Below are 72,089 nucleotides of genomic sequence, written 5' to 3'. Positions count from 1 at the left end.
TACTTCACGGAGAGCAGGGAATGTACTGAGGTAATGAGGTTCTCTCTCAGTTATACTTCACTGAGAGCAGGGAATGTGAGGTACTGAGGTTCCCTGCATCATTTCGGCCGTCGTACTTCAATGTACTTCAAAGCTATGCAGAGCCGCCACCAGCGCAAAGCGCCGCCAAAATTATTTTGTCCCACGCCTTCAATTCACAAAAGTCGACACCTGGCATTGTAGACCCTTCCGCCATATTATGTTAATAGATAGTATATTGTATGATAAGGCCTTGCCCTTGTCACCAAGACGTAGAAATTCAAATCTCTAGGGTGATGAGGTTTCAGCTTCAATGTACTTCAATGTACTTCAAAGCTATGCAAAGCCGCCACCAACGCAAAGCGCCGCCAAAAAAAAAAAATTGTCTCACTCCTTCAATTCGTAAAAATCAACACCTGGCATTGGAGACCCTTCCGCCATATTATGTTACTAGATAGTATATTGTATCATAAGGCCTTACCCTTGTCACCAAGAGGTAGAAATTCAAATCTCCCGGGTGATGAGGTTTCAGCTTTAAGTGGCGTCCAAAAGACCCTACTAAAGCGTGGAACCCTTCAGAGCAATTGCAGGGCCCTTGGAAAAAGCTTTCAATGCGTGCTACATGGAAAGGCATACTATTTTTCTTCCTTTTTCTAAGCATCATCTTATGTAAATGTAGGCCATACTACTAGCTCTACTACCCACAAATCCATTAATTTCTACTCGAGATTCCTTTACACGAATCTCACAATTTTAAGGGAAAGTCTAGTAGTTGTTGCAATCACCTGCACTGCATCCCCTCCTCGCCTAACCTCTTCGTCATCTGCTTACTCCACAACTTCTGCCTAAGGCTCTGCAATTGTTCAATTGCAAGCTCGTGAGGTGAAGTGGCAACCCTCCCTTGGAATCTCCCAACTCGGAAGTAAAAGTCTGCCCTTGGGTTGCCATCGACATGGGCTCTGCTACCCTCCAACCTTACCATCGCCCTTGCCTCTACTACCCTTTGCCTCTGCTTCACCTCTGCCTATACTTCCCTTGGATTGCCTTGGCTGGACTCTGGGAGACAAATGCGATTCATGCAGTACATAGAGACACGGCAGTGTGCGCCTGCGAGAGAGAGAGCATGTACTGCTCCTCTTCGCATCTATGCAGGCCTTGCCATGCTGCTTACTGATCCTCGACCCCTCCGCCTTCCCTTGCTGCACAACCCTGCCTCTGCCGCAATGCCATCGACAACAACCCCTTGCCCTGCGATTTGTGGCTACACCGTCCCCTACCATGCAAGAGTTGGAAGACTTGTCTCTCTATTTGAATGCTATCAACAGCTGTCCCTGGATTGTGGCACTCATTGCTTCTCACAAAATGCTCCTCTGTGCAAATTGCAAACGCTCCTCAACGTCAAACAGACCATCCCCTTGACACATACCCTTCCGGTCCTACTGTCCCACTCTACACTTATGCATGGCCTGCTATCTTGGCTCTGCAAAACACAATCTCCCAACCTACCCCCCATTTAAAAGCTGCCTTACCGAGCCCATCGCCTCCAACAGGCTACAGAGAAACAAACGCAAGAGAGAGAGAGAGAGATGAGAGAATCGATATAGGTTGGCGCTCACACATGTCGTCTCTCTCTATCTGTACTGGACCTCTGCCTGCTGCGTTGGCTGGACATGAAAAAATCTCCAACCCTCTTCAATCTCTTGAAAGTTGACACACGACATTTCTCTCTCCCCCCCTCTCCCTCCACATCCCATTTCTCCCCCCTTAAAGTCTTACCAGGATTTAATGAGATTCTATCTATTAAAACGGGTTAAAAAATTGGTTGGGCCTACTAGGGACATTGAGTAGTCAATGCCACACTCTCTTTTTCATCCTCTTATGTAGGCAATTGTGACTTTTCACCTTGTTTTCCTAATGGCTACACATGGGTCTACTTTAAAGAAATTCATTTTATTATACATCAAGTTTCTAACGCTATCTATAGGGTTGCCACATTAATTTCATTTCATCGTAAGCTTCTCATTATAATGCCCTCCATACACACACTCACACAAGCCTGAACAAATTCAAGTGGTTCCTCTTTCAATCACAATATTTAATGTTGCTATGGTAGGAATAAGTCAAGATTAAAATGTAATATTTAAGCGTATGTAGCACTAAAAAATACGAGTGTGTTATGATTTAAGCCGTGAGATATACAAAACGCGTTTTGCTCCATGTGGAGCTTATCAGCGGTGTTTAGGAGTGGGAGGGTTTTTGAATGTGTTAGAGGGGAGGGTTGTTCTTATATAGGATGGTTTTTTTTTTTTTTTTTTTTTTTTGGGGGGGGGGGGGGGGGGGGGGGGGGGGGGGGGGTGGTTTTGGGGTTTAACTAAAGAGGAGTGTACCAAGAGGGGGGAGTACTAGGAAAAGATAAGATGGGATATTTTCCAAAACCATTAAGGAAAAGAAAGGTATGTAGTGTATTAATTTTGAAGGGTGTAATTTTACAGGGTAAAAGTTAAAGGTGGGGGAGATTCTCGCAAGGGGTAGTTTTTGGAAGATTTATTTCTCGAGTGATATAAAACAGGGCCGCGCGGAGGGGGGAGGGAGGGGAGTTTAATTAATCAAGGAAAAGAAGGTGGAGGTGTAGTTTTGCAGAAGATGGAAGAAAAATGTGAGGGTATGGTTGGGCGGGGGGAGGGGGGGGGGAGAGTGCTATAATGTATACTTCTTTGAGAAAACAAAAAGTTTCGAAGTTACTTCCAAAAAAGAGAAGGTACAATCTGGAGGAGGAGGAGGTATAATGGGTTTTTTTTTTTTTTTTTTTTTTGGGGGGGGGGGGGGGGGGGGGGGGGGTTCTCTCCAAAGAACCTTCAAGGGAGGAGAACCTTCAAGAAAAATGTGAGGGTAAGGTTGGGGGGGGGGGGGAGGGGAGAGTGCTATAATGTATCCTTCTTTGAGAAAACAAAAAGTTTTGAAGCTACTTCCAAAAAAGAGAAGGTATAATCAGGAGGAGGAGGTATGGGGGGGGGGGGGGAGTTTCTCTCCAGAGAACCTTCAAGGGAGGAGATTTGAGAATCATCCTGCAAAAATAAGAGGTAAGAGTTATAGTGAGGTCATTTAAAAAACAAACTGTCATAAGGGATTTATTAGCAAATTAGGTATAGGTTAGAAGAGTGGTTAAGTTTGGTCCATTGGTCCAACATAAGATGGGTTTATCAAGATGTGAAAGGTTAAGGGAGATGTTACAAGAGAGATGTAGAGTTTTGGCAATCCTTAGGGTAGGGTTCGATCTCCGAGTTTTTGGTGTGAAAGGGAGTTTCAAGATGCTTGGAAGAGGATTATTGGAAGTGGGGGTTTTGGTTAAAAGAGTGGGTCGTTTTTTGTAAGTGATCGAACCAAATACCTTAAGGAGGAAAACTCTTGGATAACCCCTGCAACGGAGCCTTTGGAAGAAAAGGTTTCTCAAAAGAGAGTATTCTCTAGAAGTGCTCTCTCTAATGATATATCGTATGATTTCTGCTTTAATGAAGGCTACTTTTTGGTGGAGAGGATGCCAAAAGATCCGAGGTATATATTGGTATGAGTTAAGAGGCGTTTGGTAATAATTAGAATCAAGGATATCGAGCTGGTTGAAAGATTGTCCCTTGAAGAAATAGATATCAAAAATAGACTTCAAATGTGGATATGGTGGGTGTGATTACTATATGATTATGTAGAGGGAAGGCATAAGACGCAAGGGCATCAGTGAGTGTATTTTGAGTGCTTGTCCAAATCCCGAAGGCGTCATCTATATATCTTTTGTAATAAGCTAAGTTAGGGTTGTGGATAAGGGGGGAGTGGTTTTCTAGGTGGCATAGAAATAGGCAAGCATACACACCACCAAGTTTGATCCCATAGCGGTGCCTTTGATTTGTTTCCACATTTTACCCTTGAAGCAAAGATAGTGGTGTGATAAAATAAGGGTGGCAAGTGAGATGATAAACTCCATTATTGGGGTATCAAAGGAGTTGGTGATAGTGTTTCTGAGGGCCAAGAGTCCTTCAGACATAGGGATGCCAGGGTAGAGGGAGGTCACGTCAATGGTGAACAGGATACTATGTGGAGAGAAATTTTTGGATTGGAGATTGATGATGAGGGATAAAGAGTCTTTTAGGTGTTGTTTTTGTGAAAGGAGGATGGGGTAAAGTTGATAGTGTAGCCATTTGGAGGCATTTTCAAATATATAGCCTCGGTATGAGAAAATAGGGTGGGCTACAAGCAAAGATTTGTGTATCTTAGGGAGGAATTGGATAGGGCAAGGGAAAAGGGTTTAGAGAGAGGTGTGAGGATAAAGGTGGCTTCCTCATGGGGGAGGAGAGTATTTTCTATGGTGATGGATTGGAGTAAGGAGGCAAGGAAATTATGTGTAGGTGGAATGATGATGGGTTGGTATGTGGAGGGGTCATTGAGTTGTGTAAGGGCCTCTTGCTCATACCAATCCCGTGATAGGATGGTAAGGCCTAGGTTTTTATCCGCTGGTTTAAATAATTGAGTGGTCCATTGAAAGGGTTTTTAGGGCATGTTTGACAAATTTTGAGAATTTGGAGCGGGAGGTATTGTAGTGTGAAAGTGTATTCGTGACATTGAGGAGGTTTAGGGAGGTGATAATTTCAAGTGTAGGGTCTAAAGTGGGAGGTATCCATGAGGGGTTCGGGTTTTGAAAGGGGAGCGAATGTTAGACGTAAAAGCTTGGAAGAACATTTTGAGTTGTAGACTTCTAGTTAAGAAGTCATAGGCTTTGATGATGAATTCCCGAGGGGGGTTTGGGGGAGGGGGCATGTATTTAAGCCCAAGATCCAAACATTTCTTTTCGTTGATAGAGACGGGACGGGTGGTGAAATTGTGGACAACATTAGTACATTGGTTATTGACAAATGTGTGTGAGGGAAGCTTACCAAAAATCAAGAGTTCATAGGCATGGGGGTTAGTGAGTGAAAGCCAAAATTTATGCTTTTTTCTTCCGCCGAAAGAGGGTGGGATAGATGGTGGGTTGTAGAGGGGGGATGCTTCACCGAAAGACAGTGAGGTGGAAGGGGGAGTATAGAGGGGAGGACTCGGTTAAAGATATGGGAGGAAGGAGGGCTTGCTAAAAAGCAAGTGTAGCCAAGAGCTTGAACAAGTAGGCCCTAATCCCTCCTCCCTCTTCCATTTCCCAAATCCTTGCCTCATGTTTGTGGTTGTAGAAGTAGTTGTTGTTGTTGTTGTTGTCATCGTTGTCGTCGTCGTTGTCTTTGTTGTCATTGTTGTTGTTACGATTGAAATTGTGGTGATGTTTGGTGTCATCCCGATTGATGTTGATGTTGCGGTGTCGGTTGGTGTCGTCATTGTTGATGCAATGATTGCAGTTGTTGTGATTGTTGTGTTGGGAAGGTTTGGTTAGCTTGTTGTAGGGAAATGGTTTCAAAGCGGAGGAAGAATGGATGTTGGTGTGAAAAGGTTGTGAATGCGATTGAGAGGGGGCTAGAGAAGGTTTCTTAGGTGAGGAATACAAAAAGGGTTTTTTGGAGGGAGGGGAATTGGGAGGGGAGAGAGGTTGTTCGTGTATTTTGAAGAGGTTTTTGGAAGAATTATTGACGGTTTGCAAGATCATAGAAAAAGAAAACTTTGTGATATTGTTTTGTTGTGTGATCTATATTGCATTGTACATCACATCAGGGCATTATAGGGAGGAAGGGAAATTTTTATGCAAGGAACAACAAAATGACCAATTTCATAGTCAAATCCCAAAGTAAAAATTCATTAAAAAAATTTGGATATTGTTGCATTAAAAAACCTCAAGTAGTCTAGAAAAAGCACTAGGAACAAGTGGTTTCAATGTGAGACCAAAACTAGAAAACCCATGGATTGTGTCCATGAGTATCCCCATCTACTTATCAAATTTTGCTGTTCACAAGCCATAGCATAAGCATTACAAGTTTAAAGAAGCTGCAAGTTAAATTACGCCAAATTCAAGCCTAAACCAAGTTTGCAAAAACAAACCTTGAAACTCACATTGAGATGGTAAGCATAATCCAAATTTGTAAGACTTGGTGAGAATATTGTAGATAATAGCCTAGACAATAGGTTGGTAATGTCAAATTTTAGATACCTAGGTGTCTATAGATTGCGATCCATCTCACATTATGTGTCTAGTAAGTACCATTGAAAATCAATTTAATTTTTTGAGTTTGGAGGTAGCAGCAAAGATTAGAGTCTTAATAGGTTTGTTCTCACCTAAAATTAGTAAGATCTAAGACTATTAAGAGTCTCTTGATTTGTAGAGTTTGTGCTATCAGTAAACAAAAAAATTATCTTGCACATTGTATAGAGATTTACAAGAAGCATTGCCAACACAAGTCATTCCACTGTAAGCTAGCAAGCTACAGTTGATGTGGTTTATAATATGCACAACCTATTGGGTAAGTCATTGAAATACTAGCATACTTTTTATTCTTGAGGAACCTTAGGTATAGTATAGTTCTAAGTAATTGGGCTACACAAGAAGGGATTCCATTGTAAGCTAGCAAGTTAAAGTTGATGAGGTTTATAATATGCACAACCTATTGGGTAAGTCGTTGAAATACTAGCATACCTTTTATTCTTGAGGACCTTAGGTATGATATAGCTCTAAGTAATTGAGCTGTAAGAAGGGATTTTGAGAGTAGAGAGTTTATATATGAGAATGTGAACCAAGAGGGGCGATAATATGATATACATTGAAGCACTAGTGTAAGCGTGGCCTTTGAAGCTTCATAATTCCATAAGGAAGGAGGTTCCAACATGAGATTCAATAGTCTTCTTCACCACTTCGTGAAAAATGAGCATGGCGCTCCTTATATCTATATTGATACCCTTGATAAATATGCTATGAAAATTGATGACCACATGATAGTGACAAGGAATCTTGGGTGAATTGGCAAGTAAATAGATACAAGGATCGAGATGGACCTCAATACATTGTAACATTGTATATAAGTTATCATGCAATCTAAGGGTAGATGGAGGTGGTTTGTGTGGGGATCGAGGGGATCCATGCGGTGAGTGTAAGAGAGGGGAGGAGAGAAAGGGGGTAGGAGACGCAGACACAGCAGAGTTTGGTTCATTGGAGTAGGAAGTGAGGGGAGGGGTCAACTCTCACTTTCTCTCCCTATATTCATTAGGGAGAGAAAAAGTAAATATGGGGTGGTTCTCATGGCCACCTAGCCTACACCCCAACAACCTCCCACTGGAAGGTCAGGGTGGCCAATAGTGGCGTCAGTATAGTTAGTCTATACAAAGTCAATGAAGTAGTGCCTAGGTTTCATCCTACACCCATAAGCTCTATGCAATTTGTAAATTGGTCCGAGGTTAGGCTCTTCATGAGAGCATCCATGGGGTGTCGTCAGTGTAAATTCCTCCGAGGCTAGGCTCTTTATGAAAGCATCCATGGGGTGTCGTGAGTGTGAACCTTGACAAGCTCAATGCGTTTGCCAATCAATACATCTTGTAGAGGACATGGTATCTGATCTCTATGTGTTTCAACTTTGAGTGAAATACCGGATTCTTTGCCAAAGCAATGGCACTCCGACTATCACAATGTAGTACTAGAACCTCGTGAATGCCCAAATCTCCCACTAGATGAGCTAACCATATGGCTTCCTTGTTGGCGTCAAACGCAGCAACATACTCTGCCTCAGTGGTAGATGAAGAGTCTTGGAGACACAATCTCAAAGAGATTTCCGCTCAAGCAAACATGAACACATAGCCAGATGTGGATCTTCTATTATCCACACAACCCGCATAATCCACATCCCTGTAACCACAATAGATGCATCGCTTTCAAAGTGTGTAAACACTTGCTAGTTGTACCCTTCAGGTCTCTGAGGATTTTCTTCACACTGCTTCCCAATGCTTCTTGCCAAGGTTTGACATGTACCTACTAACCACTCCCACTACCTTACATGTGCAATGTAAGGTCTTGTGGCTACCATAGCGTACATCAAACTGCCAACTGCTAAAGAATATGGCACTTTTACCATTTCCTCTTTCTCAGCATTTGTCTTGTGGAGAACCTTCCTTGTTGAGTTTAAATATACTTGCATTGGGGTACTCAATGACTTCCCCCCCTGCATACTAAAATGTTGCAGGACCTTGTGGATGTACTTTTGTTAAGACAATTCAAGAATTCTACATTGTCTATCTCTCTTGATGCACATACCAAGAAAGTGATTGGCATTTCCCAAGTCTTTCATGGAAAATTGAGTGCTTAGCATATCTTTTGATTGATTGATCTCATCAATTGATGTCCCTACGATGATCATATAATCTACATACACGATCAAGATGATTAAAGAACCGCCATTTAACTTTCTTGTGTATAAACATTGATCCTCTTCACTCCTTATGTAACCCTGAGACTGCATGAACTTGACGAACTTTTGGTACCACTACCTTGAAACTTGCTTGAGTTCATAGGATGCCTTTTTAAGTCTACAAACCAATTTTTCCCTCATTGGCTTTTGCGTTTCACATATGAAACCCTCTGGCTATTTCATGTAGACATCTTCATCTAGATCCTCATGAAGAAATACTATTTTCACATCCATTTGGACAAGTTCCATGTTCTAGATAGCAACCAAGCCAAGCACGGTGTGAAGTGTAGTCATCCTGACCACTATAGAGAAAATCTCATCAATATCCACACCTTTTTGTTGCTTGAAGCCCTTGGCAAGCAACTAGACGAGCCTTGTACCTAGGCTCGAGATCTTCCGTTGTATACTTCTTCTTATATACCCAATTGCAAGGGAAATCATGTTTGCCTTGTGTTACGTCAATCAAATCCCATGTCTCATTAGCCACAATCAAATTGTATTCTAATTGCATAGCTTGCTCCCACTTAACGCTATCATCCATCTGTATAGCTTCTTTGTAGCAGGCTCTCCAGCTTTAGTGACCAAAATGTAGTGTATACACGGCTCAAACCGCTCGGACACACATGATACTCTCTCAGAGAATCTTGGTACCTGACTGTTGGACTCTGCTCTCTTGGAGCAATAGTAGTATCTTGCACTTGAAGATTAGGTGCATCACTACTAAGCTGAGTTAGTTCATAGGCTACATCCTCAAATCGAACATGTTTATACTCAATTTCTTTAATGGGCTTCTTGTGCATCTTTGATTCATTGAAAATGACATGTGAGTTGCAAATGACTTTGCGGGATTCTAGGTGCCAGAGACAATAGCTCATCTATCCATTTGCACCATAGTCAAAGAAAATGCATTTGTGTGACCTAGGATCTAACTTGCAACGAAGTTCTTTGGCCACATGTGCATATGCCTCACATCCAAACACACATAAATTCTCATAGCTTGGCATTTTCCCAGTCCACAATTCCTCTGGAATCTTGAAATTCAAAGGAAAGCTAGGTGACCTATTGATACTGTGCACTGCTGTTAGAAAAACTTCCCCCCAAAATATAGAGTCAGTTTTGCATAGAAATCATAGAGATAACTCGCTCTTGAATCGTGCAATTCATTCTTTTAGCTATCCCATTTTGAGCAAGTGTGTACGGAACAATAAACTGCCTCTATGAATGCCTCTTCAATTGCAAAAATCCTTGAACTGGTGGAGACATATTCTCCACCATTGTCCGTGAAAAAAGCTTTGAGATTTTTCTCTGATTGGTTCTCAACCATGGTGAGGAATTTTTGGAATGTAGAAAATACTTCTTCCTTACGCTTAAGGAGAACACCCACACCTTTCTAGTAGAATCATCTATGAACATGAGAAAGTAGTTTGCCTCCCCTAGAGTTTTATGTGGCATTCGACCACACAAATCACTGTGCACTAATTCTAGGGGTTTGCCTAGTTTCTTGTTCAATGGCAAAGATGTCAACCTAGTCTGTTTACCGTATAGACAATGCTCACACAATGGAAAATTCATGTAAGCTAAAACAGGTAAGTAGCCAAAATGTTGAAATGTTTTCATTCCCTTTTGGCTAATATGCCCTAGCCGGCTATGCCACAACTCAATAGATGACAACTCGGGAACATAGATAGAGTGTTCGTTTACACTCAATACATACATAGAGTACATGGATCCATTTTTACGACCTTTCATAAGGACAAGGTTTTTGTTTCGGATCAGCCAAGAATGATTACCAAATACTGTAGAGTAACCAAGGTCATCCAATTGCCCTATAAAAAGAAAACTCTTTGTAAGCTTGGGCAAATGTCTCACATTTTGCAAAACAAAAGTAGTGCATTATGCATCTAGAGTTGCACATCACCAATGCCAATAATTCAAGCTCATAGGAATCACCAGACTTGACTATGCCATGCATGGACGCACAAGAAGAAAACCAATCTCTATGCGGTGTGACATGAAAACTTGCACCAGAATAGAGAATCCAATTCTGTGCATAACCCTCATCTTGTGCGACCAATGCATTTGGAGTGAGATCTGAAGTGAAGATGAGAACATATGAGGGATCTGATGTCAACTCTATATGAATCTCTGCCGGCATAATGTTCATCACTAGAGGAGGAGCATCCTCTACTGCAGTGGTAGGCATGAGAGACTCAACCACGTTGATCTCCTCAATCTTTACCATACTTTTGTCTTTGTCAAAATTATCTTTTTGCATGTTTTTTTGGTCTCTTAAGAAACTACAACAATCCTTTTTAAATGACCCTTTTTATGGCAATAGTAATACTCGACATTTTTAGCATTGTGCTCTCTACTATAGTTCTTGTTTCTGCTTGGACTATGAAGATCTCGCTCTCTACTTTTTCTTTTGTTCTTGTTCTTGTCGCGGACTCTTTGCTTTGTTGAACTTCCAGCCATGTATGCATCTCCATGACTAGCACCTTCAATAGATTATGCCAAACCTCTCCAGTGAGCAATGCATTTGTGACATCATTGAACACTAACTTGCCATTCAGTGTTGAATTGCTAATGACTATGAAAAATATGTCTCATGAACTAAAGAGAGAGCATAACAGGAATATAGGCTTGAAGTCTTTATAAAACTCACTAAAGCCCTGAGATGTCAACTGACTGAACAAGGAGTTGAACTCAATTAAGTGTCCAGAAACTATGCTATCTTCTTCATGCTGAGCTTCATAAGCTTTTTCATGAGAAAAACTTTGTTGGATGAACTTTTTCTCTCCCATATTGAACATAGGCTTGGGTCATAGATCCGTGGTTGTCGTCTTCCCTATGATAGTAAAGAACAATGACTCGGCTAGATATAGACGTATTGTAGCCATGGCTTTTGCATCCAAAATCTCCCACTAAACCTGCATATAGCCATCACCCCCTTCACACTCTTTGAGCGGTTCTGATAGACCTTTGTTAGTCAAAACATCCTTCATGCGCTCTTTCCCCATGGTGAAGTTGCTACCATCAAACTTGCGGATAAAATACAATTCCTTTTTTGAAGAAGAAGCCATCGCTGAGAGAGGTGCCAAACTATGGCGAGAAGCTGTAGAAATTTGGGCAGAGTAACCTTTGTATCAAGAGAAAAATCTCAACCGAAATAGGCTCAAAAGTGCCAACAATGAAAGTCACGACTCGCGGGGGGGAATCCGGTAGAGTCTCCTTTTATGAGGAGTCAAAACTCAACTCAAAAACGCATAGAATGCACTAGGCATTAAAAAACTGACACTATCACTGCCAATAGACTACCATACACGACGTGAAGCATAAAATCCGATTAGATGCATATCATATGGCAAGGGTACCGTAATGGGAACTCCAGCTACCTGTATCACCGAAGGTATTTCAACATTCAAGAATACCCTAGCTCAAAGAATACCTCATGCTGGTCCCTCTAATAGGCTGCGTAGACTCAAAGACACTAGCCACAGTCTCAGAAAGGGATCTTACAAAACGAGTCTCAAAAACGGTCGGGTAAACTGCTAAGACCAGCTTAAAAATGGCTCTACAAAATACGTGCATAGGTAGTATCTGCAACATGCGTACATAGAATCTGCAAGGGACAAAATCCATGTTGGGATCAATCTCTCTCTCTCTCTCTCTCTCTCTCTCTCTCTCTCTCTCTCTCTCTCTCTCTCTCTCTCTCTCTCTCTCTCTCTCTCTCTCTCGCTATGTAATGGAATTCAACTAATAACATTGATTGTAGCGGAATTAAAATGACAATAGTGAGCATTTCATTCAGAAAATTCTTATGAAGATAGCAAGGGAGTGCTTGATTAGAGATAGCAATATAGCATGACACCTAGTTAGCTTGGCATGAATAATCCTTGTAAAAGGGAGAGAATTAGAGAAATTGACAAAAATTGAGGATCGCATTTACTTGGAGCCGGTCCCCCCTTCAAAAGGCTTTTGTACTATATGTTCTCCCATAAAGAGAGACTTGGTACAATACATTCTTTGTGTTCCTTGAGACCTTGTTGATGCCATGCACACAGAAAGCTTCATGCACCATTATTATGCCCAAAACAACAATTAAACTTACTTGCAATAGCATAAAATTGTCCCCGGCCTCAATCCCAAGACCTCAAACACCTCAAAGTTGAAGAGAGCTAGCAGGGAAAGTGAAGAGGAAGAAGATGTAGCATATGAGAAAAAAGTAGTCTCCTCACATGTCATTACTCTTAGAGCATAGCATAGCATAGTAATGGAGATGAAGAAAATGATAATTTTTGCTTTGAATCTTGACTCTTGGTTCGATGTGCATTCCATAGCCAAGAGGTGTTGGTGTAGGATCTCTTCTTCCCAAATCTTGGAGAAGGAGATGGCTTGTGTGCACAACACACAATGAGAAGATGTGTGTGTGCCTCGTGGGATACGAGAGAGAGAGAGAGAGAGAGAGAGAGAGAGAGATGGGAGAGAGGTAGAATAGGGGAGAGGGGAGGGAGAAGCAAGAGGTTACAAACTATTGGGGTGTAGGCCAGGTGGCCATGGGAGCCACCCCATATTTTCTTTTTCTCTCTAATGAATATAGGGAGAGAAAGTGAGAATTGACTCCTACTCTCACTTCCTACTCCACTAATCCAAACTCTGTTGTGTCTGCATCTCCTACCCCCCTTCTCTCCTTCCCTCTCTTGCACTCACCCCACGGACCCCCCCCCAATCCCCACAACTAGTATCAGAGCTTAGGGCGGATCATGGCTATCCTATGCGTGCAGGCATCCCAAGTTGAGGATTGAAAGCTTCTGCAGGGAATCGGCAAAAGCTTTGCAAGCAAGCCTTGAAGGTTTGGGAGTAAGATCAAGAACAAGCATCACACAGAGCATGTCAAAATCAATTGAAGGCCTTAGAGCTTGAGGCAATTCAAGCAAGGAAATTGGCATCAAGAAAGCAATGGGTGAAGCCAAGGTGAAAGTTGAAAAATCAGACTGTAGTGGGTAGGAGATAATTGAGGCTTTTTTGCTTGGTCGTGTGTGTGTACTCTCTCTCTCTCTCTCTCTCTCTCTCTCTCTCTCTCTCTCTCTCTCTCTCTCTCTCTCTCTCTCTCTCCATAGATTTCCCCACAAGTCGGCTTGGAATTTAGGAAATTTGGGTTGCAGCGAGCAAACAAGTAGGAAAAGAAATCAACACAATTGGACAGAGTCAACAACAGAAGAGTGTATAATCTCAAAGGCTCCAAAGGTGGCCCCATCACCAAACGCTCTTGATAGCAATCGAGGGCTTAAGAGCTTTGTAGCGTTGCAGACAATTAATCTTCAAAGCAAGCAAATTGAACAAGGAATTGGGGACAGTATTAGCGAGCTAATTTGGATCATCGGGTAGTATTAGGTTCAAGCAGAGACTGCAACGAGGGCGTGTAGAGCATAAACCCAAACCCCTCAATTTTGACATTCAATAGTTTTTCGTCAGAACCTATGCACTTTGACTTTTGCTACAAAAATCGAAATTTTTTTTTTTCAAATTTCAAGCTTACACTACTTGTGTGCAAGGCATTGTTGAAACTTTCTTGATCACTTAGCTTGAAGCTTGAAAAGAGATTAATGAAAAAGATTGTGTAGAAAAAATATTTAAAAACTAATGAAGTGTTAAGTAGAAAATAAAAGAGTAGAAATTGAAAATGTAAATAGAAAAAAGAAAGTAGAATAGAAAAATGCAAGAAAAAACGGAGAGAAAAAATTAAGGAAGAGAAAGGGGGAAATGTGTGTGTGTGTGTGTGTGTGTGTGTGTGTGTGTGTGTGTGTGTGTGTGTGTGTGTGTGTGTGTGTGTGTGTGTGAGAGAGAGAGAGAGAGAGAGAGAGAGAGAGAGAGAGAGAGAGAGATTTTTAAAAAAAGGTATAAAAAGAGATATCTATGAGAGACAGATAGGGTAGAGAAATAGAAAGTAGAGATAGAAATCAAAAGTAGAGAGAAGAATAAAATTTAATTTTATGATACAAAGTAGAGAGAAATAAAAAGTGGAGAAAGAAAGTAGAAATTAAAGAGAGATAAAAATAGAAAGTATATATATATATATATATATATATATATATATATAGAGAGAGAGAGAGAGAGAGAGAGAGAGAGAGAGAGAGAGAGAGAGAGAGAGAGAGAGAGAGAGAGAATAGAGGGAGAGGTAGAGATAGAGTAGAGGGAGAGGGAGAGAATAGACAGAAAGAGAGATTAGAGAGAGAGAGAGAGAAAGAGAGAGAGGTAAAGAGATAGATAGAGGGAGATAGAGATAAAAAGAGAATGAGAGGGAGAGGGATAGAGTAGAGAAATAGGGGGAGAGGGAGGAGAATAGAGAGAAAGAGAGGGAGAGTAGAGGGAAAAAGAGAGAGAGAGAGAGAGTAGAGGGAGGGGGGGGGAGAGAGAGAGAGAGAGTAGAGAAATAGGGAGAGAATATATGTGTGTGAATAGATCCATACCTATGTCTAGATATGTATGCATGTGTATATGTATATATGTGTGTATGCGTATGTATGTAGACACTAAGCAAGGGAGCATAGCACCCGATGGTTGAATGCTTTCTCGTGGATATAGTCCCTTTTTAATCGTGGTAATGCGGTTTATGGTCCACTCATGTATGGATTATCGCAATGCACCCTTGGTTTTACCACGGTTGAGAATGTGATGCTATCTAAAGAGGTGTCACTATAGGCACTACTGGCCCCTACTTAGTTCTAATAGTATATATGTGTGTGAGTGTATCTATGTGAGTGAGTGTATGTATGTAGCTATGTGAGGAAGAGAAAGAGCGGTGTAAAGAGAGAGGATTGGGTGTAAACATATAGAGGTATGTAGACAAGAGCTAGGTCCTAATACTTACCAACCTTTAATGTAGATGTCACAGGAGAGACCACATACTGGCTAGCAACCCAGTCATTCTTCCTTTGGTTGGTTCACGTTCTAGATGGGCTTCCATACAGGGTGGACGTCACCTCTAGAGGAAACAAGTCTTGAGGCGGTAAGTCCAAGCAATGGACTTAAGCATATGTGTAGCTAATTTTTTTGGAGAATGAGTGTAGATTTCTTTTTGTTATTAGCAAGCATGGCCTTCTTACACCTACGAAGGTACCAGCCCATCTACCCATGTTCCTCCGTCAGTGGTAGATCCAGACCTCCAGAGCCCACTCTCTTAAAGAGACAAGTACCTCTGTTCGACGGAGGGATTGTTTAGCCACTACACTCCATAACAGCTTGCGGCCTACGGTCTTTCTTCAGCAGACCACAACAAGTGGGAGCCAGGGAAGGACTCCTTACGTCCAAAGTCTTACACTGACGGCACCTCCTTCGACGGTCCCTTCTTATCGACCTACTCCACTTCCATCGTAGGCCCCCAATCTCCTTTCATCACAGGGCCCCACACCATTCCATTTGACTCCTGCTTCACCCGAGCATCGTCGATAGTCCACAAGTGGTCAACGAACTTCTTCTGACAGCGCGTGCTGACATTCGTCTCAGGAAAACGAGCACCATGAGAGGCAGAGCAGAGGGGATCCTATGGCTTTGCTTGTTTTGGTGGTGGAGGGGAAACGAAGTCTCCTATTTCATAGTGTGCCGCTCCATACGTAGAGGACAAGGACACTAACGCACCCATGCCAGACGCGCATGGACGCTACTACAGAGTAAAGTATGGCAATGAAGTTGACTTTTGTACAGCACAGGATATGGCGTTTTGATGCCATCTTCAGATTCTTGTATACTCGATGTATAAGAATTTTTTTGTAGAATTTAGAAACCAACAGCCCGATCATGCACACTATGTCAAAGAAGCATTGAATGCTCAATTTCCAAATACCCCCAATGAGCATTTTTCAGTACAGTGGTTGGAGGGCTATATCATTTTTTTAAAACAAAACAAGCAATCAAGTGTATGGCGTGCACATGATCAATGCATGCTTGGTTGTTGTTGCATTTTTTGATATAATTGCTAGGGTAAAAATGCCCCACACAATGGCTACGATAGGGGTTTTCATCATGTCTATTGATGTTGTTGCTACTTGTAAATTTGAATCTTAACATGCATTTTTTCCGTAGGAGTTTTTAGGCACAAGGAGCCCACTACCTTGTCAAAGTCGACGATGCCAAAGTGTACACAAGTGGGGAGAATACACGAGAGAGAGAGAGAGAGAGAGAGAGAGAGAGAGAGAGAAAGAGAGAGAGAGATTGTTGAACCGACCAATCTTGGCAATGACTTGATGATAATACAATGGGGGCTATGTGTGCTTATATAGCCACTTAAGTAAATTGCACTACCCAAACTTTGACAAATAAGTAAAATAAATACCTAAAAGCCAAAATAAATAATGGGATCACATTGGGCTTTCACTTGAGATGCCATAACTTTAACACCCTCTCTGCAGCTCATAGTGGACATAACAGTGAGACCAAGTCGATGAAGAAGTTACCATGGGCACCCCAGTGGTTGTAGACTCCACTGGATACACCTTGGATTTGCTACCCTCAACTTTGTTCCTTAGAAGAATGACATCTTGAGAATTGGTTTCCTTTTAGAAAATTGAACTACAGAGCACACTACGTCCAAGAATCCTCATTTGTTACCTGTGAACACATCACGTCCATAATACTCACAAATAATGAAATTTGAAATAGATCCTGTCCATAATCTGACCAACAACAATGGATTAGTGTGCACTCATCCATAGTGTTTTAGATAAGTCTAATTGGTTCCCTACAAGATGCATGTGCCTCGAACTCTGACCCACGAGTTCAAACATCAATAACTTGAACGCCAACACAAGGGTCCAAATTATTTAAAGGGAGCATTAGCCCCTCTCTGCCACTCACATGCCTCTCTCTAGCTAAAGCTAGTGGTGGCAACTATCTCTTGACTAGAAATCTGGCAGCGTGGCCATCGTGGTCGCCTCCACGTGTGCCGTGCAGATCTCCACTGTCAAATCTTTATCACCATTATCTCTTTTTAGCTTGCTTTTTCCCTTGTCTCTTTGTGAGTTCCTGCTTTTGTCTTTGGCTTCAAACTCCCGAGACAAACAAAGTGTCATGTCACATTTATAATGGCGATTGTCGAACCTAGTGTGGGTATCGAGGCAGCTAACTCGGTATTGATACTGACGTCCTTGTCAAGCTTGCCTTTGCCTGTGTCCTCTAAAAAACTCATCCATTTGCTTTTGGCTTCACAATCCCAAGCCATACAAATCGATGGTTTCCTTGAGAACTTTGATCGTGCATAAACCGCTAATTGGGAACTGGTTGATCCTTTTTCCATAGTTGATGTTCAATGCTATCACTGGCGCTTGAGTGGGGGGTTCGGGGGGGGGGGGGGGGGGGGCATGTTGAAGTTACAAGATTTGGACGCTTGAGTTCCTTCTCGCACTCCAAGGGCCACAAAATTCCACCAAGCCGCTCCATAAAGTCCTTTGAAGGGTTCTTGTAAGTTGCCTTCTAATTTCTCCAAGCCAATCAAAGCAACCCACTGTTGATACCCCTCTCTTGGGCTCCAAATCACCAAGGAAAACTACCCACAAAATGTCGTCACTCAGGGGGAAGAGTCGTTGTTTGACTACAGGTTAAGTTCACTTGAGCTGCCATAACTTTAACATAGCCCCATAGTTGGATGTTGAGGGTATTTGTACAAAGTTGCCTACAAGATACAATTACCTACTAGCTTGAGTCTCCAATGAATGCTCCATGTGAGTCGTTCAAGGAAATGGATTAGCACAACCAGCATTGTGGTTGATGTAGGTACGCTCTTAGACTTGTTGAACCTCGAATTCAACCTTATGACCCAAAACATAAGTACTCTATGCAATCAATCAACTATGCATTCTTTTTGTATATGTCTAAACCTTATGCAAGACATTGATGGTGATTAACAAAATTATGCTCAAATAGTTAGTCATGGGCTACTAAGATCATGGTGTACTTTTGAATGTAGCACAAGAAAGTCTTTACAAGCTTCTTGCCTCAGATCGCCTTGTGTTTGACTTTAGTGGATGTCTGATTATGATTGCAATTCAAAGGCATTTCTTCTTATGTGAAACATTGACATGGTAAAATAAGCCATGGCTCTTTGCAATACTTTGGTCAACATGTATACCAAAATTGTGGCTTACATTTGCAAGAACAATACGCACTTTACTGGTGTCTATCTTGGACGAGATCTCTTGGAATTCTTGATTGCAAGACTATAACAAGTAGGGCCAAGAAGTTCAAGACGCTTTAAGGAGATGCAAAGCAAGGGCTTCTCTTCAATGTAGTCTCTTAGACTACACTTCTAAGAAGATATGCACAACCAATGATGGCAAAGAAAGCTCTGTTAAATGGATACAAAGTGCACGTCCTCGCAATGCAAACACATTTATCAATGTGCTCATGACATGTACTCATTCAGGTCTTGTAGGGCTAAACGTACTTTGATAGCACACCACCACATGGACATTGCCACTTACATGATTGACCTTCTTTGAACCTTGGCACGCATTTATGCATTTGTTTAAGAATTTTCTATGTTGTACAAGATATTGACATAGGCTTACAAAGTATTGCTTAAATTTAGAGCTGAGGGTTACTGAAATTGTGTAGTGCTTCTGAATGTACAAACAAATTACAATAAGTTGTGTGTCTAGCATACATATCCTCTCTTGCCAAGACACACTACCTACTTCTAGTGGGCGAAGAGCAAGGACTTCTCTGCATGTGTGATTAGTACCAACTCATCTATAGTTCAGAATAATTACTAGAATTTGTCTTGACATTCCATTACATGACCATTCCACCGCTATAAGTAGCCCTTTGAGAGCTTCTTGGGGGTTACTTTCCTTTATACTTTTGTCACTATTACGTGTGCACACAAATTGAAAGAATTGACTCTTGCACCGTGCTGTTGAAAGAACATAGAATTGGTTCACTCCACTATGTGCACCTTAATTGAAACTGCTTACAAAGGAAGAGAGAGAAATAGATACACGACTTCTAAGTCAAAAAATTCACAAACGCATCAAAATCAGTCACTTGCAAATTTAGCGATCCATAAACGGAAGTTTGAAGACTAATAAAACATTATACATATCTACGCAATTCGCATAATTTGCATGACATGCTATGAAAATTTGAAGAGAAAAATTTGGAAGGCTTTACAACCACCAAAAAAGAATCAAAACAATCCTTGCAAAGATAGGAGGCTTCCTGTGTTTGTATATATATGCATTTTTCAAGGCCAGAGATCAGGGAATGCCCTTTTACTCTAGCATATCAATTGATCAACCTCTTGAAACAATGAAAAGGCACATTTAAGCATACATCATGTTATTATAATGGAGGATAGAAGTAAGAGGTTAAAGCAAAACCCAAAAATAGGACCCCCCCAACTGTTGCTACGGTCCTTTGCGAAATCTTCAAAGCTAAAAGCCGTCCACCAACTACAGCAAGGGATGTACAAATTGTGTGTCCGACCGCTGCACCAATTGTAACACCGAAAGCGTTCTTATGTGTTGCTAGCTGCAACAAGAAGTCAAGAGCGGTTTATATTGACAAGGTACAATTCATGCAAGCCAACTGCATGCTCGATTGAGAGCTACTTAGTTAAATTGAATAGCACTTTTGAAAGAATGGGATGCAAATGTTTGTAAGCATAAAAGAATGACTCTCACCTCTGCAACCATGCAAACTAGAAAGAAATACAGATAGGGACCCTAAATGTGGTATTTTAAATCCATCAGCAGAACCGCCTTGTAGGTCCAACAAAGAAATACAAATAGGAACCCTAAATGTGGTATTTTAAATCCATCAGCAGAACCACCTTGTAGGTCCAAATGTCAAGTTCTTACAGCTTGTTTCCCTTATTTAAATATTCATTGTTTTAGGTAGTGTCACAAACTGATAATGTGGCATGACCCGAGCCGACCGGCCAGAGGAGAAAGGCCCATAAATCCTGTCGGACATCACGCCAGACTCCCTTCCTGCCACAAATCGCGGGAGCTGACATGGCATTGCATTTCAGGCAAATTTGCACCTGACTTAGGGGCCAATGCAGTTAAGTAGAAAACTCCACGCTAACGTGTCTTGTTTCTAGTTGCTCTTTCAAGTTCAATCGTGTCTCTATTGTGAATTCACCGCCTTGCCATTGGCTTGCCAATTGCAGTGGTATCAGAAATTTCATCGATTCTTCTTCTACAAAAGATCCGATCCAACTTTTTGCAGCACACATAGATTCTGTCCAAGGACAAGAGCGAGAGACCAAATCTAAAGATAAAGCAACAGAGGAAACTGAAGAAGAGGAAGTTGATCACGATAAAGCTCAAGACGAGGAGGTTGAGCCAGATGAAGCTCAACCCAAGAAGCCTACATGGAAGGGTGCTCCTAATGAGAAACACACCATCAATGACAAATGGAAGTGTGAGTTTATATCAATTGACTTCTTGCTTGTGGACAGAATCCTCTCTATGCTAAGCAAATGCAGACTCGGCCAATAAGCGAAGTTTACAAGAAGTGGTAGAACATAGCGAATCTTGAATCAAAGGTGCCACTGAAAGTCAAAGCAAAGCCAAAGCCGATGTCTTCTACCAGCAAGAAATCTAATTCTTCTATCACTCCTGAGAATTTACAGAAAGAGAGTGAGTACCAGGTATGTAGGCAGTTGCTTAGTTTGGGGTATGCTACAGGTCCCAAACCTAAAAAGTTAAAAGTCTTTTCCCAGTTATTAGGCCAAAAAGGAAGGTTTTTTCTAACATGGCAGCTAAGGAGGCTTGTCTCGATGCATTCAATTCTCGAAGCAGCCGTAGAGGTGCTTTTGGAAACACCACAAGGATGCAATCGACTACGAGGACGAGGACTTGGATGACACTAAGGAGGAAGAGGATGAGATTTGGAGACCATTCTCAATAACACAGAAAGCGCTATGATTATCCAGAAGATGATGATGTCACAAGACGGGGACCACATGCCAATAGAAAAGAACAAACTAAACAGACTTTTAGCACTTCAATAACACAGAAGACTGAACAGACTTTAGCACTTCAATCGACAACGAGGACGAGGGCTTGGATGACATTGAGGAGGAAGAGGATGAGATTTGGAGACCGTTCTCAAAAACACAGAAAGCGCTATGATTATCTAGAAGATGATGATGTCACAAGACGGGGACCACGTGCCAATAGAAAAGAACAGACTGAACAAACTTTTAGCACTTCAATAACAACTAAACTGAAAGAGAGAGACGACACGCGACACGGAGTGGCGAAATTCCACCTCAGAGAGTATTGGCCCCAAACCTTGGCGCCCCTTCCGGTATTTCTTTATATTGCATCAACACACTACAAGCCGGTACTCCAAACTTTGCACCTTCTCCAAAAAGCATACCAGAGAATGAGCCCTTAGCACATATTTAAAGGCCCCTAGCCTATGAAAAGCAGTTTACATGAAAAAGCCTTCAAACTCACAAGCTTCTTATCTAAAAGCAATGCCAAAAAGCTGCCAACGTAAATCACCGAATTCCGTACAACAGTCAGTGCAAAACGTGGAATCCGTACAATCTGCCATGTCATCATGTCAGCGCAGTTTCTGAAATTTCCATACAACTACCACATCATCAACTCCTACGCAATTCTCTGTGTGTGTGGGTCCTGCTTTATTTTAATCCTTTATGTCACTTCGGGCCCCATCGGACGACTCAAGTTAGCTCAAAAATTTCCGAGGGTCATTCCGAGGGACAATCACTTTGCTCTTTTTGTTAAGGAGTTAGCTTTGCCTTTCAGCTCTTTTGATCAAGGAGTTGGCTTCTCCTTTCATCCAGATCCGAACTCTTGATATTCCGGCGTAGTAAAATTAGCCATCACACCCAGACCACACTGATCTTCCACGGGTGTCTTGATGCACTAAAATTACATACCCAGGCAATCTCATCCAATTAGGAATATTCAATGGTTGACACATCACAACAGAAATGCTCACATATAAGACATAGAAACATAAAGCCGCCGATGAACACCCTCCCCCCCACAAATAACCATCCAGGTCCGGGCCATGAGCTATTCAACGACTCCCTCATCACTCCTCCCACAAATAACCTAAAAAGGTTCGGGCCATGAGATATAGAGGCCTTTTATAACCAAACGCCCCCCAAATCGCAGCCTGCGTCGTTTGGAGGTGCTGAGAGTAGCCACTGCTCAGACTTCTTAATACTCCTCCCGCATAACTATCCAAGTCTGGGCCGAGAGTCACAACAACAATACTCCCCCCGTAAATAACCACAAGGGTCCGGGCCATGAATATGAACAAGCATTCTCAAACATCATTTCTCGCTACTCCACCCGGGAGTAAAATCACCAATCATTGAAACCAATATTAAAACCAGAGTAAAACATTTCAAATCGGCACCAAAACAGGCTCAAAACACATACCAACCATTTCAAACAAATTCCAAACAAGTTCAAACAAAACTCAAACTTAAAAATCAATCTCGAAATCAACCGAGCTCGAAAAGCCGACTGACTTTCCATCCTGAAACCTGCATCAAAAATTAGGGTTAGATTCCTTCCATAAGGTCATAGACAACCACAGCATAGTCGATCAGCTCTTGGACAGACAATGTTTCTCTGCGGCGATGGTAGTCCCAAGACATAGCAATCACACCGAACCTCCAAGGTCATCAGCTAATGAAAAGACATCTACTGAGAGATGTCGAGAAATTTCAAAATATAATCTGCTAGGGTTTCCGTGGCAAGCATTTCAAGATACTCCACTCTACCAGAAGTTGCACTCCGAAGGAAGATGTCAGAAACTTCATGCAAAAATTTTCTTGAAAGCTTGCCAAGTACTTGGAGTATGTTGCTTGGTAGCTATCAACATCTGCATGGCCTTGCCTCTGAGAAAAACAGCAACTCGAAACAAATATTGGATCCTTCTCTTGGAAATGATCTTTATGGCTTATGCCCTGTAAGACATGAGCGGTGAAGACGGGAGCGCGCCCAATGCGCGATGAAGTAAGGGTGAGAGTGGCTAATAAGTCCGGGGTCGAAGCACGAAGCTCAAATTTCCAATGAACTTTTGAAAGTGCAATCTTGCTCTGTTTGCTCCTTGGTAGGACCGGTATGCTTTCAAAAAAGCTCACGCCTGATGCTCTGATACCTCTGTCACAAGACCAGGACCACGTGCCAATAGAAAAGAACAAACTGAACAGACTTTTAGCACTTCAATAACAACTAATCTGAAAGAGAGAGACGACATTATTTTTTGCCAAAGAAAGACTTCAAAGACACTGGACAGAGCGTCAAGTTTGATACATTCTCCAGATAAGGCATTGGCCGTTATTTACCCGTTTGAGACGGCTTCTTCAAAAAGCAACTTCAAGGTTAAGAAAGGCGGCCTCTCATTTGAAAGGGAATGTAGAGACTTGGTGATCAACATTTTCGCTAATGGAACAAGCGCCTCGCAATTCGATGGGGTTTATGTGACTATTTTCTTCATTGTGATTGACACCAAAGTACAAGGCAAAGGTTTTGACGCATGAAAAGAGGCATACTTCTTGTGTACAACCATTGGTTTTGGGATACTTTTCTACCAATGGCTTCTCTTAGGAAGATCTCTCGAAAAGAACAAGTTGGAGGGATATTGTTTTGGCTTACCTAACAAGCTACAAAGTGAAGCAGAGATCTACATCCAACCGCTCGTGGACCATGATTTGGACAGCTATTCTTTACTAACAAACTCCTTGACATTTGTTCCATATGGGTGCTTTAGCATCCAAGTCAACAAACTCATAAACTTCCACATGGAAGAAGAAGGGTAAGAAGCTAGTACATAGGAAGAGCTACATCGTGACATAATGTCTACAGAGTGGAAGGCATAGTTCTTCAAGCAAGGAAGTGTTATGATTGCGGTGAGATAGGGCACATTGTGGCAAAGTGTCCAAAGAAAGAGGAAAAGTTCGAAGACAAACTGGAGACATAGAAAGAGGTGGACAAATGAGCAACGGAAAAATGGAAAGATGAAAGCAAAACTTCTAGCAGATTTCATGAGGACGCCCAAGGACCACGAGCATAAGAGTACAAGGCTTCCTGATCAACAACGGAGCCAAGGCCAAACTTTATTTCTACACAGATGGGAGCTCATTTGGAAGTAAAGCCCGAGAATATGGGACCAACAACATTGGCGGTACCAAGGCATGATGTTGCAATAACGCCTAAATTGGCAAACTCCACTTGCATTCTCACCGTTACATGGGGCACACGGACTTCTACATCATACCACTTGAGGGATTTGGTGTGCTCTTGGGGATGCCTTGGCACCACAAGAACAATGTGTTAGTCGATTTTAGGGCTAGAAAACTTTAGCTAAAGAACAACAAAGGAAGATGTGGTCTTAGATGTCAAACCTAAGGGCAAATCGGCCCGGTTGAATTGGCTTCATTCATTTCTAAATTAATGGCATTAAGTATTTTTGCTCACTCAATCTTTGTCAAACCGATGAGTGAATCCGAGGATTCAAATTTTTTAAAGCTCGAGTCAAAGCATCCCAATTTCCTTCAATCTAGGGGATGTGACCCTTTGCATTACATAAAATCAGCCATAGGCCCATATACAAAAGAGATGGGAAAAAACTTGAAGGATATACAATGAGATCATGGAGAAAATTCTCAAACGCACCCCAAGATACATAAAGGGATAAGATACACACATGTGTGTGTGCGTGTGTACGTGTATGTGCGTGTGCGTGTGCGTAGAAGTTATTGGAAAGTCAAAGCACAACAACTTCAAGAAGACAAAGCCTGTCTTCCTAAAAGAGGGGAGGAAGTTGAGGTGATTGCGCAAGAGCACATAGAGAAAGATGAATGCATACTACAGTGAGATATTGTTGGAAAATTGCCGTCAGCATATGTAGACACTTGAGACCCAATCATCAGTCTCAAAAGCAAGCAGGTATTTCTTTACTAGGAGAAGCTACAGGACAAGATTAAAGTGACGAAGCAAACACAATTTCTGCAAGGAACCAGCACACAAGCTCCCCCCAACACTAGAAAGACCACAAAATAAGAACTTGCAAAGGTATGGGAAACTGGGAAACAAGGCAACTGGGCTGTCTACAAACAAGGTAGATCAACGATTGAAGAATTCTGGCCACCCAAAGACATCAAGATACCCCACTAGCACCATGAGTCCGTTGAGCGCATCACATTGGGTGAGCCGTTTCAACATACTTACCCTAAGGTTATTTCTTTTACTTTGATTCAAGCTCAAGTGCCAACCAGATAAAATTGAGGGCATCCCAGCTTACCAATACACCTAGATGAATCCAAGATAAGCCCACATTCACCCTTAAAAGGAAGTGCAAGGTATAGACCCATGGTAGTCACCCACAAGACAATATAACCATCAACTCCATCATGCACAGTATCGACTAAATACCACGGCATCCCCACTAGCATTGTCAGTGCCCAATAGTGGGTATAGAACTAGGTACTAACATATGCTCCCAAACACCCCACACACACACACAGACACATGAGCATACATCAACACAAACTTCAGCATACTGAATTTCTGTCATGACTCCGGAGATCAGGGGCAGACTAGGTCATAATAAAGCCTAGCATTAAAAAAAGAATTAATCGGAAAAATTAGCACAAAAATGAGGTAATTGATAGGGCATACGTACCACAAAAGATAGAAAGAACTAGCATAATATCAACTGGTCGTAACTCCGACAAAAACTTCACAATGTGAAGTCTGTATATCCGCTATACGAATAAAAAATATACCTAGATAAATCCAAGATAAGCCCAGATTTACCCTTAACAGAAAGTGCAAGGTATAGACCCATGGTAGTCACCCACAAGACAATATAGAAGGCAAACATGTGCTAGCTTAGGCAGCAGAAGTGGCTAATTAACCCTTGCCATTTTGGGCCTTCCAATGGCAAGGCTCTCCATAACATAGTTGCAGACCCATGTGTAACATTACCATATTGCTACCAATGGAGCATTCTCCAAGTTACTTATCTCACAATATTGCTCAAGCTCAACATGAAGGCATCCCTAGGAAGAAGTGCCCGATAAACTAATTCACTTCAACCAATACAACGAGCTAAAAACAGGCCAAGCAGCACGTACAAGAACTCTAAGAACAAATTCATACCAAAGGAAAACTCGTAGAACACAACCAACACAGATTTCACGCAGGTATCTTGTCTCATAGAACCAACAGCAACACCTCGAGAGCAAATTGTCCAAGCAAATTGTCTCAAAAGACAATGAGCGTGGTAGTTAAATCTGGGTGAAATATAAGAAAGTTGGCAGGCTCACAGAGGCTTGCAAGAGGTGAAAGTTTTGGAGGATGAAGTAACCAAGAAAACATGCAAAAACCATAACCTAGGCCCGCTATAATCAAGTTTCCTTAGTGAATCCAGTTTTTTGTCCAAGCTTAAATTGTGATAATAGAGCTATACTAATATTCCTACTCATGGATTAAGAACAAAACTAAAAGTATGCTGTCCTTTCAAAACAAAGAAAATATGCACGCCTAAACATTACTTTAGGACATTACATGCCATCACGTGAACCATGGGTGTCAAAGAGTCCAAACATTGGCATTGTGATGGACTATTACACCTACTCCCAGAAGAGAAACAAACACATACAGAGTGCAAACATTAGCATTGTGATGGGGCTATCACACCTATTTCCAGAAGGAAAACAATACATACCGCAATCGTTGCAATCTGACTTCGATCCCCCCATTCAGCTAGAAATGTCAGAATAAAGGCCTGAAAAACATAGTTTTGATGGAGAAAATCATTCAAACCTTCATCGAGATAACTTCTAGTATGAACAACTTGAATAAGCATATACATGAAAAAAATCATGCAACACCATGTAATTCACCACCAATGCAATATAGGGACTTAAGTAAATAATTGACTAGCATTAAATTCTGTGATTATTTTTGGCACAAATGAATTATTGATGGTGAACTTGAAGGGCAAGAAGAATGAAGTTGCAGATGCTTTGTCTTGCAAGCACCAAAGATATCCGTTGTTACAACAGTGCACCATCAGAACTTTGATGAGATGTGAGAGCAATATCCTATGAATCTGGATTTTGATGAGATATTCGACAAGATACTGCGTGGGGATATAATTTCAGGATATTCTCTCAAGGGAGGTTATTTGATGTGGAAGACCATGTTAAGTGATTCACAGGGTTTAAGACAAAAGGTATTAATGAAGTGGCACGATCCTCCTTTGTTGGGCATAGAGGAATAGAGGTGAACCCCAAGACAGTTGGGAGTTCATTCTATATTGGCCTCAGCTCAAGAAGGACGTGGATGAGTTTGTGCATACTTGTATGGTATGTCAAAAAATGACGCACAACAAGCACAAAGCAAGAGGACTCCTACAGCCTTTACCTATTCATGGGAGAGTGTAGCTATAGAATTTATAGTAGATCTGAAACCGGCCTGTTCAATCCAAAAAGGGCGGTAGACTTTACTTCAAACCTTGATTTAGCTTTCACCCATTATTAGTCGTCTATTATACCTGCGCTATAGTGACACAAGAGAGGGGAATGGGATACAGATGCTAGAATGCACCTGTATAAGAAGACCGACACCAGATTGGCCCCTAACTTAGGCGCCCCTCTCGGTATTTCTTTATTGTTTAAAAGAGGGAATAAACGTTGTGGTTCTTTCCAAGCTGCCCCGCACAACCTTGGCTGAACTTTGACTGTTCTGGCCTGATTTCGGCAGTATTCCCACGCATTAAATGACTTTCCCGACGCATATTGGCACTTTGCAAAACCTGGCGAGAATCTGCAGCACGCTGAATTATCTGTTTTCAGCCCTGAAAATGCACCAGATCGCCTGTACAACGGTCCCCTTGCGTCCCCGAACCTCTTGGGGGTATTAGGGTCCGTTTAGGGCCAAAACCCTAAACCTGCAAAAATACACAGCAGGCTGTAATTTACTGTTTCGGGCTCCGTTTCGCGTGCCGGTCGCATCCTTAGCAAGTCCTCGAGCTCCCGCACCCGTAGGGCTACTTGCCCTTTGAATCGGACGAGATTTCTGGCGTGAAACCTCTCCGAATTCACCTGTACCTGCGGGGGGATTAGCCGCTAGCTAATCCAGTACCTGTGCAAGAGGCTCTTGCCTCGGCAATCGCACATGAACCCACACAACTGTACATTGGTCAAATGAAGAGCCCACTAGTGGGGCATAACATACTGCCAAAGGGGAGAGAGAGGGCAATGCGTAGCGTGCAGGGCATCACTCCTGGCACCGCACTGTGCATAAGAGGGAAAGCAAGCACTCCATAGCTCTTAACTTGTGACAAAATCTGAAAATGAGGCTCTCCCTCCTTCAAATTCAGCGCCACTTCTTGTTGCATGAGGAAAGTGCACCAGAAGGTGCCACTTGGCACATTTACAAGCATTTTCTCGTTTCGGGGTTGCCGCCTAAAAATCTCCCAACCGGGACTTCACGGCAGAGTAAGAAAATGTTCCCCTTGTCATTCCGGAGGTAATGACAAAAACACATTTTCAAGTCCCAAAATAGCAGTTCCCTAAATTTTAGGAGATGCTGCCATTGTATCTTTTTAGGTCATCCGACCCTCTTTGTACACTATGGCCACATCCAGAACTGAAATGTAGCCTCTGTAGCAAAGGATTCCACTTTGGCTAGTCAATGACCCCACTTTGGCTAACCATAGTCCTTGTCCAACCTTAGTGCTCTCTTGCCCTCAGGCCTGGACTCCCTCTGGCAATTCCACACTAGCTATGCAATGCAGGGCAGTTAGATTTCCCGAGGGGTGTTTCCAAAAAGTGAAAGTAAATCGATAATAAGAAAGAAATCAACAAAAAGGATAGATAGTAGTCACACGCTGGTGACATACCCCCCTCTTGAAATCTCAAACGTCCTCGTTTGCATCTATGTCGTACATGCTCACGGTCAACACTGATGTATTCAACACCTGTCGACACATGTACGACACATACATGCTCATTGTCAACCCTGGTGTATTCAACACCTCGTCGACTAATGTATTGCCTACGTGTGACCCCTGTCCCAATGACATAGTGGTAGCTTCGCACTGTGCCATTGCTTTGAGTCACTTTGACCTTCTTGTACATTTCATCCATGTCCTGAACATACTTATCTGCTTCAAATATCTTGTCCTTTGTATGCAGTATGGGAGGAACTTTCTTGCCACCTTCAACTATCTCAAAGGGTGCCTTGCCAGTTGATGAATGCACTGTATTATTGTATGCATACTCCACCAATGGCAAATACTGCTCCCACTTTCCTTTATGCTCTGACACATAACACTTCACCAGATCTAGGACAGTAGAATTTGCCTCTCTGACTGCCCATCTGTTTGAGGATGAAATGACGAAGAGAATTTGAGCGTTGTGCCCATATTCTCAAACAAGCCTCTCCAGAACAAACTTGTCATACGTGGATCACGGTCGCTAACAATCGACTGTGGCATGCCATGATACTTGAAAATATTGCTCATAAACAAACGTGCCATCTGATCTGGCTTTATCTTCTTCCTGACAGGAATAAAATGAGCTTGCTTGCTGAATCTGCAAATGATAGTCCAAATACCATCGTTTCCTGTCTGCGTTCTTGGAAGATCAAAGATAAAATCCATAGCAATACTTTCCCATGGTTTGTCTGGAATAGGTAGTGGTTGCAATAACCCTGGTGTCTTTTGCCTGTCAAACTTGACCTTCTGACCAATTAGGCACTCTCGCACAAAGGCATCTACATCTCTTCTCAATGTAGGCCAGTAGAAAAATGTCTCAACCGCTTTAACTGTAGCATCGATACCACGATGCCCTGCATACGGTGGGACATGACTCTCTTCCATCACTTTGCGTCGCAATGGCTTTGTGACACACAATCTGCCATGCATCATCATGAACCCATCTTTGAGAAGATAGTGTTCATGACGTTGTCCTTGCATTAGCTGCTCGAAGACCCTTGCAAAATCTTCATCATTTTCATACTGTTCTCTCATATCATCAAGTGCATGATGATAAGGAATCGACACAGCTGAAATTTGTGGCTTCCTTGACAAGGCATCAGCCACAACGTTCTTCTTGCCTTCCACATGCACAATCTGAAAATGAAACATGGACAAGATATTTGCCCATCGCATATGCTTCTAAGATAACTTTGTTTGTGTCAAGAAGTATCGCAAGGTCTGATGGTCCGTTTAGACAACGAAATCTGCACCTAGCAGGTAGTGTTTCCAACTTAAGAGCGCATGAATCACAGCCAGTAACTCTTTCTCATAGACCTGCATGGTCATCTCTAGCCCTTGCAAAATTCTGCTCTCATAGGCTACTACCCTGCCATCTTGCATTAGCACTGCACCAATGCTACTACCACAGGCGTCACACTGGACAACAAATGACTTCCTAAGATCTGGCAACACAATGACTGGATCTGAAGTCATCTTTTCCTTTAAGAGATTAAAAGCTGAAATCTCTTTTTGTGTCCATTTAAAGGTGATTGCCTTCTTTTGAAGAGCATGTAAAGGTGAAGCAATCTCAGCGAAATTTCGGATAAACCTTCTGTAATAGGAGCATAGTCCCAAAAAGCTTCGGACATCGTGCATCGTCTTCAAATCTGGCCATGACTCAATCGCTTCAACTTTTGCAGGATCCATTCTGACACCATCCTTTGAGACAATGTGTCCCAGAAAGGGAATCTCTTCCAGAAAAAATTCACTTTTCTTTGCATTGATGAGCAACCTATGACTGCGTTACTCTTTGAACACAATGGCCAAGTGATGCCTATGCTCCTCTTCATTCTTTGAGTAGACTATCATGTCATCAAAGAATGTACCAACAAACTACTGGTGTGGACGGAAAATTCTGTCCATCATCCTATTGAGCGTAGCAGGAGCATTCGTGAGACCAAAGGGCATCACTAAAAATTCGTAAAGGCCAAACGTTGTTCTAAAAGCAGTCTTGTGCACATCCTCTGATCTAATGCGGATCTGATGGTACCCACTCTTTAGATCTATCCTGCTAAACATAGCTGCTCCTTCTAATTTGTCCATAATATCATCAATTCTAGGTATAGGGAACCTATTCTTGATGGTATTCTAGTTCAGTGCACGGTAGTGGATGCACATACGCCATAAGCCATCCTTTTTCTGCACCAACAACACTGGAGAACAGAATGGAGATGAACTGGGCTGAATCAGCCCCTTTTCTAACAGCTCCTGTACTTGGCCCATTATCTCTTTCTGCTGAGCCGCACTAACCCTGTACGGAGGCTTATTTGGTGGGCTACTTCCTGGCACCAAATCTATCGCATGGTCCTCGGGTCTCTCTGGCGGTAATTGAGACGGTAATGAATCGGAAAAACAGTCACTATACTGTTGTAAAAACATTGACCTTTCTTTATCTAGCACAGATAAATTTGATTCATCACAATCTGACACTTCACGTGCAAAAACCAAGTACGCAGAAAGATGATTTTTCATTACAGAAGTAATAGCAGAAGCTGATACAGTGGGAATAGACTCCCCTTTAAGCTTTACATCCAGAATGTGAGTCTTTCCCCTGCTCTGTACAGTGATCTTTTTGTTGTAGGCATCCATGATTCCCTGTACACGAAATAACCAAGGAATACCTAACAACACATCACATCCGTCCAGTGGCATGATGTAAAATTCTTCAGCATCTACATAGGACTGGATATGAAGACGCAACTTTCCAATGATGGGTGTCACAGCCTCTGTATGGCCGGGACATGCCAAACCTACCTCTGCTGTATACCCCATCTCTTCAGGTTTGATTCCCAACTTTGAAGCCAATTCTGGGGAAATGAAGTTGGCTTTGGCACCTGGATCAAAGAAGATAAGCACTGTTTGATCCCTGACCTTTCCCCATGCTCTGCAAAGCTCATTTGCATTTGAATTTGGCTTGTCGCCCACCATATCTCGCACTAGACCAGCCATGGGCTTCTTTCCTTTCCTGTCCTCCTTGTCTTCAGAATCAACTGGCCTTTTCTTTGTAGGACAATTGTAAGCAATGTGGCCAGGCTGCTCACAAATAAAGCATTTGTTCTCTGTCCTCGGGACCTTCTTTTGCTCTTCAGACTTGCGAGGAAAACGTCTTCTCCATTTCTTCGCAGGTCCCTTTTCTGATTCAACCAAAGCTTTGCCTTTCCCTGCGTTGGCTGACTCCTGAGTCACTTTAGGAACCTCCTTGGAAACATACTTCTTCGCTGAATTTTTCTTGGCTGATCCTTCCTTGACGCCAGTATTGAATTCACAATCTTCTCCCTTGAGCAAACCATTGCCATTGCTACCTCGATGAGCTGCGTCAAAGTAGTGACTTTGCTCTTCGTGCAGTATTTTCTCAATCCTTTGGGTAGGCCACAACAGTATTTTTCAATTTGTTATGTCAATGGCACAAACCTATAGGAAGTTACTGGAAGTAGAGCTTTCCAAAACTTCCGATTGTAATCATCCAGATTTCTGCAAGTGGCACCATTAAGCTGGTGCCATTTTGTCATGACATCTCCTTCAAAGTCATCAGATAACCATGCTGCTGCAAAAATCTGCTTGAAGTAAATCCATGTGGACGGAGCTTGCCCTTGAAGCAATAAAGTTGTCCACCATTGTCCCGCATTCCCTGTCAAGAAAGTGACTGCCTTGCCGACCTTTGAAGCCTCTGTAAAGTTTCCCCCTGCATAGGCCTTGTCAAACTGCTGGAGGAATGAGAGAGCCTTCTTCCTGTCATCAAACCCTGTAAAGGTTGTGAAAGACACACCTTTGCCACCTTCTTTGTACGGAGTTGGCCTCTCCAGCGGCGTTAAATTGTCATATGGAAGTGACTGAAACATGGGAACACTATTAGGGTTCATCTGTGTTCCTTGACCGCTATTAACTTGACCTAGAAATGCCATATTTGGCTGCTGATTTGTAATTCCAGCCATACCAAAATTTGCCTGTGGCATCCCAAATTGGCCCTGAGTGCTCTGAAACCCTGGTAGCATGCCCATGACACCATACATGGGGTTAGGCATCATCGTTTGAGCACTCCCGAACACTGTTCCTGGCGTGTAAAACTGATTTCCAGGTGCATGACCAGCCATGCTCTGGAATACCGATCCACCTCCAAAATAGCCAGGGTGTACTGAAGGTGGTGGGAAGACTTGTTGCATAGCCTGTAGGTTGCTTCCCTGCCCATTAGAACCAGCTATAGGCTGCTGAAAGGTGGCGGGCTCAACTGGTACAGCTTGAAAGACTGGCATCTCAGCCACCTGTTCTTGCACCTTAGGCACAGGTTGTGGAGACTGCATGTTCTCCGTCAAGTGTCCAGGTGTTTCCATTGGCTGTGCAATATGAATCACCTGTGCTCGAGCCTTAACAGGCTTTTGAATATGATCCAGTGACTCAACTTGCTGAGACGGAACAGGAGGTTGCAGAAAGGCTAAAAACCTCGGATTCTCCATTACTTGTGTGAACATAGCCACAGCAGTAGCCAACTGGGTCCTGAATATATCATCATCCGTCTGTGGTGGTCTTGAAGACTCACCCACTTCATGTGTCTGTTGACCCTGTGAAGAGGAAACCTCTTCAGTCACATCATCTGGTCTGTCAGCCATAATTGCTATTTCTTGTGTCTAGTCTATGATCCCCTGTGTCTTCAAGCCCAAACTGACCAAGGCTCACTTCTATGGGAAAAAGTGATTTAATCCCGTCGATGGAACCATGAAACCGGCCTGTTCAATCCAAAAAGGGCGGTAGACTTTACTTCAAACCTTGATTTAGCTTTCACCCATTATTAGTCGTCTATTATACCTGCGCTATGGTGACACAAGAGAGGGGAATGGGATACAGATGCTAGAATGCACCTGTATGAGAAGACCGACACCAGATTGGCCCCTAACTTAGGCGCCCCTTTCGGTATTTCTTTATTGTTTAAAAGAGGGAATAAACGCTGTGGTTCTTTCCAAGCTGCCCCGCACAACCTTGGCTGAATTTTGACTGTTCTGGCCTGATTTCGGTAGCATAACTTTACTAGAACCCTTCACGGTCAGTATTCCCACGCATTAAATGACTTTCCCGACGCATACGGGCACTTTGCAAAACCTGGCGAGAATCTGCAGCACGCTGAATTATCTGTTTTCAGCCCTGAAAATGCTCCAGATCGCCTGTACAGCAGTCCCCTTGCGTCCCCGAACCTCCTGGGGGTATTAGGGTCCGTTTAGGGCCAAAACCCTAAACCTGCAAAAATACACAGCAGGCTGTAATTTACTGTTTCGGGCTCCGTTTCGCGTGCCGGTCGCATCCTTAGCAAGTCCTCGAGCTCCCGCACCCGTAGGGCTACTTGCCCTTTGAATCGGACGAGATTTCTGGCGTGAAACCTCTCCGAATTCACCTGTACCTGCGGGGGGATTAGCCGCTAGCTAATCCAGTACCTGTGCAAGAGGCTCTTGCCTCGGCAATCGCACATGAACCCACACAACTGTACATTGGTCAAATGAAGAGCCCACTAGTGGGGCATAACATACTGCCAAAGGGGAGAGAGAGGGCAATGCGTAGCGTGCAGGGCATCACTCCTGGCACCGCACTGTGCATAAGAGGGAAAGCAAGCACTCCATAGCTCTTAACTTGTGACAAAATCTGAAAATGAGGCTCTCCCTCCTTCAAATTCAGCGCCACTTCTTGTTGCATGAGGAAAGTGCACCAGAAGGTGCCACTTGGCACATTTACAAGCATTTTCTCGTTTCGGGGTTGCCGCCTAAAAATCTCCCAACCGGGACTTCACGGCAGAGTAAGAAAATGTTCCCCTTGTCATTCCGGAGGTAATGACAAAAACACATTTTCAAGTCCCAAAATAGCAGTTCCCTAAATTTTAGGAGATGCTGCCATTGTATCTTTTTAGGTCATCCGACCCTCTTTGTACACTATGGCCACATCCAGAACTGAAATGTAGCCTCTGTAGCAAAGGATTCCACTTTGGCTAGTCAATGACCCCACTTTGGCTAACCATAGTCCTTGTCCAACCTTAGTGCTCTCTTGCCCTCAGGCCTGGACTCCCTCTGGCAATTCCACACTAGCTATGCAATGCAGGGCAGTTAGATTTCCCGAGGGGTGTTTCCAAAAAGTGAAAGTAAATAGATAATAAGAAAGAAATCAACAAAAAGGATAGATAGTAGTCACACGCTGGTGACAAGATCATCCGAAGACTGGGGGTGGGCATGATGGCATACAGACTATTGTGTATGGGTTCAGCAAGCAGGCTCACTTTGTACCTGTGAAGAAAACAGTGAAGGCAGATCATTTGGCAGAATTGATCATATCGTACATCTTTTGGCTACATGGGATGTCTGAGTCTATAGTTTAAGGTGGAGACCTTAGATTTTCAAGCTTGATTTGAAGAGCAGAGTGTGAATATGGGTACTTTAATGAAATTTATATCTCCGAAAATAAGACTCAATGGAAGAAATTTTCCATTGGTAGAGTTTTCTTGCAACAACACTATTCATACATCGATGAGGAAGGCGATTGTCAACAGTAAAGTTTTCTTGCAACAACACTATTCATACATTGATGGGGAAGGCACCATTTAAGATTGTCAAGAGTAGAGTTTTCTTGCAACAGCACTATTCACACATCGATGGCGAAGGCACCATTTGAGATTGTCAAGAGTGGCAAGAAGGTTTCACCTATCTTGTGCACCAAGGAAAATATTTTTCACACAGAACATTTCGTAGAGTCAAGGGCGACGAGAAGGTTTCACCTATCTTGTTGACCAAGTGGAGATCATTTCCTAGAGAACCTAGCCACAACTTTTACCAAGGTTAAGGAGGCTTTGCACAAGAATGGCACAAGAAAGCACCAAACAAGGACACAATTTTCCATAAAAGGCATGCAATTGAATGCTTCTTAGAGTTGAGAAAGTGTAACCGGCTTGGACACTCCAAACCCGAAAATCAATAGCATTCAATCGCATTCAATCACACAAACAGAAACTTCAAAATTATTGAACTTCAATTGAGAGAGAGAAAGAGAGAGAGAGAGAGAGAGTCGACACGGCCCGGCGTTGTCCCATGCCCAGAGGTATTGGCCCCAAAGTCTTGCGCCCCTTCCGATATTTATTTTTCATTAATCATTGCAAAGTACAAATCCCGAGGGACCTTTGCTCGCATTGACATGCTGACGTCGCAGACTCTACAGACAATCCCGCAAAATAAGTGCCATGGGCTCGTTCTCTGGGACGCTTCCGAGTGAAGGTTAAGAGCGTGGACTATCGGCTTGTACTGAGTTGAAGCAATATAAAGAAATACCAAATGGGGCGCCAATGTTATTCGCGGATCCCCATCCTTTAAGAAGCTAACGCTTCCCTTTTTCTGTTTCTGTATTCCCCTACACATCAAGAATGGAATTTAAGCTCGATGGGGCGGGTTCTTTGTTCAATTGTTCCTTCTTCAAAGATGCTTGTTCTTGTCGTTGCTTCTCACCACAATAGAAGCACCTTCCTTGCTCTTTGAAGGTTTGTACTTGATTTGACATGAGATACTTGAGCCATTTGCAAGTAAGTACCCTCTGGCTTCTTAGGCTGATCCGGATCCTCTAGGGGATGCTTTTTGCCTTGGTCGCCATAGTCGTCAGAAACCGCTCGTTGCCTTGCACGGTACATGCTATGTTCCATCCGTTTGGGTACCAGTGGAATGTCGATCCTCCGCGATGATTGCCAACCCCATCATTCGTTGAAGGGTGTCATAGGGGTACACTTTCATGCTCTTCCAAAGCGAACTTCCGCATCTTTTCCTCGTCGAAAATTTTCATGAAAGGCGTAACTTTCAGAAGAACCAACCAATACTTGTCAACATAAGCCGTGACTTTTTGAAGTTCCTTTTAGGGAGCCAGTCCCATTCCTTTCGAATGTCCTTCTCGAAGTCCGGCGAAAGAAATCATTCATAAAATTCAGTTTTGAATTGAGCCCAACAGACTTTTAGCACTTCAATAACAACTAAACTGAAAGAGAGAGAGCACGCACGACACAGAGTGGCGTAATTTCACCCTAGAGAGTCTGGCCCCAAACCTTGGTGCCCCTTTTGGTATCTTTTTATATTATTTGAACTCAATACAATGTCGGTACTCCTTGTCCACGAAGCATACCAGAGAATGAGCCCTCTGCACATATTTAAAGGCCCTTGGCCTTGAAAAGAAGTTACATGAAAAGGATTCAAACTCAAAAGCACCTACTCCCAAAAGCGCCAAAAGCTGCCAAGGCGTTTTGCGAAAATCCGTACAAGCTGCCACGTGACAATTGTCAACGCAAATCGTGGAAATTCGTACTTCTCTGCCACATCATCAGTTGGTTACGCTTTTTTCGTGTCTGTGTGCGTCGGCTTTACTTTAATGCCTTTAGTCACTTGGACCCCATCGAACGGGGTCCCATAAGTTGGTAGGAACTTCTTCTTCTTCTTCTTCACTTAAGGGTTTAGGCCCCTCGGTCGAGATCTGCAGGTTGGCTCCGTCCTTCAGTGGCTTGAACACGTCAGCAGTTATTGACGGGGGACTACATTTCACAAATTAGTGCTCGCTTCTGATTCGCTTAAGAAGCAATGACATCGACATTGGAGTTCTTTTAAAACAAATGCTTATAAGATACTCACAAATACACGCCCATTGCCAAGATCCCTCGATGTTAGCAATGGAGATTGTGCAAGATGACACCCTAGTATGCAAGTAAGTTGAGAATGTCTATTCGGCATGTTGTCTGTTTTCCTAGCCTTGTATTGTTGAGGCTTTTGGTCTACCTTTGACCATTCCAAGAGTTCCCGATGATCAACGGGTTGAATCCGACGCAGTCGGGAACTGCACGAGGGTAGTTACTCCGCTCCTTTGTCACAGATTACCTAGATGGAATAAAATCGTTGACTTCCTTTTGATTTCAGGGATATTGATGGAGCTTACAATATTCTACTAGATGACTTTATAAAAGAAGTACTTCGAACTGGGAATTCTCAAAATGAATCTGTTATACGTGCTCTCTCATGTGAGAAGTGTTTGAGTACATGTTTGAAAGACGAAATGACTGCAGCATTTCGGTCTTGTTTTCCGAAGAGATGAGATGGACATGATAGCGACAAACTTAGTCAATCGAGACATTTGTGGATGTAACAGACTTGGACACACCAAGTCAAGAATCTAGCACGACATACGAGAAATTACTTAAATTTACTTCACACTTCAATAGATTCAACACATCCCGACGTAGTTCCATGCCCAGAGGTATTTGCCCGAAGTCTGGCGTCCCTTTCGGTATTTATTTTATATTGACAATTGAGCAAAGTACAAGTCTTCGCGGGTCCTCTCTGCTCAGTTCTCCCAGGCAAATCTGAGAGAGAGTGCACCCCTGATTACAACTTTATAGGCCCCATGGCCTTCTAAAAGCAGTACAGGAAAAGCTTCCAGTTCTAAAAGCATCTAGTCAAAAAGCTAGCGCTCCCAAAAGCTGGCAGCACAAATCGCGGAAATCCGTACACTGCCACGTTTGCAGCCAATGCATTTTGTGGACGTCCTATAGCTTGCCACGTCAACACTTTCCCACACAATTTGTCTTTCTGGCATATTTTAATTGCCTTGTGTCCCTTGGGCCCCGTCGAAAAGGAACCATAAGTTCGAACAACTTTAAAAATCATTTTTTATCTACTATCCCAATGGCCATGCCACGTCATCACTTTGTAACAGTGGAGGTCAGTAACAGATCTAGATGTGATTACTAAATACGTTGCCGATTGATCATGATTCTTATCCAAGATCTCCACGAAAGTAGCGATGTGAATGTGATTTGAATGTTCAGTGATTGTCGTCTTTGTGCAAGAGTTGCATATGTGTTGTCTAATGCGTCAATCAATTTCTACTAAACTAGTTTTTGGCTTATGTTCCTTTTGCAAGCTTAATCGAGGGCGATTACAATTGTTTCAAGAGAGGGTATGTCACAAAGTGATGACGTGGCATGTCCAACTTGTGGGATCCCGTCCGATGGAGCCCAAAGGGACACTAGAAATTCTAAAATGAAGATCCCCTGTTGACGTGGAAGCTGTACGGATTCCCGAAATTTGCGAAACCATGCTAACGTGGCACAACCTACGGAGTCCCGTGATTTGTAGCGCGATTTGCGTTGGCAACGATGGCAGCTTTTGGGAAAAATGCTTTTAAAACCTGAAGCTTTTCATGTATTGCTTTTGGGCTAGAGGCCTTTATAGGAATTGCTAGGGCCTCTCTCCCTCGGATTGGCTTGAGAGCACTAACCCTCGGACATTGTACTTTGCCAAGAATTAATATAAAAAGAAATACCGGAAGGGGCGATAGACTTTGGGGCCAATATCTTTGGGCACGGAACTATGTCGGATAGTGTCGTCTCTCTCAATTGTGATTAAGCTTATTTAAGTGGTTTTCAATTTCTCACGTGTCGTGCCAAATTCTGGACTTCGGGTGTCCAAGTCTGTTATAGAAGAACTAGTGAGCTATCAAACATCCTCCATCATTCGAGACAAAAGAGCATCCTGCAACAACGACTAGGTATAAAGTAAGTCTAAAATCTCAAATGCAAAGAAACTCGGGCACAATCAGATAGCACTATAGCAAGCCAATACGTAACTATCCCACCATGAGATACTACACGAGCTAATGTAAAATCTATTTAATCGCTCTAGCAAGCAACCTGACTGTCTCCACCAAAAATGCACGGACTCTGTAGTGCGAGTCAAGGATGAACAAGCAAGGCATATGGACTAGAAACTACAGAAAGGGATCTGTCCCAAGCATCTCTTGCAAGTGGCGCAATAGACGTCATAGTAGACGTCATAACTACCCGTCAATCCTAAGAAGCCTCTACATTGTTGAGATCTCCCCCAATAACCCATGAATTCGCAATAGGCAATACATTCACAATTTGCTACTAAAACTCAACTCCCTCACGAGCCGAGGTGGGACATGGATACATGTCACTCCTACCAAAGAATCATCAATACCAAGAGAAATCCACATCAATTTACCATGACCACGTACATCCATCACATGCAAGTTGATACGTTCTTATGATGAGCGTGCAGCAATGGGTGCAAGTGATAGAGCACGAGGAGAAGTGCAGGGCTTGACGCTTGGAGAGGAGGCACAGGTCCACAGAGGAGGAGCGCTAGAAATCGAAGAAGAAGAGGGAGAGAGAGCGCTACACGATTTGGAGGGGAATAAGTGAGTGAGCAAAAATAGGCTCACATTCCCTTTATTAAAAGTATAGGACCATTTTTAAGTTAGTGGCCAAGTTCAATGTGAACTTGGCCAAAGGTTAGTAACCTTTAAAAATGTACATAAAATGGGTCATTTGGGCCTTTAACCCAACAACCTCCCACTTAAAGGCATAAATGGCGCCTTTAAGCTACGTGACTCTCACCATCTGTATGCATAGTTGATGTTGTGCTTTGGGTAAGCACTTAGTGAGAGCATCTGCTGGATTTTGTGATGTATGGACCTTAACCAATGTAATAAGGCCATCCTCAAGCACTTCTCGAATGAAGTGATACCGCACATCAATATGCTTTGTGCGTGCATGAAACATGGCATTCTTTGCCAGACATATGGCACTTTGGCTATCACAACCAAGCATAGGTGTCTTGTTAGGCAAACCAAACTCACTGCATAGACGTGCTAACCAAATGGCTTCTTTGGAAGCCTCAATAGCTGAAATATATTCAACCTCTGTAGTAGACAATGCAACAATCTTTTGCAATCTAGAACACCATGAAACAGCACCTCCTGCAAGAGTAAACACATAGCCACTTGTGGATTTCCGTGTATCCACATCACCAGCCATGTCAGAGTCACAAAATCCCTTCAACTCCAATGGTCCTTTCCATAGGAGAGGCATTTGTTTTTAGTCCCTTTCAAGTACCTCATAATGGACTTCACTGCATCCCAATGCAACCTGCCTGGATTAGCCATAAATTGGCTCACAACTCCCACTGCATGGGCTATGTCAGGCCTAGTAGCAACCATAGCATATGCACATAAGTGAACCACAAGCTGAAGCGTAAGGCACAATTTGCATGTCATTGGCTTCCTCCTTTGACTTGGGGCAATCATCCTTGGGAGATTTTGACATATGGCTATAATGGCACGCCAAGAGGCTTTGCTTCAGCCATGTTAAATATGTCCAGCACTTTTTCAATGTACTTTTCTTGCGACAAATACAATATACGTTGGTCTCTGTCCAACATCTTTTCAATGTACTTTTCTTGCGACAAATACAATATGCGCTGGTCCCTTTGCCTTCTAACACGCACTCCAAGTATATGTTCAACTGCCCCAAGATCTTTCATTGAAAATGCAGATTTCAGCTGCTCTTTAAGAGCATCAACAATGCTTCTTTTCTTTGCAGCTATCAACATATCATCCACATAGAGCACAAGAATGATAGGGTTGTCATCCTCATCACGTTTGGTATACAAACAATGGTCTGCATGGCTTCTTTTGTAACCATGTTTGAGCATGAAGCGGTCAAACTTCTTGTACCATTGTCTACATGATTGTTTCAGCCCATACAAGCTTCTATTGAGCATACATCCCAAATGTTCCTTGCCAGGAATAACAAAACCCTCGGGTTGCTTCATGTAAAGCTCTTCCGCCACATCACCATGCAAGAAAGCGGTATGTATATCCATTTGGTCCATTTCCAAATCAAGGACAGTCACTATCACAAACAATACACGTAAAGTGCCAAGTGGTCATCTTCACAACAGGAGAGAAAAGTCTATGCCCTTGCTTTGAACATATCCCTTGGCAACTAGCCTTGCCTTGTACTTGGGTTTTGCATCAACTGTTTTGATTTTATACACCCATTTGTTAGGAACAGCCTTCCTTCCTTTGGGCAATTCCACCAAATCCCAAGTAAGATTAACATACAAAGCTTTAATCTCTTCCTGCATAGCAAGCTCCCACCTGTCGCTGTGCTCACATGTCTTTGCCTCTTTATACGTAAGAGGCTCTCCCTCATCTGTCAACATAATGTAATGCAAAGAGGGATCATATCTACTCACAGGCAGTCTTGGACGAGTAGACCGCCTCACCCAATGATCCACATTATCCGATAATGGGTCTGCATCAGGTGGCATGATAAAATCATCAACAATGGGCTGTTATACATCATTTTCAGCATTGTTTCGTGGCTGCAAATGCCCTTCAAGAGCCTCAATTTGATGTCCAACATCTTCTGGCTCAAACACCACTGGATCATCTACATTTTCAGCCATATGTGGTGCATCCTGAGGGTCAAGAATAGGCCTAACAGGTCGCTGGTCATGCTGAATTTTGACCCTTTTATGGTCATGCTTTGAGGCACAATTGTTTTGAAGCAGCCTTGCCTCATTAAAAACAACATCCCAGCTGCGTACAACCCTTTTGAGCTGAGGTAACCAAATCCTGTAACCCATTTCGCCTTCTTCACCATATCCCATGAAAAGGCCTTTAATGGACTTGGCATCTAGTTTGCCTCTCAACTCATGTCTAATATGCACAAAAGCTTCGTAACCAAAAATGCATATGCAGCAGGCTTGCCAGACCAAACCTCTTCAGAGATGTCACCTTTCAAAGACATGTGAGGGGATCGATTGCATATATACACTGCAGTTTTCAAAGCTTCTCCCCAAAATCCATGAGAGAGATTAGTTGTGGACAACATGCATCTCACCCTTTCACAAAGTGTCCTATTGAATCTTTCAGCCACACCATTTGGATGTATGGCACAGTAAGCTTCCTCTGAATGCCCAAATTTTCACAAAATTTGTTAAATTCAGCACTTGTGAACTCCCCCCCATTGTCCGTACGCAAGCATTTCAGCTTTCTACATGTTTGGGTGGTCACAAATGCATGAAATTTCTTAAACGCAGCAAAGGCTTCATCCTTAGATTTAAGCAAATAAACCCAAATTTTCCTAGAATGATCATCAACAAAGGAAACAAAATAACATGCACCTCCCATCAAAGTTACCCGGAACGAGAACGGGGAACGGGAACGGGGGCCGGAACGGTAAACTCGAATTATGCTTAAATTAGGGTGGATTCAACCTATATGTTAGTAGAGAGCCACACACACTCATTACTCCAAGTAGAATCCTATTTAGGCATGCTTTGCAATGATGCTTAAGTCTTAAGGTGCGGTCATGACTCATGACACGAATCCACCATTCACATGACACAGAAGCATCTTGATTCTTCATAGAAAGGACATTAACTAAACTTAAAATTAAAAGAGTCCAGACTCCACACAAAAGCTTGGAGCAAAACAATGATACTAGATAGATCATGACGATGGCTTACAAGGCCAGCCAAGGCGCTACAAAAAGATATAAGGAGCAATCAGTCATGACTCATGAGTCATGCTTGAGAAGAGCCTCCTGCCTCCCAATCTGTAGTGGTGTCCGGATCTCATGAATATCATCCCAATCCTCCTGCATAGGCTCATCCTCATGTGTAGATGCTGCCGCCTCTCCAAGCACCTCTGCCTCTGCCTCCATCTCCCACTGTAGAAAAGGGTCTGTCACTTTAGATGCTGACTTGCAAAGCATTCGTAAGTTTGCACTGACAAAAACAAGGTCATTTGCTTTCTCCACTCCAAGTCGGTTCCTCTTTCTAGATGCAATGTGGCTGTAAACACTCCACAATTGCTCCAAGCAAGAGGAGCTAACCGCTTGGCTGAGAATGCGGATAGCAAGTCGCTGAAGATCGGGACCATCTGAACCATTTTCTTGCCACCACAAGACCGAGGAAATCTTGGTGCAATCAATTTGGGCATCGGCAGTCCCAAATGATCCTCGCATATCCCTGTAAAATGCAAGCTGATCCTTGATTTTGCGCTGCATGTCTCTATCAAGGTGAAGCCTCTTCAAAATAGTGTTCCAATGTGTATTTACCTCTGAATCATGCTCCTGTCCTGCACCTTGGAACTCTGGATCCAACACAAAAGCTGCACCATGAAGAGGTGAACTATAGGAGTTCCACCTGCTGCTGCATAGGTCTTTGATTTCTTCAAGCCTATCTGGGTCCTTCTCAAGATCTCCAAGCGCCTCCACCATGCAATCCATTGCTTCATAAACCTTGCCAACACAAGGTTGCATACCATCTATCACTCTAAGCAAGTGAATCACTGGTTTTACCATTTTGTCAAGAGTCTTGAGAGACTCCCAGAACTCTGGATCCTCTACCTTCTCTGTACAAATGATCCCTGCTGCTGTACGTGCATGGAAAGTCTCAGCAAACTCTGTACTGATGAAGAGCTGCCGCACTGCACTCTGACACTCCACAAATCGGCCTACCATAAGAAAGTTGTAGGCAAAGCGGGTCTCACAATACTTGAGAAGAACTTTCCCCCCCGACCGCTTCAAGAACTCTGCTCGAAGGACGTTGTGGTTGTTGACAAAAGAAACCACTTTGGCTGCAGAGGCAAAGAGAGGCTCTATCCAAGGTAGTTTGCCGAAATCCTTCGGGAGGTTGTTAAGGCAATGCGCCATACAAAAGGACACCGTGATGTGGGGGTATGTGCCTTCTAAAATAGCCCCGGCTGCCCTGTTCGATGCCTCCCCATCAGTGACTAGCCCTATCACAAGTTCGGACCCAATGGTCTCTATGGCGGAGGCCCACTCTCCTGCAAGGACATCGGCTGATTTTCCTGTTTCTGTAGCATCATGGGAGTGGGCAAAATACATTTCCCCTTTGGAATAGGCAACAATGCCATGAATGGATCTCCTCCTCGTGTCGCTCCATCCATCCACAATGAGGGTCACTCCATACTTGGTCCATTGCCTCTTCATGTTAAGGGTTGCCGTCTCCACAACGGCCTTCTCTCTATCGAGTAGAGTAGTGCGGAGGGCCTCGGAAGAGGGTGGCACATATCGTGCCCCATACTCTCCTATCCTTGTGCACATAGTCTTGAAGTACTCCAACCTACACATAAGAGGTAACACATAGGTATTAGGATTCAAACTTAAATTAATAAACTGGTCAATATATCTAAATCCAAAAATGGAGGAATGTCTTACCGAGCCTTTATGAAGGGAATGTGGTCATGATAGAAGAAGCGTGCAACACTTGCATCCACATCCTCCTTCCTTTTCGGATCCCAAGTGGCATGTAGAGTGCGTTGGTGCGGCTTGGGAGTGGAGACCGGCGTAATATTAGGGGTTGAGAATGGCGATCGAAATGATGTCGCCCCCATCTCCGCCGTCGCCGCATTACTATTACCACCGATGGATGAAGAAGGTGTAGAAGAGGGAAAGAGCAAATCGTTGGGGTCGATTGCGGGGCGCTTCGGTTTGGCCGCATCCTTCTCTTCCTTGTTGGCTTTGATGGCGGCATCCTTGGCTTGAAAGACCTTCAACAAATGCTCGTTGACCTCCTTGCATATTGCCACTTGTTGTCCCTCTAGCTTAAGGAGGTGAGCGCGGACTTTGGTTGTGCCGGATTGCCTCTCGAAGCCGCATAGTTTGCACTTCCATGCACGGGCACCACCGGACTTTCCCAACACTCGGGAATGCACTTCGTCCCACCATGATACTTCCTCCTTCTTCTTCTTCGCACCCAAGGGCACACGTTCACTTGATGCGGAAGCTTGCGCCATGTGAGACTCGAGAGAGGGAGGGAGCTTGAGAGAGAAAGGGAGAGGGACTCGGGAGAGATAGGGAGAGGGAGAGGGAGAGATGGAGTGATAGGGAGAGAGAGATGAGGGAGATATGTATTATGGAGAGATGGCGAGCCGTGAGAGAGAGAGGAAAAGGGAGAGATGGAGAGAGGGAGAGTGAGCTTTCACTTGAGCCTTGAGGCTTAAAGCCTTGAGGCCCAAGGGAGAAGGAGAGAGAGCTTGAAGCCTTGAAGGTTGAGCCTTGAGGCTTGAGGAACTTGGAAGAGGCTAGAGCCGACGTAGAGAGCTTGAGCCTTGAGGGAAGGATGAGGCTATGAGCTCTCAACCTTGCGCTTGAGGCATTATATAGGAGTTAGAGTCTACCCCTCCCTCAAACGTTCAAAAACAGTCCCTAAACGCCCCCTGTTTTTTTTTTAAAAACGGTCATTTTTTTCAAAATTTGAAATCTGCCGTTCCCGTTCCGTTCCGCTCACGCGTTCCCGTTCCGGTTCATCCGTTCCCTGCCCGTTCCGCCCAGCCATTCCGGTTACACCCAGGAACGGAACGCCGTTCCGTTGCCGTTTCCGTTTCGGGGACCCAAGTTGGCCGGGAACGTGTTCCGGGAACGGGAGGGGTCCGTTCCGCCCGTTCCCTGTTACTCTGCCTCCCATAGACCTAGTAGGCATGCTACATACATCAGAATGTACAAGATCAGGCACACAAGATTTACAAGAGACACCGGAGTAATAAGAACGCTTTACTTGCTTGCCATATTGACATTCATTACACGACTTTGTAGTACCTACAATCGGGTTTCTTGTGACCTTTCATGCAACACTCATAGCAAGTCACATCACCCTGCCTTTGCTAGCACTTCCCCTTTCCTTACTCTTACTCTTACTCCTTTATGCATAGACATTTTTCTTCTCTGTCCAGCCTCTAACCATGTTGGTAGAGCTGCCTCCCTCTCCATCTGCTTTCCTCCTGATTTCCTCATTCAGATAGAACCCCTAACACCATTAAAGGTCAAATTGGAGTTATTCGACAATGAAACCACCAATGTTTCCCATGAATCAGGTAAGGTCATAAGCAAAAAGATAGCTTTCAGCTTATCATCAAAAGAAGGCAAACCTGAATCCTGTAACTGCGACAAAGTACCTGTAAACAACGACAAGTGCTCTGCAGCGCTCTTGGACTCATTTAGTTGCATGCCAACAAGTTTAGCATCAAATGCACTTGGTTGACAGGCGTTGTATTCTTATACATCGCCTTTAACTTCTCCCACACATCAAAAGCATTTGTGAGACCTTTCAAATCAATGACTGTCTCATCGGTCATGGCCATTTTATTGTATGTAACTACCTCCCTGTTCACGCTAACCCATGCTTCGTCAAACATATTATGTGGCTTTACATGTTCAAGTGCTTCTTCACAATCCTTAAGAAATAGGAGTCCCTGGATCCCGTCTTTCCAAAGGTTGAAACTTGTTCCATCGAACCTCCTAAACTTGAAGAGATTCTTCACATCCGAAGAAGATGAGGCCATAGTTGCACGAATAAGAGGACTAATACGCTAAATTTTTTGGCAAAATGCACAAAAACCGGAGTATAATCTCACAAAAGTGTGCACTACAGCTCCAAATGGTCACAGGAGCAATTTGGGGCAAAATGGATCAATTTACGCACAAAAAACAATGTCTGAAATTTATACGCAGGAAATTTCAGCGAGTGAATTTGTGCTCAAAAACAACAATTTTAGTTGTTTTTAGCCTCACAGAACATACATAAGGCTAATGCACAACCTTTAGAAGCATGTATGAGCAAAAGCCCCAATTTGTAACGTCAAATTGCAAAAATTGAGCCACAAATGGTTGTACTTAGCCAAAACTTGTCAAATGTGCATAGATTGCATCAATTTGTACTTTTCTCAATGTAAATGCATCACAAATACACTTGCAAAAACCTGCGTAAATCTGAAATTTATTGAAAACACGTGTTTTGGGACCTGTTTTTCGACAATTTCTTTATTTTCGGGTAGCGGAGACCTAGTAAAGATGTTCCCACACCTTAATACATGATTTGCAAAACCTGTATTTTGCTGTTATAACCTGTAATTTGCTAATTCTGACCTAATTTCAGTCTGTTTTAGGTCAATTTGACTAGTCGAGAGCCCTCTAGTGTCCGAGGACGAGTCCTTTGGCGATAAAATTGCAAAATCTCACGTGAAAGTTGACCTCCTTTGCTGAAAATCAGCGTTTGCAGGTTTGGAAGCAAACCCTAATTTGGCTCTAATACCAGTTGATCAGCGCGCAGCAATGGGTGCAAGTGATAGAGCACAAGGAGAAGTGCAGGGCTTCATGCTTGGAGAGGAGGCATAGGTCTGCAAAGGAGGAGCGCTAGAAATCGAAGAAGAAGAGGTGTGACGCCACAGAATCTGGGCGCGTCGGGGAGGGGACCTTTGGGGCCCGGCTCGGACGGGACTGGCTCGGGTCGGGGTGTTTCTTCAAGGGGTCCTGGCGCGGACGGCACCGGCTCAGGAGGGCCCGGCTCAGACGGGACCGGCTCGGGTCGAGGTGTTGCTTCAAGGGGTCCTGGCGCGGACGGCACCGGCTCAGGAGGGCCCGGCTCGGACAGGACCGGCTCGGGTCAAGTTGCCTTCACGGGGGCCCGGCTCGGACGGGACCGGCTCGGGCGTGGTTGCGTTCCATGGGTCGACGGCCGTTTGCGTTTCGCTGGTCTTGCGTTCCGGGTCCCTAGCCCCACGTAGCCTCAGGCTCCGCCGCACTGACGGAGGGTCATAGCGTGCCCCGGGGAACCTTGCGTGGAGTCCCCACGGTGCGCGAGTGCGTGGAGTGAGGCTACCGTGTCTAGGTGGGGGGTCCCCTCCCGTGGCCGGTCTCGGGAGGCTCATACCCCTTATATACACCCCCGGTTGAAGAGAGTTCGACGACCGCGTCGAACGTGGGAAAAGAGTGCTTGGCTATGCATGAGGCCGTGGGGACAAAGGGGTGCATATAAGTGCAAAGTGATCAAAACTCCCCACGGTGCGCGAGTGCGTGGAGTGAGGCTACCGTGTCTAGGTGGGGGGTCCCCTCCCGTGGCCGGTCTCGGGAGGCTCATACCCCTTATATACACCCCCGGTTGAAGAGAGTTCGACGACCGCGTCGAACGTGGGAAAAGAGTGCTTGGCTATGCATGAGGCCGTGGGGACAAAGGGGTGCATATAAGTGCAAAGTGATCAAAACTGTTCCCAAATGCAAGTAAGTAGGCATGCTTTGTTTTTGTCATTTTTGAATAAAGTGAGTGTGTGTATTTTTGGGTTTTGGCAGAAGGCTGAAAAAGTATGCTTTGAACACCCAAGTAGAAATCCCCGTACTTGAGCGTTCCCCGAATAGGTAACCCAGTGTGTGCGGAGCCACCTGCTGCGTTGGCCCGCGCGGAGGCTTCTTGAAAGCCGAATCTGAAAGAGCGTTCCGTCGCAATGCAGCACTTGCTAGTTGGTCCCTGTTTGGACATCGTTTGGAGGGCATAGCTCGGGGCCCTGTGGTCTCTTTGTAGACTTGAATGGGTTTTCAGCTCAGCATGGGCCACAAAAGTGGCCGGGGCGCGACGAACACCGTTGGCTTGGTTCGTCGCGTTTTTGGTGGTTCCTGTTTTTGATATAAAGAGCCCTGTCTGGCTCGCATCTGCCTTTTCTTCATGGAGGTGTCCGGCTCGGATCGGGGCCGGCGCGGGTCACGGGTGACAGCCCGGTGTTTGGACGCGTCACGGAGAGCCCTGTCTGGCTCGCATCGTTCCTTTTTCTCATGGAGGTGCCCGGCTCGAATCGGGGCCGACGCGGGTCACGGGTGACGGCCCGATGTTCAGGGAACGCGTCACGGGGCGGAGGGCGTGTTGTTGCTTTCTGGAGTTCTCTTCACCAAGATTTTGACGACCCGGGCCATTGCGGTTGGAGTCGTCGTGAGGATCGTGCGCGTCGGGCACGTCGGTCTTCGGCTCATTTCCAGGAGCTCGTTTCTGGAGCTCTGATACCAAGTGTGACGCCCCAGAATCTGGGCGCGTCAGGGAGGGGACGTTTCGGGCCCGGCTCGGACGGGACCGGCTCGGGTCGGGGTGTTTCTTCAAGGGGTCCTGGCGCGGACGGCACCGGCTCAGGAGGGCCCGGCTCGGACGGGACCGGCTCGGGTCGAGGTGTTGCTTCAAGGGGTCTTGGCGCGGACGGCACCGGCTCAGGAGGGCCCGGCTCGGACGGGACCGGCTCGGGTCAAGTTGCCTTCACGGGGGCCCGGCTCGGACAGGACCGGCTCGGGCGTGGTTGCGTTCCATGGGTCGACGGCCGTTTGCGTTTCGCGGGTCTTGCGGGTCTTGCGTTCCGGGTCCCTAGCCCCACGTAGCCTCAGGCTCCGCCGCACTGACGGAGGGTCATAGCGTGCCCCGGGGAACCTTGCGTGGAGTCCCCACGGTGCGCGAGTGCGTGGAGTGAGGCTACCGTGTCTAGGTGGGGGGTCCCCTCCCGTGGCCGGTCTCGGGAGGCTCATACCCCTTATAAGAGGGACTACATGATTTGGAGGGGAATAAGTGAGTGAGCAAAAATGGGCTCACATTCCCTTTATTAAAAGTATAGGACCATTTTTAAGTCATTGGCCAAGTTCACAAAGGTTAGTAACCTTTAAAAATGTACATAAAAGGGGTCATTTGGGCATTTAACCCAACATCACATAATATTTGCGCTTTGCAAATGATTTTATTTTGCAAATTGCATTGAGAATGCGTGATTATGCATGAACTGATTTCAAACGTTTATGCTAACACACAGTTTTGCATGTGGGTGACTTTTTGCAAAACTTGGTCAATTATGCTCTCTTCATGCGTACTTAGAGATGTTTTTTGTACAAAGTGCAGAGGTTATTTAGTGCTATCTTTGCTAGCGCAATGTGTTCAGCTTGGTATATATCTGTTTTTGTTGATTGGGTTACTTTTTTTCTTTTTTTGTAACAACCCAAACTAGGCCACATGGCTCTGACAAGTCTAACGCTACAGCTCAATGCAAGGCCAATCTGACGAGAAAAATACACGTTCACATTTTGGCGTTCCTAAGCGCTGGACAACAGATTAGGAAATAGCTTAACAATCAAAATAGACCATCTACAGTCTTAGGACCCAATCATGCAAGAAATGCCAAAACACCTTGGAGATTACATTTCTTCAAAGGGAGTCAGTGCCACCTGGCATCCCCTCCAAGGAGAACACAATTCTCAAAGATGAGAACAATTTAGGCACACTGAAGAAGGGATGAACAAGAAGATGAGGGTGATCAAGAGCTTGGCAAACAAGGGTCGGCTAGCAGGATATGGCCCATGATTCTAGTGGTTTCTGAAAATGTCAATTTGAGATGGAGCAGCCCGAGCCGGGCTGCTCGGGCTGGAATAAGAAATGACAGGGTTCACACAATTCTCCCATGGTAACAACACATCATAAAATGCCTTTGTTTTCAACACCAACTGATTAACAAGTTTTCACAAACTGAACAATCGACTGGCGGTAATTACCTCCAAAAATATAGGGGTAAGAAAACGCGACAATACTCTTCGCCATAATGTCTTTCCTTGCGGGGCTACTTCAAGCTTTTCTTCCACCTACTGGGCCAAAAATGAACAGATAGAGGTGATGAAGAACAGACAACGCATCAGGAAAAAAAAAATCAACAGTAATTATGTACAATCACTAGATTGAAGGTTTTGACACCTGAAATAGTGCCAAGTCAAAGTTATGTAATCAGACCAATTTCAATAAACATGTAAACCAGGCTGTGACAGCTAACTAGTGGCACAAGAAGTCTTCATATTGACTGAGATTTACATATACCCGTATAAAGCCCAGATTCACCTACAAGGAAAGTAAAAGTCATAGACTCATGGTAGTCATCCACCATAACCATCAGCTTCATCATTGATATTCTTGGCTGGAAACTCATCACACACCTCGTCAGTGTATTAACTGAGACACGCCAATTATATAAGTTGATAAGTGGTAGATGGGACACATCATTCTGGGGCCCACACATGCTCCCATGTGTATCCAACCAATGCCATCCACTAACCCTCGAAATTGTACCTCGAAGGATTTTCGGTCTATCCACACTTGCACTATTTAAGTACTTGTTCTCATGCATCCAGAAGTCACTAAAACTCTGCTTTTCAAAGGTGTGTCTGCTTAACCCGATAACACAACAGATAAATCACATTCTTCAGAAGACCTATTAAGACAAAACATTGTCAACAGTGAATCTGCCAGCCATTTAGAAGAAGTAGAAAATTACCTCCTCAAGCTCTTTATGTTGCGCATTCTTTGAGCTGGATCTCCACGCAATATAAAGTAACCGAAGGCCAAAAAAGGTATACAATACTGCATTAACAGACACCGCGATGCATATGTAAACAAAACCAGTTTTCAAAGCAACAGAACAAAATCGCTCTTGATTTCATTATGGGACATCAAAAATAACCATCAACAGAAATCCAAAGAGGAACTTCCAAGAAAAATGAACACCCACCAGTTGCTGCACTGTTTGTGTGCTTCCTGGAAATCAGATTTGGCACAATTCTTCCAAGACCTGTTGAAAGAACCTGCTCCAGACAAGATTGGTATGAAGGTCACAGATAATGCCACCAACACAAATGTAGCACTTACAGTCATGATGATAAGAGCACTGAGAGCACCAGACAGCACAATTGATCGAGGATGTCGCATAGCTAACAAAGCTGCGATAATAAACGTCTCATCACCAATCTGCACAAAACTTATAGCATTGACTGCAAGCATAGAAAAGAATACGAGCAACTTGAAATCCTTTTCTGAATTCTAACTTCCACAAACTTAAGGCTAGATATCAAACCTCGCTCACTAAGATCATTGAGAAGCTTGTAAGCAGTGCATCAAAAAGGCCCCCTGCACCTGCCAGGTCAGCATTCGCAACAACAACCCACTCATCATCCCGTGTGCTGCCATCTTCTTTGTTGACAATGTCAGAATGAATGTCATCATGTATGAGCTGCTCATCGACGATGGTCACCCAAGATATGAGTTAAAAAGTTGAGTTCGAACTTTGATATACCAAGTTGGACTCTATACCTTGGTACGCAAAGATGATCTCGCACTCAGACTCTCCACCTGATATAGAGCTCCACCGGCCTCTTGTGTCAACTGCATTAAAAAAAGCATATTTATTGCGCCGAGATCTGCCGGAAGTGAAAGAGAATGCTATGTAGAACCTGCGCAGAGATCGGCACGAGGGAGGCGACCGCGAGCACCAGTAATACAACGGGTTCGCGCAATGCAAAATACGTCCCACGCTGAGAAACGCGCAAGGCCGCCATGGCACCTGCCACGCTGTGACAGACTAGAGTGTCCGTTTTATGATTACCCCTAGGCTAGTTAAAATTCCACGGCACTCGCTCCTGAAATTTCCCCACGAGCACGGGTAAAACGGGGGAGTCAGTATGCGTGCACGATTTGAAGAAAATTCGTTGAGAAGGTGAATCTAGAGCCGATGCCTTCGAGGTGCCGCAAGGGAAGGAGGAAAGAAGAGGTTCTTGAAAGGTCTCTCTTTGAAAAGGCGGCAGGCGGTGTTGTCTGTGTTTCGAACTCTCCCGAAGGCTCTGTCTCTGGAAATCACTATGGCGGCAGGCGGCTATTTGTCGACCTCCTTCTCTGTAAAAGTCTGCAGCGAGTGCAACACAGAGAATTGAGGCCTCTCTCTCTCTCTCTCTCTCTCTCTCTCTCTCTCTCTCTAGCGAAGGGAGCTCAGGTGGTGTTCGGACGAGCAGGCAGGGGGCATGCGGCATGGGTGAGGCAGGGGAGGCAGGCTTGCAAGTCTACACGAAGGGAGCTCGGGTGGTGTTCGGACGAGTGGGCAAGGGGCATGCGGCATGGGCGAGGCAGGGGAGGCAGGCTTGCAAGTCTACACGAAGGTCATCCACGGAAGGTACTGACCAAGCAACGGGCCCCATGCTGGGTGTCTCTCTCTCTCTCTCTCTCTCTCTATATATATATATATATATATATATATATATATATATATATATATATATATCGTCGATCTCCTGGCCACATGAGCAGCAAGGACTTAGGGAGGGTGTCAAACAGGTGGAGTCGGGGAGGTGGATGCAAGGGGGAGGATGGCTTGTCTCTCTATAGACTCTCGCAAAGGATCTTACATGGAAAGGGGAGGGGGGGTGGGGGAAATTCGGCATATCAAATTAAAAATTTGAATTGTTTTTTAGTAGAGCCACTATGTGACTAGGTCTCCCCGATCTCAAAAAAATAAAAATTCTTTCAAAACATATTAAGTGCATAAGTGAAGGGTGAGTTTAGGAATGAAAAGACTGAAAATCGAAGGACCAAAAGACATATGAAGGTGGAAAGTCAAAAGACCTTCTGTGCCCACATAAAGAGGTGTTTCTCTTCTCTTTTATTTTACCTTTAGCGTTTTCTTCTCTTTTAAACGCTCTCTCTCTCTCTCTCTCTCTCTCTCTCTCTCTCTCTCTCTCTAGCAATGTTGTATCCATCCTTCCCATTATTGCAAATCTATGTGAGTAGGGGGTACCCAATCATATTAAATGTTAAAAAAATGTGAATCTAACTTCATGCGGCAGCGTGGCGGGAGCCTGCGAAGCTTGTTCATCCTCGCTAGGTGACGGCCTAAGCAGTGATGCAGAGGCGAAGGCAGGCAGGTGCAGCAAGGCAATAGGCAGAGGAAGCACCACGACGGAGGTAGATTTGTATTATTTTTTTATTAATAGATCACCCACAAGAGCACCGTAACATGCTTGGTGGAGTGGTTATGGGAGCAATACTAAAGTGGAAATTAGTGTAGGCCGGGGTTCGAATCCCAGGTCTCGTTTTGCAAGGGTGACGAATCCTACAAAGGACATGAAGAGAATCTCACAGAATGTCGATATGAATTGAATAAAACTATAAATCTACCAATAGTATGTGATTAGGTCTCCCCAATCTTGTAAAATAAAAAACCTTTCAAAACATCTTAAGTGTATAAGTGAAGAGTGAGTTTAGGAAATGAAATGACATATGAAGGTTTAAAGTTTTAGAACTTTTTATGTCCATATAAAGAGGTGGTGGACTTCACATTGGTGGATCTATGTTTTTCTTCTCCTTTATTTTCCCTTTAGTGTGTAGGGGCTACAAACGGGCTACCGCTTGGGTAAAAATTGAAAAACACTACAACTCTCGTGCAATACTCATTGGTAGCAAACAAAAATGTAAAACTTAGCACAACCAGCAGAGCGAGACTACGATAGCAAACGCACATGCGACAGTTAGTGCACTGGGACAGACGCTAGCAAGTGGAGGGAGTGAAAGCGTGCCCACAAAAGAAGAGAGGAGAGACACCCCCCACCCTTCTATGTTGTTAACAATATAGAGGGCGCGTGAGATTACAGCGTGGGTATCTGCTTGGATGGCCTAGCCTAGCAACACGAAGCGCAAGTTTGGTTAGGTGAGGGGTTCAAATCCAGTCGGCTCTTTTTATAAGGGTAAGCGAATCGTAGGTAAGGAAAGAGATGCTCTTCCCGCCCTCTTTGAACTTCTTGAGCTTGGACAACCTCTTCCACGCGGCATAGGATTTCCTATGGCCTCTTCTTTTTTATGGTTCAGAAGTTGCACCATCGTTTCTTTCAGAGGATGAAGAATTTGAGGAAGATGGAGAGGAGGGTGACCTCTTTCTCACCTTTTTCTTGCCTTGATCTTCTTTATCTGCACCATCACTTTCATAAGAGGAAGAGGATGAAGAAGATGGAGAAGAGGGTGTCCTCTTTCTCGTCTTTTTCTTCTCTTGCTTTTTGTCACCCCTCTTTGAATTATGGTGTGGAGAAGTGTGTGATGGTCTTCTCCGTTTTGAAGGTGATGGAGAGCGTTTAGCCCGCCGTCTTCGTGGAGCCATCTCCGCCGAGGTGGTAGGAGACTCACTTCTTTCGCGTTCCTTCGGTGGGGGCTCTTGAATTCTCCTTTGGGAAGGAGATGCATCATCAAGAAGAAAATTTTTGAGCCCTTTGGTATGGATCCTCTTCTTCTTCCCGAATCGAAGAGAGGCCTCTTTTGGGAGTCTCACAAGGAGGCTTCTTAGGTACTCTCTTGTCATGGTGGGGAGCTTGGAGAATCCCATGAGCACGAAGCTGCCGTTGCACTTCACTTTGGAGGGATGGATTGCCCATGGCTTGTTGAAGCCTAGAAACAAGGTAGTTAACAAGCATAGGGGCATCATTAGTAGCCTGCTCATTAGCAAAATCAAAGTTATCAACATTAATTTCACTCTCTTTACTATTGTCAGCCATTCTAACGACTTTTAGGTATAAACTTTTTAGGTGTACTTTGGCACTTCAAGCCCTAGTTGCTACTCCTCTTTACCCCTTTAGAAAAGCACTCAAGCTACTATACCCGTGCCCTAGGTGTACTTTGGCACTTCAAGCCCTAGTTGCTACTCCTCTTTACCCCTTTAGAAAAGCACTCAAGCTACTATACCCGTGGCTCGAATACCATTAACTGCAAGGAATAGAAGAGAGGGTCTTTCAACACCAAAACAGCATCGCCTCCTGTCAAGCTTCTAATAGCTCAATAACCGTAGGACTCCACTATTAAGACCATAGCTCTCGACGGTGATGCCCCATTATCTGCACGAAGGCATGCGCATTGCAAGGCTGAAAAATCCCTATATCTACTTACTCAAATGCAATTAATAGTACCAACCATTTATAGCTAGCTTGAGGACCACCCTTCTTGAGCAAGAAAAGAGAAACCTTGTGCTCTGATACCAATGTAACATTTAATGGCCTAGTAACTTGTGTGTAGCGGAAAATAGCATGAACATAGTGAGAATTTCATTAGAATAGATTCCTAATGAGAATAACAAGAGTGCTTGGGTGGAGAGAGCAACAAAAAGTATAACACCTAGTTAGATAACATGAACAATACTTCAAAAGAGAGAGAAATTAAGCTATTGACAACAGTTGAGGACTGGATTTACATGGAGCTGGTCCCCCCTCCAAAAGGCTTTGTATTAGGGTTTCTCCCATCAAGAGAGACGTTTTACAATACAATTCTTTGTGTTCCTTCAATACTAGCTAGTGCAATGAAGATGGAAGCTTTGAGCACTAAGCAAAACACTTATAAAACACAACATCAATTCCCTCACGATCTCAGACCCAAGACCTCACACACCTTCGAAGATGGTGAGAGCTAGCGGGATATGAGAGTAGATTGAGAGGAAGAAGGAGTAGTCTTATGAGAAAGATGTATATCTCCTCACATAATCACTCATATTAGCATAGCATAGCTTAGTAATTAGCATGGTAGAGGAGATGAGCATGCATTGAAGCTTGGCTCTTGGTTGGATTTGCATCACAAAGCCAAGAGTTGTTGGTGTCGGCCTCCCTTCTCACAAGCTTGGAGTAGGTGATAAGCTTTCCATTAAAGCTTGAGAAGGAGAGAGAGTCTTCTTGCTTCACACACGAGTTAGTGTGAGTGTGTATGCAATAATGCCTTTGAAAATTCGGCCCCCACTCTCTCTTGATCGACCCCTCTTGCTATTTGCTCATGCTACCACCCCATTGGACCTCTCCAGGCTTAGCCAATAGGATTTAAGGAGCATAAGTGATAGCCTTTTGATTGTGTCCCCCTTTCCCCTTTTGTGAGAGCTTTAGGTAATTAATTAATGCAACTAAACTCTCATTGGACCCCTTTGTCTCCTGGCAAATAGGAATCAGGTGAGCCATTGGGCTGCTGAATGCTCATTGGACCCCCTGGGAGACTGTCCAATAGTCTTCTAGAGAGCTTAATTTTTATTGGTTCCTTTATTAAGTGTATTTAAATTAATTAAACTAGATTTACTCTAGCCTAATTCTCATTGGTCCACCTCCATGGCCATCCAATAGGATTTGAGTACACCTTGTGGGCATCTGGCCTAGGGAGCTGACATGTATCCCTCATTCCCTTTGTGTAAAGGAGGCTTGTGAGTGTGTGTGTGTGTGTGCGTGTGTTTCTCTCTCATCCCCTACTTGCAAGGCTTGCCCCCTCCTTTGTAGGAGTTGTGAAGACTTTTGGTACACACACAAAGCATCCAATATTCCTAAGCTTTTCACCTTTGGACACAACCTTTGAATTTTGGAAGTCTTAATGGGCTGAACCTTAGGGTCTTTAAAGCCTATTGTTGCACATTGCTCTTTTGCAGATGGCCCTCCCTTTGGATCCCTATTTTTTCTCCTTTGGATTCCCTACTGTGGCCGGTCTGCCAGCTTAACCAATATTCTAGCTTTTTCTCCCTTGGCACTTCCCCATATTAAATGATTAGTTTAACATGAGAAAATCATTTAGGAGAATTAGATATTAGTTATTATGACATTACCTCTCTCTTGAAATCATAGTCGTCCTCAACTATGGGTTAGAGAAGATAAATCATATTCATTAGTCCTTTTTCTAGCGGGTAGAGGATCCTTATGTTACCCTACGACATCGTTCCAGAATGGATGACTGATCCATTTGGTGCTTGAGAGCCCAAGCGACCGCAAGCATGTCTGCACATTAGTCCTATCAATCTTCCATAGTAGATGGACAAGCTCTACTTGGTGTTTGGGAGACGTCGTCTCCGCAAACTCAAATTGATCTAAGCATGCATACTACTTCATTTTTGTGCATTATAAAGAAAAAGAGAGTCTTATAAGACAAAGACTTTGTTCATTTTAAACATTTGTACATTTGCTTACTCTAGGGAAGCATTGTAAGCATTGACAAGGTTTAGGTTATCCTTTAATTGTATGCCTTGCATCCATCTAGCATCTTCAAAAGGATAATTTTTAAACTTAATAAGATATCGTCGGATAGTCTTACCACCTCTTAGTACCTTGTCTTCATGTCGGAGAATGGACTCGGGCTGCAACACCTCTTCTTGGTCCTTGATCTCCGGTGGGTCTTCAATAGTTGATTCTTGAGGTGGCTCTCCTTTGTAAGGCTTTAGTAGGCTCACATGGAAAGCATTGTGTATGAGCCAATGGCTGGGCAACTTGAGTTGATAGGCAATCTCATTGATTGGCCTAAGAATTTGGAAGGGACCATAGTACCTTTTTGCTAACTTAGTATAGTACTTTTGGTGTCCCATAGGATTCTTGCCCGTCGTGTGCCTTAATCAAGCCTTGGGAAATTTGAGTAAGACCCAATCATTTTCTTTATAGGCTTGGGCTCTTCTGTGCTTGTTCAGCAACAGCCTTTTACCTTTGCTGTGAGATAGAGATAGCATTCTTAATCTTTTGGAAAGATTCTTGTAGGTCTCGGCTATACTCATCTGTAGCGAAGATCTTCCCATGTAGCTTAAGTAGTAGGGGACTTTTTGATCTTCCCTCAATTACCTCAACAGGTGCTTTTCTCGTGGAAGTATGTACAGTGTTATTGTAGGCATACTTCACTAAGGGTAAGTACTTCTCCCATTGGGATCTTTGATCTACTTCCGTTACATAGGCTTTAGTAGATCAAGAATTGTTAGGTTAGCTATTTCACTTTGGCCATCCGTTTGCGGGTGATAGGCCGAAGAGAAATTTAGCCTTGTTCCTAAATTCTTAAAGAGACCCTTCCAAAAATTAATGGTCATTCTAGGATCTCTATCCGACACTATGGACATTGGCAAGCCATGGTACTTGAAGATTTGTGAAATGAAGAGGGTTGCCATTTGATGGGCTTTGATAGTCTCTTTGACATGTATAAAATGAGCTTTGTTTACTGAACCTGTCTACTATCGTCCATATTCTTGTATTCCCATGGACATTTCTAACGGACATTGCAGTGTTATCGAGCTAGAGTCGTGCTTGAGCAATCAAAATGTCCACTATTGTTAATATATGTCCTCTCTATCAGACACAAAACACGCGATAGGACAAATACAAAAGATGTAGGATATAGATTAAACTTAAAGAGAAGCAGAGCTAACTTTATGCTCTACATCATAAACATATTGGAGCCCTACGTAGTGCGAGAAGTGCCCTCAATTTGCATCCTAAAAACAACGAGCCAGAGCTTCGTGGCCCAATCCTTGTTGGGCATATCCCCCAATCAATGCATTTATAGAGATGACCTTCCAGACATACATGTCAACCAAGGCAATGCTACATGCCTTCAAGACAAGGGCGTAGGTGATTGCATCTAGAGATATGACCTTGTTTTGTATCTGTTGAGAGCAGTTTAGGGTTCCTTGGATCCATCTTTTTGTGGATTTCAAAAAATGACATGAGGCTTACCACATCCCTCCTCTATCCCTAGGGGCGGTACACACCACAACTTTCGATCGATGTCATACACTAAAGTCAATGTTAATTGCAAATCTTTGTCGAACAATTATGAATCCCTCTTGCTCCCATCTTTGCATTCATTATCGTCATCAATGCCAACATATACATTGTATTTATCCCTACAATCATTGTGCTCTTTGCGAGATTTTCAATCATCATCCCTGTGGCTACAATTCCTTTAATATTCTCTCGTGCTCTCTTCATCTTTCATAACTTCTCTTTTGTCAATCATGTCTACCACAATATCCATCATCCTGTAGATCATGTCTGCAATAATCTACATTAGTATCTCTTCTATAAATTTTGCCATCGTGTTGACTATGGCATTCTCATTTGCTATCATGTCTACCACCACCACTGATTTTGTGTTTTCTCTTATCTTTTAACTTAGACTCATGGTCAAGCTCCTTTTCTGGGTCTTTGAGTTTCCCCATGTTATAAGCATCATCATCGATAGCCTATCCATGGTATCTATCCTTCCCAAAGACAATTCAGCTTCTCGGCTGCTTCCATAACTTTCTTCTCTCTTTGTCCAAAGCAGAATGTTAATGAAGCTCTGTGAAATAAATCATTTCAATATCTTGCAATTTTTAGAGCTAATATATCAATGGGGTATGTTGTTTGTCCTCTTGATAAGATTGGTTTGCCCTGCTCCTTTTTAACTCCTTTGTCTCAATAGAAGAGCCAAGATCTATCAACATCATTGTCACATCGAAGAACCCTGACGCCTCTCAAGTACTTTGTTTATAGCAGCATTGAAAAGTGGAATCTAGAGTTGCGTAAGGAAAAGCTTCTCGAGTACTTCATTTTCATGGCTACTCAAAATCATGTTTTACAGCCAAAATATCATCCATCCCTTCCTATTTTCTATCTATAATTTATCCATAAAACATAAATTTGTGCATTCATCCCTCATCTCCAGGACTTAGTCCATCCACCCATGCATACATTCATACATACATACATACATCCACCAGGCAAGATCCATCCATCCATCATACTACTTCAATCTAGTCAATGAAGGAAAAAGGCAAGACCATATCAAAATCAGAACATGCACTTTTGGTGTAACCAGATGTACCCCTCTATAAGGGTAACAATGCCCATAAGCATCATGAGGAGTTTAGCGAGACTAAACCCTGCTTTTCCATGTCATTGGCTCTCAGTCAAATATCCTTCTGCTTGTAGTGATGGTACACACTCGCTCAATGATCACGATACAATGCTAGCTAGCTTGCATGACAACTAGAACAACATTGAGCCTCATAATCGTTGTCTTGCTCATTGCTAAATTATAGTGTATCTCTCGTCCTCGCCGCTGATGAGGACCCCATCCAGGACTTTTGCATAGCTTTGAATGCCTCAAAGCAGTAGCAGCTAGGCCTGGACTCACTCGCATTCAACAGCCTGCCTCCAAGCCCCCTCGCAAACGTGCAACCCTTCGACCTCGCCTCGTAGCAGCTTTGCCAGCCTGTCACAGTAGCACCGAAAATCTGAGTTGAAAAGCATTGTTTATAGCAGAGCTGAAAAGAAAATCCAAAGCTATGTAAGAAAAAGCTTCTCAAAGATCTCGATCATACGGTCAGGATTGAGCCCAAGTGGCTCAATACCCTTGCCTTATTTGAAAAAAAGGAGCTTTGGCTCACCAAGTAAAAGTGGCTCAATACACTAGCCTTGGGGATGGGAATCGAGAGAGCTTTTTAGGGAGATTTTTTCTCGCGTTTTACCTGCAGAAGCAGAAATCAAATAAAACTCAAGAAAAAATCTCCCTCGTGGAGAGAGCTTTAGGAGGAAGCTCTCTCTCTCTCTCTCTCTCTCTCTCTCTCGTGTGTGTGTGTGTGTGTGTGTGTGTGTGTGTGTGTGTGTGTGTGTGAGAGAGAGAGAGAGAGAGAGAGAGAGAGCAAGAGGGGGTAGAGAGAGACATAGTAGATATTATTTGATATATATACATATATAAAACCCTTAAAGGGGGTTGTAACTGAACAACACGCAAAGGCACTGTAACTCCTTGTGGAATGTGCTTTGCGTGCCATTCGACTAGATACATAGATATGTATATATACACACACACGCACATATATTCTTGCTCTCTCTCTCTCTCATGCTCAAGCTCATGCTCTCTCTATCTACCCACACACACACACACACACACACACACACAGAGAGCAAGAGGGGGCAGAGAGATAGATAGAGAGTAGGTAGATATATATATATATATATAACCTTTAAAGGGGGTGAATGATGCGCAGATGCACTATAATTTCTTGTGGAATTTACTCTGCGCGTCGTTCGACTACAATCCCCTTGTGTGTGTGTGTGTGTGTATATATATATGTGTGTGTGTGTGTGTGTGTGTGTGTGTATACATATATACATATATATATATATATATATATATAGAGAGAGAGAGAGAGAGAGAGAGAGAGAGAGAGAGAGAGAGAGAGAGAGAGGAGAAAGCTCCCTCCTAAATCTCTCTCCGTGAAGCTTTTTGAGGGAGCTTTCTAGGAAGCTTTTTGTTATTTTTGCTAGTGCAAGTAAAAATTTTAAAAAAGCTTACTAAAAAGCTCTCTCCATCCATACCTCTACTCCCTAGCCTTATTAGAGAAAAAGGAGCTTTGGCTCACCAAGTAAAAATAAGAGCACACGGAAGGGAAAGAGAATGCTATATAGAACCTGTGCAAAGATCGGCACGAGGGAGGCGACCCCAATCACCAATAGTACAACGGGTTTGCGCAATGTAAAATATGTCACACGTTGAGAAACATGCAAGGTTTTCATGTTGGCCTCACCTATTTCAGCCCGTGTACTATGGATTTATCAAATGGTTGATTTTTAGAGCATAAATCAAACGCAATAATACAAGCGTCCATGTGGAAGTCATTATTGACTTCTTGACCAATGAAACTCCAGCAATTGCTCACAGTCTGTGATTTGCAGGTTTGTGTGGTAGCTGAGAGTTGTGCAAGTTCGTTCCTCTCCCTCCCTGTGTGTGTGTCGTTGGATGATTTTTTTTTTAAATACAAAGAACATCTTCCTTGATGATGGGAGAACACTTTGAAAGAAAGGGCAACGTCTGCATTGCTCCCAAAGTAAGCATGACAGGAGCCTATCTAGTACTCTCCTTAAGCTTGAGCTTGATAGCGTTCCGACAAATTTTTTGGCAAATTCTTCAATTACCTCGTCACCTTTACAATTGGTCAACCTCGCTTCATCAACTTCTTGTCATTTGCGAGTCAATTGATGTCTAACATGCATTCAACGTATGTATTGCCCTTTTACAAGGAGTGCCTTGATTTTGGTTTGTGGAGAGCAACTCCACTAGTCATTTCAATGTTGAGTGAAGCACCAAAGTTCATATGAAGGGCTGAAAATTGGTTGCAAAAATGCAGATCTAGCATGCAAAATGCAGTAATCTATCGCGTCAAGTAGCACTGAAAATGCAAATCTTGATGATGCCGATGATGGACAACAATGGGAGCACTTGATGTTGACAAGGGAATGGTCGAGGAGAGGCTCTATGGGCTACTGAAGCATCAAACCACAATGGGAATGCTAGCAAGTACATCTCCAAGCCAGTTTTGGTGAGGAAAGGGCTGAATCTAAAAATGCTAGGACTAATCTACTTGTGTAGCAAGCACTAGGGTTGAAATCTGCAATCTTTAATTGACGGACCAAAAACGTTGGGGCTGACATGATCCCAAATCGCTCGAGCTGTTTTGATCCAAAAATGTTAGCAAATCTCTGGTGCTGGCTGCAAACTAAGGAAAGCACTCGGTCCTAGTTGAATGAACCTCCTTCTAGATGATGTCCTCCATGGCAACTTTTGAGAGAGAGGCTCCCCTCGGTGATGTGGAAATGTTCAAAACACAAGGATGGTGATGATGCATCTACTCACAAACAATGGACTGCCTCTCGGATCGATGTTTCCCTTGTTGGTTATCGGTAAACAAAAACCCTTGTTGCCCCAACTTGGATGGTGTAAACCAAACTGCAAACGAGATGGATGCTCATAGAATGCTTAGTGGGATATGAAAACGCCGTTGTCCACAAAGATTACCAACTAGCCTATGCTACCCCTACATGGGAAGATTTGTGAGAGAGATGCCAAATGGGAGATAATGGATATGTTGTTTGAAATGCCCACAAACCATGGCAAGTTCTTTGTATGATGTCTCATGAAACTTGTAAATAAATTTTCAAAGATAGAGGCTCCTCTTGGGGCTTCAACTAGATTACCATATGATGGAAGCTCTAGATGAATCCTCATCTCTACAAGGGTGTGTCTCTGAATGTAGGCCCATAATGCCTACAAACTCCCACGATGGTTGCCGCGGATGGGAACCCTCAGGATCCGGATTGATGGCTATTGATTTCTAAGAAAATGTAGATGGTATGGACTTAATGTGCTGCCAAAGATGTGTACATGTCAATGTTGATGCAATGCCTCTTTTGGAATGATGCAATTCTCCAAGTGGATGGGAGATATCATTGTACAAACACTGCCAAGACTCCAAAGCTAATAGGTTGATCCGGATGGCACCTTCTTTTGTTGTCATAGGTCGCTAACAAATCTTGATACTCGTAATCAACATCTTCATATTTCCAATGCATGTCTTCAATTATGCGATGTATCATGTTGTGTCATAAAATCTAATATCTGACCAATCCAAACGATTTTCTCATATGAAACTGATCATTTAATGTAGGAAATTAACCAAGAACAAGGGTTAGAATATAGACATGTGCTTATGGATCTGTCTCAACACGAGGCCAAGGTTAAAGGGGTCCAAATGAGAGATGGTATGTTAAAGAGCAATGCTACCTAATGGAGTTTAAAGATCTTTGGGTTAGCTTCATTAAAGACCTCCAAAAGTTAGTGTTAAAAAGTCATTTGACCTTAGGCAAGCTAGGGCTGACCTTGAGGTGGGAATCCTACCCAAGCATGAGGTGCTTGCTAACTAAGGTGCTTAAGGTGTTTGTGGGAACCTTGCCCAAGCTTGAGGTGCTTCTCGTGCTTAAATGACTAAGGTTCTTGAAGTGCTCATTTCAAACATGATCTCTCAAGAGGCATAAATGATTTTCATGCTTAAATGACTAAGGTGCTTGAAGTGTTCAATTCAAACATGATATCTTAAGAAGCATAAAAGACACATGATAAGATCCTTCCCATTTGGCCCTCATGATGTGCTTGAATCCTATTGGATAAACTTTAAAGGGGTCCAATGAGAATTTAAATGCATAAACATAAATAATTAAGTTCTTTCTCTCAAAAAGGAAAAAGAGGACAAATGTCCAAATGATATAATTAAATAATATGAGAGAGAGAGAGAGAGAGAGAGAGAGAGATGTGGACCAAGAATGAGAGGGGTATACTCTCCCACACCCACACCCACACACTCTCTCATTGTGTGAAGTGCAAAGTGCAAGAGCAAGAGCTCCATCTCCTTCTCCGAGAGAGAGAGAGAGAGAGAGAGAGAGAGAGAGAGAGAGAGAGAGGGGGGGGGGGGAGAGGTGGACCAAGCATGAGAGGGGGTATACTCTCCCACACCCACACACACACTCTCTCATTGTGTGAAGTGCAAAGTGCAAGAGCAAGAGCTCCATCTCCTTCTCCAAGCTTGTTGAGAAGTTGAGAGCCTACACTACCAACACTCTTGGCTATGGAATGCAAATCCAACCAACAGCCATGCTTCAATGCTTAAGCTTGCCATCTTCTTCATCGTCATTACTATGCTATTATGCTATGCTAAGCAAGAAGAGTGATGATAAGTGAGGAACTATTTCTTTCTCCTATGAATGATTCTTCTCCCTCTTCCCTACCCTCATTCCCCATAAGCTCTCTCCACCTTCGAAGGTGTTTGAGGCCTTGGGATAGTTAATGCTTTTTGCAAAGTTTATGTTATGCTCGTGATGCATGAAGCTTTCCATATTCATTGCATCACCTACGTCACAAGGAACACAAAGATTGTATTGCACCGAGTCTCTCTTGATGGGAGAATCTATAATACAAACGCCTTTTGTAGGGGGGACCGGCTCCAAGTATATCCAGTCCTCAACTATTGTCATGTTCTCTAATACTCTCTCTTGTAAAAGTATTGTTCATGCCAAGTTAATTAAGTACTATTTTTATGTTGCTACCATCAATTAAGTTCACCCTCTATGTTCTCAAAGTAATCTCACAAAAATGCTCACTCTAATTCTCTTGATTCCGCTATTCTCAAAGTTCATAGGCCATTTTCATTACATTGGTATCGGAGCATTTGGTTTCTCTTTTCTTGCTTAAGAAGAGAAGTCCTTAAGTAGCCTATTAATGGTTGATTTTGTTAATTTTATTACGGTAAGTGGGATTGGGATCTATTATCGATTTTGTTGAGCCGACTATGTGGGATATGGTGCACACCTCGGGAGATTTGGTCTTAATAATGGGGTCTTTTTATACTTGCCTATGGCTTTACCATTATTGAGCCATAAGAAGTCCGAAAGGAGCTAGCCCTCGGCAATTCTGTAATATTAGACCCACTCCACCACTCTATATAATTAACCAATTCCAGCCGTTGGTGTAGATTCTTAAGTGCCGATTTTCAAAGGCTAAGAGGAGTAGCAACTAAGGTTTTAGTTTGCCAAAGAATACACTAAGTAAACACATAAGTATAATTAGCATGGCTGACAATAACCAAGAGAGTAGAATGAACATTGATAACTTTGATTTTGCGCATAAGGTGCTAATGATGATGCCCCATGTTTGTCAATTCTGTTACTAGGTTGCAGCAAGCTATGGGCAACCGTGCTTTGCAAGCCAAAGTTACTCAACAACTTTGTGCTTATGAGACTTCCCTTCCTCTCCAAGAGGAGAGAGAGATTAGGAGGCCTCTTGATGAGACCCCCAAAAGAAGACTCTCTCCCATACGAGAGGAGGAATCCAAAGAACAAGAATGTAATGAATCCCTAAGTTACTATGAAGATGTGGCTCCACGAAGACGTCGGTCTAGACGATCGCCAACTCCTCCCAAGAGGAAACGATCAACATACAGTCCTTCTCCTTGTCACCCTGAAAGGGAAGAGAGGAAACAAAGGAAGAAAAGGTCAAGAAAGAGGTCATCCTCTTCTCCTTCTTCTTCACCTTCCTCCTCTTTCGAGGAAGGCTATGGCTATTCTCCTAGAGAATACAAGAGGGGAGGACATCACAAATCATACCCAGCATGGCGAAGGTCACAAAAGCTCAAGAAGTTCAAAGAGGGCGGAAAGAGTATTTCTTTTCTAACCTATGATGTCATCTTTGGTGCCACCGACAAAGTATTGGCTTTCATCCAGCAATTTGATGTAGCCTTTGGAGACGAGGGCTTCACGGAGTCCTTCAAGCTACACCATGTAGCTAGGCACTTCCAAAAATCGGCTCGTCAATGGTGGGCTAGCCTTTGTGGCAATGATAAATCCTCAGGCATTAATGATGATGATGATGATTTTAGTTTTTCACTTTAATTTATTTTTATTTTTGTACCCAGAGATTGGATTAGATCCACTAGGATTGTATCAGTTTGATCTCATAGGTCATTTTGGCCAAAGACATAGAAAACTCTACGAGTTTCCATCATGAAGAATTTCCTTGCAAGCGATGCAAAGGACAAAGTACTTATTGAATGGTGCAGTTTGAGCTTCTCTCCCATGAGTCTATTCACAAATATCTGGACAAGTTTTGGGATTTACATCTCAAAGTTATTGTCTTCCAAAAGATAGACTTTGCCGAGCAAAAGCAACAATTTTGTGCGGGATTACCTGAAGAAATGATCGAGTATGTCAACTCCCAACGGCCTGGTTCTATCACCGAATCAATCCACCATACCGTGCTTGCTTCTTGCATCAATTTTCAACAAGGGGCAAGACAAAATGTCAAGCCCATGGAAAGCAAAGACAAAAGTGATGCAAAGGGAAAAACCAATGCCCAAAATTCTTCCCAAGGCAATTCCAATAGCAACAACAATAGGTCCAAGGGAGAAGGGAGTTTACAAAGGTAAAAAAAAACTCTCTCCTGAAGAGCTTGAAGCTCTTCGTAAGGACCATAAGTGTTTTAAGTGTGGGGAGCAAGGACATGGCTATCATTCTTGCCCCAAGAGAAATGCTCACAGTGAGACTCCTAGAGATTCCACCATCGAAGCTCCAAAAGAGGATGCTCATTGGAAAGGATCACCTCTCTCCTATGCTTGGGGAAAGTTAAGGGAACATGATGCCTTCATCTTGTTTGACCCTGGCTCTATTCTCAACTTCATATCAATGGAGTTGGCCACCAAGTTGGGCATTCAAGCTTTTGAGATGGGAGATATTGTAACTGTTGACACAAATTTCAAGGGATAGCAAGCCTTCGTTACTCCCTTGATTGGAAAGTTGAGGCTTCATGTCCAAAGCTATGTCGACAAAGAAGACTTTTTCATCTCTCCTCTCCAACGTGAGGATGCTATCCTAGGGGCACCATGTTTCAGCCGCATGGCTGCCAACATGAAGTTCCCTGAAATGAGAATCTACTTCGATTATAGGGGAAAGAGCACGTATATAGATGCTAATGAGTTTGGTCGTACTATACCACTTGTAAATTCATCGGCTTTTGATAAGCCAATGAAAAGCTTGATTTTTGCGTACATGATTTTTGTTAAAGAATCACTAATGACCCTAATGATTTATCAAATGAAAATGGTAGGATTCCAAGATGTTTTTATCGATGATATCCCTATGGAATTACCTCCAAAACGAGGGGATGATGACCATCGAATTGAGCTCCTACTAGGAAGCTCACCCCCTAACAAGCCTCCTTACCGAGTTCCCCAAGCTCAACAAGAGGAGATCATGAGGCAAGTTACAAGAATTGGTAGACAAAGGGATGGTGAGGCCTAGATCCTCTCCCTTTTGTTCTCTTGTCCTTTTAGTGAAAAATAAAGATGGCAAATATCACATGTGCGTTGACTATAGAGTACTAAATAGGATCACTATATTAAAAAAAAAATCCCGTGCCACTGGTAGAAGATCTATTTGATAAGCTACAAGTTTTGACATGACAAATGCTCCAGCCGAATTCAAACTCACAATGGATAAAAATCTTCAGGCCACTCAAATTCTCTTGAGGAGTATCTCCAGCTAATCTTTCAAGTTGTGAGAGAATAAACTTTTCATTAATCAAAAGAAAAGTGAATTTCTCCTACAAGAGATTCAATATTTAGGTCACATTATCTGTCAAGATGGTATCTGTATGGATCCATATAAGTTGGAGGTAATAAAAGCATGGCCTAATCCAAGGATTCTACATGAGCTAAGAAGCTTTATTTTTATGTGTGCATACTATATACGCTTCATAGCAAAATTTTCTCAAATAGCAGGACCATTACATGACTTAACAAAGAAGAACATTAAGTATTCATGAACTGCTAAGGAGCAAAATGCTTTTGACAAGCTCAAAGAGAAGCTTACCTCTCAACCAGTCCTCATGCTTCCGGATCTCTCAAAACCATTTGAGGTCCAATGTGATGCTTGTGGTGATTGCCTTGGAGCATTCTTGCTTCAAGAAGGGCATGCCATAGCATATGAGAGTCAAAGGCTCAATACGGATGAACTGGTATTGGGCATTTATGAGAAAGAGCTTTTAACTATTCTACATGCCGTAGACACATTGAAGCACTATTTATTGGGGATCCATGGATTTTACGAACAGACCACCAAAGTCTCACATACTTCATGACGCAAACTAAGCTTTCCGACAAACAAATGAGGTGGGCAAAATTTCTTTCGCAATTTTATTTTCATATTGCTCACATTGCTGGTAAGCACAATCAAGTGGGTGACGCACTTTCAATATAACCAAAAGTTAATGCAGTGTCTATAGCAACTCACAATGATCTATCTTCTATGATATATGAGTATGCTACTGACCCTGACTTTAAAGATGTAATGTCAACCCTTGCTTTGGGGAAGAAAGAGGAACCATTCACCTTGCAGGATGGTTATCTTCTACATGGCAATAGGCTATGTGTTACCCACTCCCTTCGTGAGAAAGTAATGTATGAATCCCATGTTCCTCCCTATGCGGGGCATAGGCATTCAACCTACTCTTCGAGGAGTAGAGACGTACTTCTATTGGCCTACCATGAAAGTAGACATACAAGAATATGTTTCAAAATGTGTCGTATGATAGAGGGAAGCAACCTGGATTACTCCAGCCATTTCCAATCCCTAATTCACCATGAGAGAGTATATCCATGGACTTTATCTTTGGATTACCCAAGTCTATCCACGGGAATATGGACAATAGTCGACAGGTTTAACACGCAAGCACACTTTATTCATGTCACAAAAAGACTATGTAGGCACACCAAATGGAAACCCTCTTCATATCTCAAATTTTCAAACACCATGGATTACCAACATCTATCGTGTTGGATAGAGATCCTAGAATCACTAGTAATTTCTGGAAAGGTCTCTTTGAAAATCTAGGTACAAGATTGAATTTCTCTTCGGCCTATCACCCACAAACGGATGGCCAAAGTGATCTTATGATACTCGAACTACTAAAGAATTATGTTACAGAAGTAGATCAATGCTCACAATGGGAGAAGTACTTACCCCTTGTATAGTATGCGTACAATAATACTATCCATACTACTATGGGAAAAGCACCTTTTGAGAACGTAGAGGGAAGACCTAAAAGTCCCTTGCACTTAAAGTACATGGGAAGATATTCGCTGCTGATGAGTATAGCCGTGACCTACAATAATATTTTCAAAAGGTTGAGGAGGCTATATCCATCTCTTAACAAAGGCAAAAAGTTGTTGCTGACAAGCATAGAAGGGCCTTAACGTTCAAAGAAAATGATTGGGTATTACTTAAGTTTCCCAAGGCTTGATTGAGGCAGACGACGGGCAAAAATCCTAGGGGCCATCAAAAGTGTTATGCGAAACTAGCAAAAAGATAATATGGTCCTTTTCAAATCTCGAAGCCAATCAATGACATGTCTTATCAACTCAAGTTTCCCAACCATTGGCTCACACACAATGCTTTTCATGTGAGCTTGCTTAAGCCCTACAAAAGAGAGCCACCAAGAGAAGCACTTATTGAAGACCCTCCAAAAATCCAAGACCAAGAAGAGGTGCTACAACCCGAAGCCATCCTTCGGCATGAAGACAAGGTACTACGACATGCTAAGATTATCCGACGGTATCTTATTAAGTTTAAAAATTATCCTTTTGAAGATGCTAGATGGATGCAAGAAATACAGCTTGAGGATAGTATGAACTGTGTCAATGCTTAGAATGCTATACTAGAGTAAGCAAATGTAAATGCTTTCTAAATGAATAATGTTTTTGTCTTATAAGACTAATCCTCTTTTGTGCACAAATTTAAATAGTATGCATGCTTAGAATCGTGTTTGTAATGACGACGTCACTCAAACACCAAGTAGAATTTGCCACTCTACTTTGGGAGTATGATATAGACTAAAGAGCAAACATGTTTGCGGCAGCTACGTCTCCCAAGCACCAAATGGACTAGTCATCCATTCTGAAATGATGTCGTAGGGTGAAAAGGGATCCTCTACCTGCTAAGATACATAGACTAATGACTAGGACTTTATCTCTTCTACCTCATAGTCGAGGATGAATATGATTTCAAGAGAGAGGTCATGTCATAAAATCTAATATCTAACTAACCCAAATGATTTTCTCATGTTA

General features: G+C 43.3%; 1 protein-coding gene across 1 annotated transcript; it reads right to left on the bottom strand.

Annotated features, from left to right (window-relative positions):
* Positions 1 to 19,536: 19,536 nt before the first annotated feature.
* On the bottom strand, positions 19,537 to 53,500 carry LOC147438507 (GDT1-like protein 4). Its single transcript, XM_086484605.1, has 9 exons — positions 53,311 to 53,500; positions 53,171 to 53,242; positions 52,935 to 53,090; positions 52,730 to 52,828; positions 52,593 to 52,665; positions 52,359 to 52,444; positions 51,589 to 51,675; positions 27,096 to 27,155; positions 19,537 to 19,895 (listed from the first exon to the last, which is right to left on the bottom strand). Exons 1-9 carry the CDS (start codon positions 53,413 to 53,415, stop codon positions 19,707 to 19,709), a joined length of 927 nt encoding a protein of 308 aa, XP_086340731.1. The 5' UTR covers positions 53,416 to 53,500; the 3' UTR covers positions 19,537 to 19,706.
* Between the last annotated feature and the right edge of the window lie 18,589 nt (positions 53,501 to 72,089).

Source organism: Adiantum capillus-veneris, chromosome 16 (genome assembly GCF_014529385.1).
Source record: "Adiantum capillus-veneris isolate H3 chromosome 16, ASM1452938v2, whole genome shotgun sequence".
Taxonomy (NCBI): Eukaryota; Viridiplantae; Streptophyta; class Polypodiopsida; order Polypodiales; family Pteridaceae; genus Adiantum; species Adiantum capillus-veneris.
This window is presented reverse-complemented; position numbering and strand designations above follow the sequence as displayed.

Bases quoted from the DNA above. Each gene is read 5' to 3' on its own strand.
- LOC147438507 (XM_086484605.1), bottom strand. From the start codon at position 53,415: ATGGCGGCCTTGCGCGTTTCTCAGCGTGGGACGTATTTTGCATTGCGC. The intron at 52,445-52,592 runs GTGGGTGTTCAT...CTGTTAATGCAG, and splicing joins CACAAACAGTGCAGCAACTG to TATTGTATACCTTTTTTGGC. The intron at 27,156-51,588 runs GTAATTACCGCC...TATGTTTTTCAG, and splicing joins TTACCCCTATATTTTTGGAG to GCCTTTATTCTGACATTTCT.